Here is a 72,089-nt window from a genome sequence, read left to right on the forward strand (position 1 = left end):
CTTATCCGAGTTAATTCAAATTTCTACAAATTTTGATGCAAATATAAAATTTTAAAAAAGAGGTTTTTATTTTAAAAATTCAACTTAACTTAACTGACAGTTTAATGTAACCTATTAGAATAATATTTAAGATGATTTCAGGAAAAAAATTTTTGTGAAAAATTCTTTTACTTTTTTGAAACATTTCAATTTGGATCATCTTTCATCAAATTTAAATATAGAAAGAGATTCCTTGTTTAAATACACAAGATCCTGAGTTGAAAAATTTGACAACTAAACAAAGGAAATTATGCTGACTTAACAGTATTTAGTTAGATGTTGTGCTCATAGGTTTATGATTTCAGGAAGTAATGATTGTCATGAAGATATGAATAATTAAAAACATCATTGGAAATTAATATAATAAAGTGACAGATATTATTCAAGTATGAGTAGAAACTAAATGTTAAAATATCAAAAAATTAATAACTTTTTTGGTACAAAATCCTGGGAATAAAAAAAAAAAAGAAAAAGGCAAAAACTTGTTGAAACAAATGGAATTTCACATTTACTTGAAAGAATTAAAATATCATTACTAGTTTCTGACAGGCTAATCAAGTTAACCTGTGTTGCTTTTTGATTAAGTTTGAATCATCAAGCAGAAAGTGTTAAAAAATGTATTGTTGATTGTAGATGTTTTGCCACTCAATTTATTTGAACAAAAGTGAATGCTTATGATGTGCAAATTAATCATTTATTTCATTCAGGGATATCAATTCTAAAATAAGTATGGTTTTCATCAATATTTACATTATTTTTATACTGATTTGTAATGTCAAGTACATGTTGTCAAGCTAACAATTAGCCCATTCAAATTTAAAGAGTTGTTAAATTCATTGTTTACAAAACGTTTTAGATATGAGGTATAAATGAGCTTCTTCACTTCCACAATAACTATATACTATACAATTTTATTGCAAGAATATTTATTTTGGTGAAATAGCTGTTGGTCTTCAATATTCATATACAATTTTCACTGACTTTTGTTTATAATTTGAATCTTCTGATTTGCAGCATATATTCTGAATGTATATATTTTTCTTATATGTATATATTCTGACATTCATAACTATAAATTTATATCTTTTTAAACAAAATATATGTAAAAATTTAATATTCTGATAGTTAATAAAAGAAAATTTTTCCATATTTGCTTTTCGATAGAAATAAAAGCATACCACAGAATAAGTATTTTTTGCTTTTATTCAGCTTTGAGGGAAAAAAATTATCTCAAAAACTACTGAATATGTAGACAGCTAATACATATTTAAATATTGACACCAAAAACAATCTTAGTATTGTTTTAAAATATTATATATTGTGGAAGTTTAAAACATATTTGTTTAAAAATAAATGCTGAAAGTCTAATAACAATCTTAAAGAGAAGTTTGTAATATATGCTATAAACTTCATGCAAACAATTATATGGGATTGCCAGAGATATCATTGCTTTTCATTACAATTTAAATAACCTTTGGAAATTGAAATATTTTGTGTAAATGAAAATTATTTACTAATATGAAAGTCATAATACTTGTAAGCAAGATTTTATACACTACATTTCCTCCTCTTTTATTATATTAAAAATACAGGATACTACAATTTTTGTTAAATTCATTGTTTAGAAGAAACTTCAATGAACTCCTCACTTGCGAAATCAGTTTGCAGCAGTTTGTTATTTCTATTGTTTATGTATATACACTATAATTATATAAAAAAATGTTTAAATATTTCCATAAGTAAATTAACTAATTTAAGGTTAATATGCATTTTTTTCAAAAATTTAATTCAGATAGACCTTTTGTAAAAGTTTAATTCATTGGAAAACTATTCAAAGCACAGCTAATATGCATATTCTCAATTCAAAAGAGAGCAAATGCTCAAATGTTTTATTACATAATAATACAGTGGAAATTTAAAATATACTTGGTTAATAATGTATAGTCAGAGAAACAATCCTACGAAAAGCTATAATATCATGTAAGCAAATCGGTGAGATTGTCACTAGGCAATATCACCTTTGTTTTCTCGTTTGATCTTACCACATTCCTTGTACAAGGAAGGAAGGAATGAGGTTTGTTTTCCGGCGTATGCTCCTGAACGGATTCTTAGCTTGTGCCGGGTTCACAAAAATCAAAACTCGAATCTGGGAAAGAAACAAAATAACAACAAAAACACGAAACAGCGCCACCCATCAGCTGATAATCATGTGATATATATAGACCAATGAAGATCCATTTCCGGTTGAAAAAGGCAGAAAAAGCTGCTTGTCATAACCTTGATGCTTAGTCGTAAAATTAACGTTCGTGAATACCAATGATCATTGGTTGATGATTTGTCGTTGATCATGGGTTGAACGATCCGATGTTTAGCAACTGGTTTGGTGAATACGGCCGTTAGAGTGTTCACTCACGAAAATATTAAAGCACAATACCCAGTCAATTTCGAGAAAATGACCCTCAAATTTTCTGCATAGCTTATATACTGATAATGCATCACCGATATTTAGGTGTGGATAGTACAGTGGTTAAGACGCTGGCGTAGCATTCAGGAGACCGGAGTTCGACCCTGGGCTAACAGTTTTTTCTCTTTTTTTTATTTACTTCAAATTAATCTATCAATTTATAAACAGTTTTAATTAATCTGTTTTTTATGCAAGATTAAATATTTATTCTGCTAATTCTTAGATTATTTAATTGTTAGAAGAAATATAATTATAAATATGGATACATTTTTTTTTAAAAATTCAGAATTATTTAAATTAAATTAACGTTAATTAATTAACATTAAATTCAATTAATATGACACTAATTTTTATATGGAAAAATAAACGTGTTTAATACCTGAATTATATATATATATATAATACTGAATATACCTGAATAAATATACGCTTAATACCTGAATTATATGTATATATAAAGTAAGGTATGAATCCGTTTTTGTTTTAAAGAATTATTTAAATAAAATTAAGGACAGTTTTAATTAATATCTAACTCTTTTTTTTTCAATCAAAAATGAATGTTTAAAAAATAAATCTCTCACAAAAATAAATATTCATTCACTTAATACATGAATTATAATTTTATTATTGAATTTTTAAGCATGAAAAGTAAATATATGTATAACTTATATGATGATAAATGTAAATTAAGTTACTGACAACATAAAATTATTTCATTAATTATCTTGTTACATACAAGAGACAGAATGTTTTCGTAAAAATATTTCAAACAAGATAAATATATTTTAACATTTTGCAAAATTCATAAATAATGGTTATTCTCAAAAGAAAACTTTAAGAAATCGATAAAAAAATCATTTACCTTCAATATTTATATATATATTCAGATAATCGGGCAGCGCACATAGCATATCGTATGTTACTAAAAATTTTTGACCCATCTGCCTGTGCATTTCATAACTAAACAACTGCTTTCTACTTTTTCTTTTCGATTATTAATATTTAGAATGTTTGCCGTGTAATTTTATTTATTTCAGCTACTCTCTGTAATTCCCGATGTAAATATAGCTTCGTTGAGTTACGATAAATAGTTTATCTATATTAAAATTCAAAAATTTAAAACTTTTAATGATTTAATACCATTTTCCAAAAGATTGCTGATTTAAGGCATTCTTATGTCATGTCAGAAATTTAAAGACTGTCAATGTTAGACAGAAATTAAATCGTCATATAATAACTTGCAATTAAAATTGATGAAAGAATCAAAGCCATTTATTTAATATTAATAGTATTCGGTTGTCAAAAGCTCTAATAATTTTGTTTTAAGAAATTTCAAGGTGGTTTTACAATGTAGATAGAGTTGCTGTAAAGTAAAGTAAAATTGTTACAATAATTTATGAAAAAATTAATTAAAAGATTAATTTTTAACGCTCCTTTAAGAAACTTAGAAGAAAACTCCCTTAAGATTTCTTTTTTTCGATGTCAAATGCATTCGTAGAATTATTAAAGCGAATGAATATATTAGCAAAGTTTTATTACAACAAAATATTTAAAAAAATAATTAAAATTAATTATCTTCAGTTTTCTGTGGTTCCAAAAGTTGTTATGAAATGCTTATATACTTTATATTATTATACTTTTATTTTGGTTAGAGGTGATTTTATACGTAATTAAAAAAAGCTTTAGAATAATTTAAGTATAAAAATTTTATAAATAAATGTTTTTAAAACATACTTTTATTGTTCTAGAATCATTATTATTTTTTTTATTTTCAACATTTGGCTCTTAATTTATAATTCTTTTTCGGGAGTAGATTCCGTGAATCAATTTTTTTAAAAAAAATTATGAATTAGATGGAGACCGTTTTTAGAAAATCAAATTTAATAAAATTAATTAATTGATTGATTAAATTAATTCTTATAATATTCAAATATTAAAATGTCATTAAGAATATAAAAAGATATAAACTTTTAAAACACTGTCTAGTAAAATGAAAAGTCGATTACAGAGTATCATATGAAAATATCAACATGAAACAAACCAAAGTAAATAAAAGGGGTATAAAAATACCAAAACTGTAATAGACAATTCCATTAGCTACTTTTTAATGTTTTGCAGTATTTAAAAATATTGTACCTAATAGAATCTTGTACAATGAATACACTTTTACATAAATATATATTACTATGCGAAAGTTTTTTTATTCCAAATACTTCGAACTGGTTCTACTGAACTAAGAGTTGAATTAAAATTAAAAATAGTTTGGCATTCCTTTCTCGGGATAATTATTAATTTCATCATTCAGCTTCTTCATCAATTCTGAATTGTGATAACTGTCCAGGCTTCCTCCGTACTGAGTGGGAATTACGGAGCTGGGAAAGTAATTCAGGAGATCCTCAGGCTTGGAATGGAAGAAAAACTGCAAGAAAATGAGTAGATGTAACTATTAAAAAAACTATAACAATTGGCAAGACGTAGATGGCGGATGGTAAAGTGGGATTTTCTACTTGTTTCAATGTGCCAGGAGATAAAAATAAGAAATCTCTACGAAATTAGACAACTTTTATTTAAGTATACGTTTTGGTAAATCTAGATTTCAATCGAAGGTTACTAATGAGTGCAATTCAAAATTCTTTTGAAACCCATCCATTAATTTTATATGTCAAAAACATTAAATCATAAAGTTAATTTTATTAAATCACCATTAGAACTCATTGAAATACTACACATAATTTTCCTCGTATTGCCAAATGAGTCATCATCAACAACTTAATATCAATGTATGGGATGTCCGAAATTATCATTTCAAAAAAATTCTGATAATTGTGCTGACAATACAATGTGTTGCATAAGAAGTAGAGAAAAAATAGAAGTCAAATGGTTATGAGAAGCAGAAGTGAAAGCCTAGATCACCATTTATGTAGGCAAGTAATTTGATTTTAAAAAAAGTAGTACAGCGACTCAAGATTTGATGGTTGGAACTTATGTGATCTAATAAATATAAAGTTAACTGTAGCGAGCAAATTCGATGAGTGAAAATTTGGCAGCAACAGAAATGAAGAAAGATATCTGCGACAATTGCTGCTTTCAAGTTAGTTGAAGAAAAGTAATGGTTCTGAAAATGTCCTCTGACATAATTGGAGACCGTTGACATGCGTGAAAACCATCTCATAAAGCAATATATTTAATCATCGTTATTGGTAAAGTATTTTCTGATATGTTCCTCTATTTTTAATTTGTCATCCAATTGCTCTGAAAAGACGATACATACTGACATTATCCCCGTATTGAATAAAATTTGTTTCCTGAACATGAAAAGAAATTATCTTAGTTAGTCCCAAATCGCAACCTCACAGAATGTTTACTGAATGCAGTTAAAAAAGGCATTAGATATTAAAATATACATTTATCCTATTTCAAACTATTGGAAAAGTGTACTCATCAAATTTGATTTCAGATCACCGAAATATCTTACTAAAATCTCACAGAGCCCTTGAAAAATAGAATCAAGGCAATATTAAAAACAAAACGCTGCCCAATGAAATACTGGTGAGGTAATCATAATAAATTGTCTTTTCAATGGGTAGCAGTCAAAAATTCAAAATATCTTATACATATTTTAAAAAAATGGTAATACTAATCTAAAAAATGGAAAATACATATAACTTTCTCCCATATGAAGTACAAAGAAAGAATCGCAATCGTCAAAAAATTCGAATTCATGACTTTGACAGCTTTTCAGAGTTAGCTTTTCCCTGAGTTAGAAACACATATTTTTGGCATTATGTCCTTCTGTCATCGGTCTTTCTGTGAATAACTCAAAAAAAGCTTCGAACTGGACGGATGAAATTGGTTATATAATCCAATCAAATGTGTAGATTTTTGTCAAAATTTGAGTGAAATCTACTCGCTGGATATCCAACTGACCAGATACAAGTTAACATGACAACTGCAAAACAAAGGGAGCTAAATGATTATAATTTAGTATACATATTTAAAATAATATCAGGCAATAAGGGCATAGTATCAAATTTGAAACCAAATTCCTCAAAGGAATTTTCGTCGGTCAATTTGTATTTTCACAGGTATGTAAACGTGTTAACACGCAATGACTAAAATATATGAAATTTAATAAGAGATTTTGAGACTGAAATTGTAATTCTGTATCAAATTTTGGTTTTAATTGGTTGAAAAAAAACGCATCTAAAATAGAAATTCGAATTTTAGATACTATTAACCCCATGCTTCTGATGAATCACCAAAAATTTCTCAAAGCATTACACGATACATTCTGTAAAAATACTTTCACTCTAAAAATCTATATTTTGTAAATGTTGTTCGCCAATTTTATGCGGAATTAGAGGGATAACACTGTGGTGAAAGCTTATAAGCCAGTTAACAACTACGCTGCACGAGCAATTGCTTTTATATCATGGTCATGTTACTGGACTGCGAACCACAAGGTTCCAGGTTCTATCCTCACTCATACCAATTCGCCACATTGGTAACCTCAGACGATGAACCTTCAACCTTCGTGCAGCTGTTGTGACGCCATCTACCCACAGCAACCCAAAGTTGTCAGATTCACTTGACGCAGCAACAGCATCAGCAACCACTCACCCACACACACTCGCCATAACGCTTGGAGCTACTCAAATGGGTACAGGCTTATTAGAAGCAACATCTAATACCTCACCACTCAACAGCCATATCGTTCGTCTCACCTCCGACTCACTGGAGGGAGAGTCTGTGGTGAAAGTTTATAAGCCAGTTAACAACTACGCTGCAATTGCTTTTGCTTTTGTATCATGGTCATGTTACTGGACTGCGAACCACAAGGTCCCAGGTTCTATTCTCACTCATACCAATTAGCCACAATACCTTTAATAGAGAGTACACCAGAAACTTTTGGGGAGATAACTAGCAATGGTTTAAGCTTGATTTTTTTTTTCTGCTTCTTTGTAACAATAAACGTATGATTCTGAAAAGCATTCACCAAAAAGTCGTTAATGACATATTATCGTGTACATATTAATGAAGAAAAAAAATAATACAATGGACAAACCGTTTACGAAAATAGCAATATCTAGTAATATATAAAAGAAGCATAATCTATTTCATACTTACTCTTTCTCTTATCTTTCTCGGAAGAGCATGCTTCAGTATAGCCCATGTAGCAGTTAGAAGTGCAGATTTATTGATGCAATGGACTTCTTTGTAACGGCAAGGGAGGCAGTTCTATAAAATTGTTTAGTGCTTAAATATATGGAATGATTCAAAATTCATTGCGCAATCTATTAAAGGAGGAAGAAAGCACAAGAGTAAAGACAGTTAGACTCAGAAATAAAACTATCTTTAAGTTGAAATGGTGAAACACGAAGATGCAGAAATGACAACAAGTGAAATCTCTTGGCGATTTTTTACTCTTATGGCGTAATATATATGTTATGGTTAATGTAATAAACTAATGATTATGCATTATCAACGATAATTATACATAATCATCAGTAATTATACATAATCAACGGTAATTATACATAATCATCGGTAAATATACATAATCGACGATTTATTTTATAACTATCGGTAATTATACATAAACACAGGTAATTATACATAATCATCGGTAAATATACATAATCGACGATTTATTTTATAACTATCGGTAATTATACATAAACACAGGTAATTATACATAATCATCGGTAAATATACATAATCGACGGTTTATTTTATATAACTATCGGTAATTATACATAAACACAGGTAATTATACATAATCAAAGATTAATTATATATAAGCATCTGTAATTATACATAAACATAGGTAATTATACATAATCACTGGATTAGTCACATTTATCATTAATATATACACATGTACAGTTTACCATTTATACATCTACATGTTTCATATGAGAGAGCATGGATTCGTAAATTCTTTTAAAAATATGCAGCAGGGTGTGGACTTTTGTTGTGGCGATGGAGTTCGAGAAGATTAGGACCACCCATCTCCTTTTTGAAATTTGTTATTTGTTCTGTAGTTTCTGATCACATTTTAGAATATTAAGGGATTAGAAATGAACTAAAGAATAACGTCCTTCAGCTAAGAGTTTGTTATCCTATTTCGAGCAACGTTTTATAAGCGATTTTAGCTTATTTTCTCCATTCCATTTTTATACCTCTAATACCAAATTTAACATCGAATATTTAATGAGTCTGCGTTTTCCTTTTTTTGTGAACTGTCTTAATATTTGTTTTTTCCTTCTTTTTTACATTTTTTTTATTCCTTTTGATTAATTATGTTAAAAAAAAGAAAAGTTTATACATCGACTCAAGTATAGAATATATTTATATTTTTGCATTTGTTGTGAATGAAGACTATCTCAGTTAAGTTGTTCTAGTTAAATAAATAAATGTAGCTGAACATTTTTAATAGAATTATTTTGATAGATGTTAATTGTAGAAACGTTGAAATATGTTGGGAGTGCAGAAGTTACATGGGCATAGTTTAAATATCTTAATAATAAAATTATAAAAACACAAAATATAAATTAGCGGTACAGAATGAATGTTGATATCATGATTTCGTTTATCAATGGTGAGTAATTTTAAGATCCTAAAAAAATCTCCTTTTCATTTACTTATAAAAAAATATTCAATTTGGTACGCAGCAACCGTATGCAGGTTTTGAATTTTGAGATACATTTACTTTATGAAGTTAAAATGAAAATAATTTATAAACTTGCATTGTTTACACGGCGCAATGCGCTGTGTTTGTCAGATATACAAGATTTGAGCTTGCTTTTGATCCGTCAGATTTTGTTAAAGTTAATAAATATTACAGATAAGCATAATTTAAAGTGGGCTGAACAAAAACACAACAAATTTTTCTAAATCGAACCAGGAAGGTAGCAAATAAGAATGTATTCTTAGACATAGCTTCATCTAATTACCGAAAAAAGTTCTGTGTATGTGTCAGATAGGGCGTGACTAACCGAATTTTAGCCACCACCCTAAAAGGTTGAATTTTTACCCGTTGCATTCTGAGATTGTAGCAATTACACAACTCTACTACTTTCTCTTTTAATACAACAGATGGTATTACCTATTAACATCAAAATATATCTTCCATGGTCCTTCTTGAGGGGTCATTATTAGTTAATATTCTAAGTGAGTGTCGTCGTGTATTTTCGTGTTCGTGTTTGTTTTGTCTTGTGAAATGTGAAACTTAGAAATTAATTTAATAATTGTTCCTGAAGCTCGTCTATTATTTTCATCTGCCTCATAATGAAGTTACAAAGAGTCTGGCAATGAATAAATACAAGGTCTAATTTATTGAAGATTAGAATGTTTTATTTAATGTATTAGAATGTTTTATTTAATGACGTACGTTTAAGAAAAGTATTGCATTTAAATAAGAAAAAAAAAAAAAAAATCAAATATCTGGAGAAGATACGCTCTGACAGAATATTCAGGTCCATTGATTCAATTATCTGACGAACTTGAGTGTGTATTTTTTGTGTATTTGATGATGTGTATTTTTTGTATCTGTTTTACGAAAGCTTTTATCATTGAGGAATGTCATGAAATAGCGAGAATGTTTAAATATATTAGCGAAATAATATTGTACTGGATAAATAGAGGGTGGAATAGTTTTTTTTCAACAGAAATTGAAATGTAATAATGTAAATGGCCAAATTTGAAAGAATGGCAAAAATGATCAGACAATTAAAAGAAGAAGTAAGAAAAGTATCAGAAGCTGAATTTCTATCATTTGCTTTAGCACTGTTCGCTAATCAAATTGGTTTTGTACTAGAGATTATTGTGCATTTTTTAATCATTTATTTCACGCTAGTAATTTTTCTGTAGTGACATTTCATTGCTGAGATTTAAAAGCAGGTTTTGAGTTTTATTTTTTATTGAAGTGGAGTTTAGGTCATATTTAAGGATAAGCGGGCCAAACAAAAATACTTTTTGAGAGTTATGCTTGATTACTCAGATTAAATATTAATGTTTATACTTCATTAAAGTGATCAAATGATTTGGATTGCTAAAAAATTATTTATTATTATAAAAATAAAGCTGATGATATATGATTGGTTTTGTTAATATTTAAGTAATGAAGTAAAGAACTGGCTAAATGATACGGAATTAATCTTCAAAAAATAGTTATGTATTTTCTTTATCAGGACCTTCAAATATTTTATTATTTGCCGTCGGAATAAGGTTAACCTCTAATGCCAATATATTTTATAAATCTATGGCATAAATTTAAGTTGGCCATCTAAAGCTTACTTTTCAGTTTTTGTGACTTAAAGCAAAAAATCTATTTGCTCGATGTTTTGATAAATTGATTCATGATTTCTTATATAAAATTTCTCATTTCATTAATGTTGTTTTCTCTGCTGGTTTATAAAAATCAGGCAGAAAAAAAAACATCTATTAAACTAATCTCGTTACTAACCTCTATGTTCATTCACTTGTCTTTGAAATTCTAAATCCTCAAATCTAACTAGAAGAACCACAGGTCTCAACTGATAAAAAATCATTAGGAAGTTTAATATCAAGCATTAATTTTATTCCTAACTATCATGTGAGAACATGATATTGTTTTGCTTTGGGGATCTTTGAAGTCTGAAAATGCACGGGTTGATAATTAGAAAATTTTTTTTCGCTTTTGAGGCATCAATTTTCCGCTTTTAGAGTTATTAGAAACCCTAAAAGCGAAAAAGAAAAGGTTGTCATATTTGGCGACATATTGCCAGCAAAAAGTTACAACTTGGCGTGGATGAACCCGCTTCTCCTATCTGGTCCATAAAGAGCAGGGTCATAGCAGTTATTGGCCCGAAGAAACACAAAGAAGAAAATGGGAATAAACGCCAAACAGCGAGAGGATGTATCGAAAATTATATATATATATATATATATATATATATAGTTTTCAATATTTCTAGCTGGTAAAGAAGTTTTGGATCTGCAACGTTTTTGAGATGGAAAAAACATCGCTATTCTAAAAAGTGAGTGACGATTGCGCAATGCAATAGTCACCTGGGCATTCCAAAGCAGTTTAAACCGGAAATTTGTTAAAAAAATCATTTTTTGAGATAAGGTTTTTAAGCTTGAACGATTGTCAGATAGGGGAAAAAAGCAAAAAAAAAAAAAAAACCATTGCTTTTTAAATATTGCAATGTAATCTGATAATCACGTGATCGTTTAAAAACAATTTAAACTGCTTTTCATGAAAAAAAAAAATTCTGGGACCTAGAAATTTTTTTTAAAAACTTGATTGATTTTGAGATGTTCATAAACAATCGCTTTCCTAAATGTTGGAGGTTCGAAATATTAATCATGTCAGAACATGATATTTTTTTGTCGGATTGATACCACCTGACTTAAAAAAAAATAATGTTCTCACATTTTAACCTGAAATTTGCGATTTTCAAACTCATTAATCACTTACAGCGCCTCTGCTGAGATCTGCCATTACTACTGCGTCTTTTAATTCTTGTGAAAACTCATTTCAGCAACGTTATTCTAAATCTAGTTCCATAACTTAAAAAATTTTAAAAAATGACATACTTACAAAACTGGCATTGTATATCAGACTAATATTCTGTGGAGTGCAGTATCTAAAATGCTTGACTGTATCCGCATAATCGTAAATCATCTTAAATCCACTGATTTGTGTCATTGGGTGTCGAAGTGATATGAGAAAGGAAAACATACAAATTGTTTTAATGTCCTCGATTGAAAGTTCATTATGGCTCCACTTGCCTGCAATCAGAATGATAACTGTAAATTTTTAACAAAGAATTTACTTTTTCTCAATAAAGAATGCACATCAGCTTATGTTTGATGTAAGCCTTCTCTATAAAAAGTAACATAAAGAAGAAAAGAAAAGTTTCAGTTTGATGAAATATCCGTTTGTCTCTCGTTTTTGATATTGTTACGAATCTGCGATGCGGCTTTCCAGCATAGTTGGTTCCATTAGAGGTCCCAGAGCTTGGCGACCATTTGGCGACGACTTTGGCGTCAAAATAGATTATACTCGAAACATCGAGAATTTTCCCGATAAGTTCAGTAGGAACGGAGATACGCCTCGAACGTTCCTGATTGGTTGAGAGGCTTCTAGCCCCGCCTCCTGAGGCCTATAAAAGGAAGCACCCGCAGCTGCTGAGTGACGATGAATTGAGTCGTGAAGCAGACCGGAGAGAGTAGTCGGAATCGATGGTGAAGAACTGGTCTTCCAGGGATAAGCGGAGCAGCGACGGAGTGAAGCTAGTGCTGAACTAAGCTGTGCGATACTGTCTGTCTGTCTTGTTACCTGCTGCTGTGTATGCTGTTGTTGCTGCACGTCTCCGCTGAAGATAATCGTCTTTTGTGCTGTATATAGTTGTCGTCTTTGTGCTGTCCTGTGTGTCTTCGTGTAAATAAGCGTCGTTGTTTTATTCTCTACTGCCGCCTGGTGATTGAGCGTTCTCCACACCATATAACTCCCACTATCCAAACGAACCCCGGAAATTTCGTAACAATATTGTTTTAAAAGTTGATAGGCCTAATGTGTGATTTAGCTATATCCCACTTTCTATCTATTTGAGTTATAGAATACCAAAGCACGAAACACAAACTGACGTCAGTGTCTTTCTTTAGAGTTTCTGGAGAATGAATTCCTCACTTTGTCGTTAGGAAGCATGAAATTAAAATTAGGAATCCCATCACTAATGCACTAACCTAAATACTCCTCAATGTTAGCTGGTTTCACAATTTCAAATCATTCTATTGAGTTTGAAAATAAGTTTACATCTTATAATTCTACTAAAGACACTCTAGTTAATACTGGAAGAAACTTTTACTCCCAGTAATTGCGTTTGATTTTCTTTAAAACATCATGATACTAAGAACTATTATGAGCATTTATTCACTAATTCAAAAAAAAAAAAAAAAATCTGTATTCCATGTGCAAATATCAAACTAAAAATAAACTGCCGAATTGTTTTTAGTTTGATGTCTTTTATAGAAAATTTGCAAAAGTTCAGTCTTTCATACAAATGACGAGTAAAACATAAAAAAAAGGGAAGGATTTTTATGACCTAAAGAAAGATAAAAGTGTTATAAATATATACCGTTTTGTACAATAATATCCAGAATCCCTTCTCGATATCGGTTAGTTAATTAATTCAGTTGAAAGAATCATTACAAAATATGTTTTTTTAATATACTAATATCATGCCTTTTATTTTCAAGTAAAAAATGTAAAGTTTAGATTATTATTTAATAGAAAACAATATCTGTTTCGTGTAGTATTTAGATATTTCAGATTAACAGTAAAGGTATTGATTATTTTTGCAAAATGAAGATCTGTTGACGATTTCATTTATTTCTATTTTATATTTTAATTTAAAAATGTCTTGTAATCATACACAAAATGACTAATTTCTGAACTGAAACATGTTTACTAGATTTATTTTATTCTTTATTTCATGAAATTCTATCTATGTTTGATGCACAAGTGAAAGTAAAAAGAATTCTGGTTAAAAAAGATTAAGTATCTGAATCAGTCATAATGACGATTAAATAATGAAATAAAAAGGAAATTTTTTCTCAAGTAAAAAATGTAAAGCTCAGAATGTTAATTATAAATTAAAAAATTAGATCCTGCCGAATTTAGTAAGTCTCCCGGAATCTGTACGAAAACTTTATCTTTTTAAAAAATGCTTACTTTTAAATTTCCAAGTCATCCTATGAATTCAGTTCTTTTACATATTGTCTCCTGAGCCTTTCAAAACAGCGAATAACTTTTTTTTTTATATGGTTTATACTTACATTCAGGAATAAGTTCTTTTACAGGATTTAAATACTGTGTAATCTGAAAATCAATCAGCAATAACAGATAACTCGGAAGTTGCAAAACGATGAAATGACATCAAGATAATTTGATTCACATCAAGATAATTCGCAGAAATAATTGTACTCTATTTTGATTGTGAAAAAGATAAAAGTAAAGAAAATTTTAAGAAGTAAATCTCTCTGGATAGCTTTCAAGAACACATATATTTGGTTGAAGAAAAATACTTGATAAATTTTAAGCTTGTAATTCCAGAAAATGGCTTCTTAGAGACATCATATCGTCAAAATTTATGAACGGAAAACTGAATTGGCGTGAAAACTAATAAAGTTCTTGGTTTTGTTTTGTTGTAACAATTTCTAGAGCTTTTTAATGAATCAATTTCATTGTTTCGAAATATTTTAAACCCCCTTCCGGTCAGCAGAACATATTTGCTTCATTTAAATAAATGTCCTCTCTAGAAAGCTCTCCTTCTATAGTACATCTTCAGGAAGAGATTTTTTGTAGTGGTACAGTAAAAATGTTTTAAAGAAGTTGTCTTCATAATTATTTAGTACTATATCATGTAAATGAATATATGTACAAGAAATATTTGAAAAGTATTTTTCCAGGGTTAATTTCAATATCTTGCTTTGTTTCAATGAGGTCAAAAATACTTCTAGGAAATATTTCATGCAATGCTAACTGAAACTTCCCCATTACATCCATTCTGTTGTTCTATTCCTGTGAAAGAATGAGCGGGGAGATATGAAAAAGTATTATGTACTAACAGGTCTCCAAGAGGGATATTGAGGATTTGTTATTGATACATGTTTACAAAATTTAAAATTTTTCTATATTTAAATTAGATATAAAAATTTTATCAAAATCTCAATCTAACAATAATTACTTTCGAAGTCCAGAAAATAAATTCTTTCTCTCTGAAACTTTTGCTAAGATTGGTAAAGATTGGAGCAATGAAAATATTTTAAATCTTTCTCTCTGAATCTTTTGCTATCTTTTCTTTCTTATTAAAATAAAAATTATGTTTTATGCGTCTTAACATCTGTGTGAGCAAGAAATGAAGTTAACTTACCCAGTTCGCAGAGAACAATTACACATCCATCAGGACACCTGTAAGGAAGAATAGACATAAACTTGGTGAAAGGAGTCTCTTTGCAATACACTTCTGGGACGGTTTGGAAAATGCTGCTGAAATTTCTTCGAAAGTTGACGAATTTCTTGAGAGCCTGAAAAGCCTGCGAAGAGTTGTATTTTCTGTACCTTAAAAATAAATGCAGGAAATCCTCCTCGAATTCGATACCAGCCATGTATTTATCAGCTGCGTGAAAAAAGAAATAATATGTATGGGTTTCTGTAAATCGATATAATAATGAATCGAAATAATGAATAATAATAATAATAAATAATAATAATCCAACTAATAAATAATCCAAATAAGGAATCGATTGGTTAGTCTTAATAATCGCATCTCTAATTTCTACAAAACTTTGATTCAGAACGCATATATATTTTCTCTTATATATTTACTTATTTGATACTTTTTTTTCCCTATTTCCATTCTATCTATTGCTTCAAAAATATGAAATGATGTTGAATGAATAGTGTTACGAACCTGTATTGTTTCTTTCCAACACAGTTAGTTCAATCGTAGGAAAGACCGTTTAACTATCAACTCTTAGATGCTGATCCAGTATCCGATCAATGACCTCTGTTCTTGGCGACTTTGGCAATAAAATGAATGATATTTGAATATTTTTAAACTTTGGCGATAAGACCAATAGGAGCCGAATTATGTTTGATTGTTCGAGGACCTTCTATGCCCTATTCCGGAAACTATAGAAACCCCGGGCTTGGCGACAAACTTGATGACCATTTCATGACCTCTGCAACAAAATGGATGATAGAATATTCAAGAATTTTGGCGTTAGGAACAATAGCATCCGAATTATCCTTGATTGTTCGAGAGCCTTCTCTGCCCTGTTCCGGAAACTATAGAAGCTCAGCAGTTCATGCCGAGGACAGCCGTATAGTGAATCAAAGAGGAATTAGTTGGATCAGTACAGCGCAGCGCAAGCACTGACTGGAGCTCAAGCAATTCGTGGATTGTGAATTAAGCTACGCGACGTGTCTTGGAGTTTATTATTAAGGCAGCACTGAGTCGTATGTGGAGTAGCCAGTCGTATCGAAGTGAGTCAGCAGTTGCGTACAGCTAAAGTTCGGACACAGTGAAGAATAGCGGTCGTTTAGGAAATAGCTTTAGGGAATAGCTAAGTGGATTCTCTCTTCCTGCTGAGTTTTGTCTGGCCGCCCTATGTGTTGTTGTGATTGTTTACTTTCGGTTACTATTTGTGGGCCTCTGTTTGTTCTAGTGTGCTGCTGTGTATTGCATGTGTACGTCTCGTCTGAGTATTTGTTGTCTGTGTATTCGTGCCTTCGTGTTAATAAACATCGCTATTTGTTACCAAGGCCTGTTGACTGTGTTGCACCTACTGCAGGTGAAACCCGCAGAGTTTTCACTGAATTTCATCATTTCCGTAACAATATTTTTTTCTCTAGAGGACATCAGCAACTGATATTGTGATACCCTGTAATTTTACATCACATCCGGTTTTCATTTCAAAATTCTCAATTACAGGGAATGTTAAACGCATCATTAAATATATCTACTTCAGGAATATCCTAAAATATTTCTTGTCGATTCGTCTTGACAGCGGAATCTGTCAGAAAACTGTATGTATTTGGAGTTCAAGTGGTTTATAGAGTCTTGTATTCAGTACTTTGAATTTTGTCTGTATTATATATTTTTTAATTTACCAAATGCTGGCTGAAGTCTAGATTGACTTGTCACCTGGTGGCGGCATTTTTCACCGACTTTTATGAAATTTAGCAGGTATTTGGGCTAGATAAGAGTAGATCTCGATTATAAATCTCGCTTATTGCATTTGTTTTGAAAGTTTCTAATGGCCTGTTTTCTACAAATTATTCATATTTTGTAGTTAAGGCTAGTAATATTTTAATATATGTTGTGTAATTGTCTAAAATTTATTAATTTTAATTAATGTTCTCATAAAATGTATTAGTCTTAGTTTCGGATATTTGTACCCATTACCTATTATCCAGAGGAATATCTCTCTAGCTCATAACGTATATTATAAAATTGAAGAACCCTTTATAAAAATGAAATTGACTTATGCCTAGCAAAATTTGAAATTTTGTCCAAACTCTTTTCATTCATTTTGTTTATTCCTAAAGAGGATACAGCATTTTACTAATAGTTTTAGCGGAAAGAAGGCATATTAAAATGTTTTTCGTACACTTTTCCATAAGGTGCAAAGCTTCATGCTTTTATCTTAAAAGTCAAATTTCATTACTTAGACTTTATTTTAATACCTCTGTGTGATGTTTGAGCTAAACTTTATTTATAATTTTCAGGGTTAATAAACATATCACGACGAATTATTAAAAGGGCATAATCAGAAACGAATAACGCATTTATTAAGTGCTATTAAATTTTAAAAATAATCAGATATTACATTGAAGTTCTTAAAAACGTGTTCCAAATGAACAGCTTCGATATATACAAAACACTTTCTGAGCAATGCTTGCACATATTTCGAGTTTATGTTTTGTGATTTCAAGACATGATTTTTGATATTCGTCGACAAATATCTACAGATTGCCAAAGCCAATTCATCCTTTAGTTCAAACATATTGCTAATCGAAACTAGTATATCGGAACCAAACAAAAAAACTTCTAAAGGGGCAACACATTTATAAAAAAATTTCACTGATGATGTCCCTCTTCCACGGAGAATGGATTTTTAAGTTCCAAAAGTGACAGATTCCAAGATTCGTATTTCTCTTCTGATTAAAGAAACATTCGACTATCCAAATTGCATTTCTCAGAAAATAGGGATTTGATTTTACCTTAAGTGAGAGCCTAATTTAAAATTTCAGGCATCGGATTTGTAGATGACCATGTAAATCTTGCACTAGCCCATTGACTCCATTGATAATATATGAATGCACGTTATTAAGTTAAAATATTCTCTGGACTGCCGGTTATGGAAGGTTTAATTCTGGAGTGACTATGCAATTTTTGACCATATAATTCTTGTGCCAGTCAGTTGACTCCAATAATAGTGTACGAATGCCAGTTATTATGTTGAAATATTCTCTGATTACCGGCTATAGAAAGTATAATTCTGGACTGACTATTCGTACACTGCATAAGGATATCTAGCAAAGGTATTTCTAATGTACTATTATAACATGGCACAGAAAGTAATAGTTAAATTTTAAAATAATATATTGGCCATGAACGTGAGGAAAAGTATATATTTATTGAATCATAAGTTTATTCATCATTTATTAATTCGAAAAAAAATATCAAAAGGCATGTTTATCATTATTTATTAATTCGAAAAAAACATATCAAAAGATAAACATTTAATTTATTGGTCAAAAATTCATTGTATCTCCTTCAAAGTAATCTTTCCTTCCTGAAGGATGACTTTGCCGTGTCGTTCTTTCTACTGTTGCCATTTCTCCTTCAATATGTGGCTCAAATAGCGTTCGATACCGATTCCCTGTTACGATATCACTCAGTTTCAATACCTCATATTATAACACGCCGAACTGATCCCACCAAATGTACAGTTTAACGTACAATCGAAAACGTCGTTTGCTAAACAGTCACAAAAAATTCGTACATTATCTATCTCAAAATAAAGTTTATGGTTTGTATTAAATGATTACTAATGTCAATCGCTTTATTTGAATCCCAGATTCTACGTAATAAAGTAGATGTTATCAACAAAAGCAAGAAGCTAACAACCATTTTTTCAATCGACACCTTTTTTTATTTATGGAATATTACAACGGCGTTGCCACTTTCGCCAAATTAAAAAAATTGTAACAAAGTTGCCTTCACTTAAAATTTTGAGTTACAAACTTAAATACAACAATTTTGAAGATCAAAAATTTTTCCTATTAATGGTACTAATGTTTTAACCAGCAAATTAAATTTCTATGTTTAATAAATTTTTCAAAAAAAAAAAATATTTTAACCATATTTTTCAGAAATTTATTTCTGACAAAATAAAAATAATCCCACAATCTGATCACAAAATAAAAATTTCCCATGTACGAGAACATTACGCGTGCATGGGAAAAAATTAGCTTTTATCAACGAGTTGCCATCACATTGACAAAAACTCAAATAAAAAAAAAGTTAAATATTACTGCAAAGGAAATAAATATGGAATATCATCTTTCTAAAAAGTAAATGCAAAATATAACATAACGGTGACTTTAGCCGCAGTTTTCTTCAAATGGAATCAGTAAATCGAAACTTTACGCTAATGATGATAATTTGACTGACATCTTTGGTGAAGAATAAATTTATGATTCTAATACAAATTCACTAACGTCGTGCTGTCGATATGTTGACGATCTATTTCAACCTACGCTTACCACTGCTGCCATCTATCGAAACCCGGCGGAAGTAAAGTTGTTCACTTAATAAAGATACTATCTCTGGCAATCATCTGCCGTTGAAATTTTTCTATAAAGAGACAGATGGAATGTAATAATGGATCGATTCACACAAGTCATAATAAAGAAATTAATGATATAGCATATTAAATTTAGTGAATTGAAGAGTATATATATATATATATATGATTATTTACAGAATTTCGATCTATTGTCAAACATGAGAGTATATGTATTCATGCATAACTGAATAAAGTGAAAGAAATTGATAGTGTGCAAAAAAATTCGCAATTGTAAAAATTCGCTTTGCAAATAATATTGAGACTGAAATTTATTAAATATTCGTTTCTGCATTGTTTTTAATTTGAAGGCTAAATATTTAATTTTACCTTTCTGTTTCTAAAACATATTTTTACTTTCGTTATTATACGTTTTTATTTCGTTTATTATACGTAGTATAGAGAAAATATTATAAAATTCGAACTCGTGATTTTGACGATTCACAACGTTTTAGAGCTCCTTGAATTCGAAAAACACATTTTTCGAAGATATCCGTCTATTTGTCTGTGACAAAGATAACTGAAAAAAGTTTTGAGTTAGATGAATGAAATTTGGTATACGGTCTTTACACCAAATTTGTAGATTTCTGTCAAATTTTGAGTAAAATCCGCTTAGGGGAAGTCTGTTTGTTGTTTGAATATAATTTAACACCATAATTGCAAAATTAATAGAGGTAGACAGAAAATTCTGTATAATTCGGAAAAAAAAAAAAAAAAATCCGGAGACAATCATTATACAAAAATGAAAATATATTAAAAAAATTCGATAAAATTCGGAAAAAAATCGGAGACAATCATTATATAAAAATGAAAATATATTTAAAAAAATTATTACAATAATAACTTATTTAATGCTTTCATATCTACGCCTTACACTTCTCTAATACTTTTTAAATTTTTTTCTTAAACTCCAAACTTTCATAAAACTTATTATTTTTCTTTTTAATATAATGATAAAAATGTTTTTTTTTCTTTCAAAAATTAAATTGTATGTATATTGTTTATTTCTTAAGATATTCATTACGCCTTCCTAACTTTTCCTCTTTTTTTTTTCTTTTTACCTTTCATCGATTTTTGATTTGATTTTCAAATGCTTGACAAAAGAATGAACAATTTTCAACACATTTATAAAAGCTATTATTCAAAAAAATACTTTTATATTATTTATTTCCTAGTTTTTTTTAAATAATATTCTTTGGAACTTTAAAATGATGTAAATGACCTAAACCGTATCCGGGAATAGAACGTAGTCAAACTGGCACCGCTATGTTGTGCACAAACAAATGTAACAATTCAACTGGCATTCTTTAAGCTTACATCGGAACCTCGGTGAAAAAATCGTTAAGTTCAAGGCATTGCAGGACCTGAGAATGCCAAGTTTGAAACCTGATTGCACTAAAGATCTGTCAAATATGTACACGTTAAATCTGACATCATCAGACAGATGGCCTTCTCTTGACTTAGAGAAGGGTGGCTGCTCAGATGTCATCCTCGTCATCTGATCTTGAATTCAAATTTACAAGGTCCGCCCCCAAATAAGTCTAGTGTTTCTTCGAAACGGAACATTAAAAAAATTAATTAAACCAAACTTATGTTCGTATCTATATTCTGAATAGTCATGCAAAATTTCAACACGAAGAAATTACTTTCTATAAGTGATCTAGATTTCAACGAATAAATATTCTAGTTTGTACATAATTTATCAGATAAATAGTCGAGTTTGTGTTAATAATATTCTTATGCTAAAAATAAACTTAAATTTATAGTCTTTTCGTGTTAGTCTTAATTTCTTACATAAAATAATTATTTCCAATAGAAATAATATTTTTTTTATCAAAGATTATTTTTCTTCTTCAGTACAAAGCCGAGATTTCTTCAGTTTGATAGAAATAATTTAAGTAAGGTGGAATGCTGTTTATATTTATAGTATGTTTCAATAATGAATTTTTATGATTAAGTTTTATCTTAAATTTTTAATTATATTGTTGATATTTTATAAGAATTATTGAAATCTGTTTTTCAATCTATAACCTATTTCATAATTTACGGTTACATATATTATAATGGATAAAAAAATCATTATTTTTTAAAAAATATTTCTAGATGCCTTTATTTTTGTGTTGTTAATTTTTAATTAAATTAATGCTCCAATGGATAATTCATTCAGAACTTATTAAAGTATATTATCAAAAGGAATCGATAATTATTTTTAGAAAATTTGAATTTTAATACATAGCGAAGTGAATATATATTTAAGAAAAAAACTTGAATTTGGGAATTAACTGCGTGACATAGGTAACCAATAGGAACGGAAAATTAATTTTTCAAATGATACTATAACCTTCAGACATTTTTTTTGAGAGAGAGGGACTGCAGCTAAGCTCCAAAATTGTAAAATACTCCGCCAAATCAGCTGACTTTTGTTAAATTTATGTTCATATTCAAAATGGTCGCATAAATTTTAATAAGAAGAAATTACCTTCTTTTAATATTTTAAATTTATAAGAATAGATATTTTAATTCGCACTCTAAGCTATGTATCTACAAGTGTATCAAATATTCTAATTTGTATTAAGAATCTTCTTGTTTTAGGGATAAATATTTTAATTCTAATCCTTTCATAATATTTTCAACGTCTTACTCTCATTTACCTCTTTATTATAAAAAAATGATAGAAGTTAAAACGAAATGGAAAAACTAGCCATTTTAGTACAGAAGTAAAAAAAAAAAAAAAAAAAAAAAGAAAAAAAAAATAAAAGAGAGAAGTCAAAACGAAATGGAATAACCTGGCATCTTGGTACATATGTAAAAAAAAAAAAAAAAAAAAAAAAAAAGATATAAGTCGTCAAAACGAAATAGAAAAACCTGGCATTTTGGTACAAATGTTTAAAAAAAATTTAAAAAAAAAAAGATAGAAGTCAAAACGAAATGGAAAAACCTGGCATTTTGTTAGAAATGTAAAAAAAAAAAAAAAAAAAAAAGGAGTATTTTTGTTAATTCTAATCACATCTTCGAAAAAATGGTATCGATGGCTTAGATTGGCTTAAAAGGACAGGTTAGTGCCGATAGACAAACTGATTAACCGAATTAATTAATAGAGTTAGTTAACTACCATCTCGAAATTCTTCCATTTCTTATATCAAAATTTTTAATAATTCGATTCAGTAGGCCGTTTTAAGCATGTATATCAAATTTCATTCCGAAACTCGCAGTAGTTCTTGAGATATACTTAATTTTGTTTTCTAAAAACTCCACCCAAAAAGAGACAACCTACAGGAGACTATATTAAGTAAATCTCAGCCTGTTGAAAATTTCTTATTAACTAATTAAAGAGAAAAGATTAATTAAATATTTTTATAGTCAATCTGTCTATAATTAAATTTTATATCCTCTGAGTGAAAAAAAAAATAACACATTCGTTTTTTTTTAAAAAGAAAAAAATATTCATATTAAATTAAAACTCCTTGATCAGAAAATAAATTTAATATTTAAGGAACTGCATTATTATATTGGCCGATAAAGCTTGAGCTTCACGAAGAGTAGATCTATAAATACATATATATATTTATTATACAGTCCCTTAAAAAATGGGAGTTGCAAATCTCACTTTTTATTTTCAACATTGAAAAAAATGAAACATGCTAATTTAAATAAAAGCATTTAAACAGAATAAACCTGATTTGGGATTCTGAAGGAAAAACAAGTTTAAAAATGTTCTCACACCTGATAGCAAATCCTTAAGTTTATTCAGTTCTATTTCTCTTGCTTCTGCAGATTCGTTCAGCTCTTCCAGGGCCTTTTGGTAGAAACTTGTTGGCAGATGATCCACGTGGTACGGGTAGCATTTTTGATCGTGGATTTCCTTACTCATAATGACATGGGGAACACACACACACACTTTCGAATCTACTAATCCTTTTCTTGATCTGTTACAAGGAAATAAAAACTTCTTTTAATCAGAATATGCAAAATTTAAGATTGTTATTTAAAAACTAGAACGATGATTAGATAAAACAATTTTGGAAAAAATAAAATGAATAAATAAATAACCTTTTTTAAATTTGATATCTGAAAGTAACGATAACATTTTTTCAACTTCGGTCAAAGTTTGTCGTAATCACATCTTTTCGCCGATGATGCTGATAATAAAGCAAAGGATTTACGTTACGTTATGCCTCTCAAATTTTCATTTATTTGCGTGGAGACCAAGTATTTTGCATTTATGAAGATAATGTGGAGCATGGGGTTAATTTATTTTGAAGAAATGGGTATTATTTTCACACCAATACATGAGAGTTCCCTGCTTATACTATAAAACACGACCTGAGCTTAAATATTAACTGTATGCTTTAGGTATGGAATATCAATCTTTGGGTGAATCTATCATACGATCTTTGGCGATTTTAATAGGAAATTAATTACTGGAAATGGATGTCGTTTGATACAATTCAACAACTTACTGGGATGAAACAGAATTGTATTTCTTCACTTATAGATTTAAAATGAATTTTGGAATCAAGTCCTTAACTCGTCGAGTATTTGACGGTTTGTTTATTTGAGCATTAATACGTATTCTTAATATCGTAACAGTAGATCTACATGAAATTTCTGACCCTGTTGTTCAAGGAGAAGACAGTTAAACTAAATGCTCTGCTCCTTCTGTTAAATTTACTTCGAAGACAAAAAATATTACGAATCAGAAGCACAAGAAAAAATCGACAGGAGAAACTTTTTCTTCGGTTTTGATTTATATATCAATGGCTTGTACTAGATGCATGAAGAGCCTTAGTGCCTGTTTGTTTGTTTCTTATGGCACTTGCCACTGACAAGCCCGCTGTTACGAAGACAGCGATTTAAGCTTGAGGGGGACGTCTCTTATTTTTTATAGCAGCGCCAACTAGGGCCAAGAGTACGACTTTGCCACTCACACATCATTCATTCGCTTGCACAACCCCTTTTTACAGGAGGGCACATTCACACATCTCACAGATAGAACAACAGAAGAACAACCATGCCCAAACCGGGACTCGAACCCGGGACGCCCAGATCACGGGGAAGACGCGCTACCCCTATGCCAGGACGCCGGCCCTTAGTGCCTAATCGCTTCTACTCAGTTTGAGGTTGCTAGTAGCAGAGGGGAAAAACAGAAGTATTTCACTATTGGTGCGTCAGTTGAGTAGGAAAAGGATTGCTTATATGCGCTTAAGATGAAAATTGAAGCAGCTATTTAGATGCAATTTAAATTCCTGCAGGACTATTGAGGTTTAAGTGACAAAGTCCATTCAGTAATATTTTCCATTGCAGTGGGTACACTTAATTTGTTCCTTGATTGTGGGATTTTCATGAGTTTTCTATGATTAAAAAAATTTCTTGAAAGTAACTTGATGAAATCGAGTTCTGGAGTTTTAAGATCTCTTTGTAAAATATCATTCCGTATAAACGAGGGAGCATTCGTAATGGTATGATATATTTTATTTTGTAAAACTTGATTTTGTTTCCGTTGGTTTTAGTAGCGATTTCACAAATTTGAACAGCATAAATGAGGATAAACCTTAGAACTTGTTTGTATAATAATATTTTATTCTTTAGAAAAAAGAGGGGAGGGGGACGTCTTTAGTGGAATAATAAGGTGACTTTTAGCCCAAAACTTCTTTTTGCTATTGTTGATACGGCTTTTAAAAGAGAGTTTATTGTCTAGGATCAGTCCTTTATATTTCACTTCTTCTTCCCCAAGACAGATTATCCTCAAATAATGTGAAATGGTAGTTCAATTAACATTGCATTCCAGTTATACTGTAGCGTCACCATACTTTGAAAATGGAACTAGCAATGAATAAGTCAAACTGGTGTGATGAAAAACGGATCCAATATCTGCTTTCGTAACAATGATATAAGCAATAATTAGGAATTGACTGTATTTTTATTATAACTAGCGGTTTCCTTAGCTGCCGTTTTCCGAACATGACGCCATGAGTCTTTTCCGTACTGATGGCAATACGCCATTTCGTGCACAATATTTCAATGTTTAGGAGTCCTTTTTGAAGTGTTTTTATGATAAAATAATGCTACTGCCCTGCGTAAGGATAGCAGTGTCATCTGTAAAGAAGTTTGTAATGAAGTTGTTCTTGGGAAAGTCAGCTGTAAAGATGATATTAAGTTGATTACTAAGATTTATATATCGGTGGTTTTGAAACAGAATTATATTGAGGAAGCCACATTTTATAGGACTAAGTTGAAAGTATTTTCTTAAATGAGTGGCAAATTTAAGATGATTTTGTGAGAAGCTGGAATTTTTGTCATTATTTATATGCTTCAATGTTAAGAATTGAAAATTCAATGTTATCAAGATATTGTTACGAAATTTCCGCTTCCGTTTGGATAGTGGAAGTGATATGGTGTGGAGAACGCTCAATCAGCAGGCGGCAGTAGAAAAAAACAACAACGACGTTTATTTACACGAAGACACACATGACAGCACAAAAACGACAACTATATACAGCAGAGACGAACACAGTAGCACACTTCAGTAGATAGCAGCACACGAAGCGGATAGACAGAATCCAGCAGGAGAGGGGTTCCTGGGAGCTTCGCTCTATAGTCTCTCCAACGGCTGACCTTCTCGCTTTAGCTGCCGACTCGCTTCTTCTCACACGACTTCACTTACACCACTTCTTCGCAGCTTGAGAGTACCTGTCATTTATAGTTACGGGGGGCGGGTCTAGAATCTTCCAGACGAATCAGGACGACTCTGGGTGTATCTCGGTTCCTACTGGAGGGATCGCGAAACTTCTCGAACTTTCCAGTATGATCCATTTTGTCGCCAAAGTCGCCAAATGGTCGCCAAGTTAGTCGTCAAGCTCTGAATTCATTGACGCTCGGCACGCACAGGACAGATCGTACATCCTGTCTTTCTTACGATGGCACTACTCGTACTGGGAAGCAAAATTACAGATTTGTAACAATATTTTGAAGCAAACAGTAAGGGCAATTAGTAAGTTTTAAATAAATTAGCGACCGTTGGTGACCAGTTTGTTCGCCTATATTATTAACTTTTTAAGCAGTGAAATAATTCATTCGGAATGCATTTTAAAAAAATTTCTATATGACGCCACTGAAAGATATGAATATAGTTTAATCTATCTACTAAAAATCACTTGGACTCTTTTTTTTTAAATGCTTATTCTATGAAATAAAAGCAAAGTTGGAAATCCTATTTAGGAAGTAATGTCCAAAGAAGGCAAATTTATAATTTTAATTTTTAACATCGGCAAAATTAAGCCACTGAATGTTCTTTTTTTAGGGCTGAGTTTGAATTTCATAGCATTGTTTAACATTAAAATAAAAATTAATTAAAAATTATTAAAAATAAAAAGTATAGAAATGAAATTGATGTCATTTAAAAAGTAATTATTTTTGAATTTTAAAATAATACAAAAATAAAGTTTTTGGGAATAATAGTTATGAATGATATGAACACCAGTTTTCATACAAGTCACGACGATTATCCATCTGTCGACAATTTGCCGACAATTGGGTCCATTTTCGCGCCCAATGAAAGTTTTATTCGACGCTTCTTGACTTCCTTTATACATTCTTTTCTCTGAGTGAATGCAGTTTCTAGTGACCTGGCAAGCCCACACTCGAGAAATTCTAATTATATTTTGAAGCTCCATTAGTTACTTAGTTCAGCGAAATATAGGATTTAGTGCAGCTGTAAATCGTTCAATTAAGCAATTTGTAATCCTTGTAGGATGCTTTGTTTACGTTTGCCTCTTGTTATTAGACAATAAGTAATAAAAATGATCTTTGTGGCATTTACCTTAGCGTTTTATACACATTGAATATTCAATAATAATTTTATACAATCTGTATCAATAGGCCTTTAACAATCAGTGCTTCAGATGGAAATAATTTGTTTATAGTTAGTTAATCTTTTGTTTAATATTTTCTTCCGATATTAGTATAGATTTTTCTGGTTGTGATCCAACAAATGTCTTTATTTGTAGGTGCTAGTGTTTTTTATTATGTTCCTTTTGAATATGTTAGCCTAAAAGAAAAACGAACGGTAGAGTTTATCAGCGTTTTGAGTGTTTCGAAATGCATACAATGTTCTTCGTAGTTGAGATAACTCAAGAAAGATAACAGTGTTGCGCAACTGCTGAAACTAATTTTCCATATATTGGAAATTACTTTCTCGGTAGTTCAATAAAGGCAAAGTGATATTTGTATGCAAGTAAAAAAAAAAAAAAAAAATTGAAACAATGCTAAAAGAGCACTAATGCTTATAAGCTGGCACACACATGCTATGTATGGCGATATACATCGTTCAAGACGCTCTAAAAGACGGAAAGTGCATTAGTGCTACCAAATTAAATAGGTAGCTGTTAGCTTTAACAATATTGTCTTCATTTCCAACTCACTTGAATGTGATTGATTCATTGGTCAATCAAATGCAAGCCTGGGACTTGGATTGGTTCATTGGTCAATCAAATACAAACCTGCAACTTGGATTGGTCGATTGGTCAATCCAATACAAACCTGCGATTCGGATTGATTTACTAGCCAACCAAATACAAACCTGGGACTCGGATTGATCTACTCACTCTAAACCGACACTTTACGTATAGAAATTATCTATTGGAATATCGAGTGCAAGCCTTAATCAACAGTATTCATCATCGCCTGTGAGCAATTGAAAACCAGAAATATTTCAAATAGCCAAGCCTTGAATTAAATTAAATAAGATCAATAAAATGAATCATGATGAGTAAAGTATTAGTTTGAATCTATCTCCGGCGAAACAGAGCAATAAAGCTAGAATATTTCATTTTCAATTCAACTCTGGATAGCTGATTTTATTTCATGGTCAGTGCTTTGATCAGGCAATCTAAGCGGTTCAGATTCGTGTAATAATTTAGTTTTGTATCTAATGTCTATATATATATAAATGAATGAATGTCTGTCTGTACTCGATAGATTCAAAAACCATACATCTAATCGCTTTGAAAACTTGGGAAATTATTAGGTATATCCCTAGGAAGGTTTTTGAATTTTTTTTAAAAAAAATCAGAGTTGGGGTTCTAGGTGCTCCCGAACAAATATCCCAAAAATATCAAAATAACATTTAATTAGTAATATTTGTTAAAAGTGTAACCATGAATAAATTGAAAAATTAAATTTTTACTCATTGAATTTACTTTTATAAAGCAAAAAATAATAGTTGTAATAAAAATATAAATCACAAGGTTAGTTGTTGTTGTTTCTTATGGCACTTGCCATGGACAAGCCCGATATTCGAAAACAGTCGCTTTAAGCCTGAGGGGGAGCGCCTCTGGTTTCTATAGTAGCGCCATCTAGGGCCAAGAGAACGACATAGCTACGCACACGTCACAACCCTTCTTTTTAGGGGGCGGACTTCATTCACGCATTTCATTCACTCAACCATAGATCGTAATTTAGACCTGAATCAGAGAACGATCACACCTGATCCAGTACCCCCCAGTGGTATTACTCTCGACATGGAGGACTTTGTGACCACGACAGATTTAATGCGCGTCAGCCACCAAGCACGCGGGGAAGCTTCGGCTGGCGGGGTTCGAACTCGCAACATAAGGGACCCGAATTCGAAGCTCAACCAACCAGGCTATCCCGGGAACAAGGCTAGTAAGATATTGAATCGTTCTACTTATATTTTTTCAATTATTGTTTGAAAATGCAGTAAAAAAACTTTTGAAATTATTAATACGAGAATAAATTATTAATACATGAATAAATAAAAATATTATTGATTTCCAGCTGAAGAAAATAATTGGAAATACGTTTTATTTAACACCACAATTATGCCACCAAAGCGAAGTGCCATTGGTTGATCTACAAATCAAGCAAAAAGGAGAAGAGAAGAACGATCTTCAGAAACAAGTGAGCAGAGAAAAACTAGGCCAGAAAGAGATCGAAATCACACTGCTTTTGCTCGATCATTAGAAATGGCTCACATGGACAGCTGTACGTTGGGTGTTCACGAGTTGGAAAAACATCTAATTTATTTGTTCTTGCACCAGATAGGAAAACAAAAAATTTTGTATATTTACAAGCACTAATAAGATAAAGTTCACCATCAATCATCAAATATCATTCATTTCATGATGATATTTAATAATTACAAAATTATTGTTCGATTGAAATTTGTTTGCAGTATTGTTTAATATCACAAGTGAAGAAGCATGTTTATTCTACCATCAACCATGTATATCTATGTTTTGTACATATGTTATATTCAAATGACATATATGTAGGGATAATTTTATTGTTAATTTTCATTTTGATGTATTGTATACATTTGATCATTAATAAATTATGTTTGAAGTATCAAAACTGCCTTTTTGTTCAAACACAGAAAAGAGTGAACGGGTACAGCTAGTATATATATATATATATATATATATATATATATATATATATATATATATATATATATATATATATATATATATATCTTATAAAAGTTCCACTAAGTTTTTGAAGCATGTTTATTCTACCATCAACTATGTAATCTATGTTTTGTACATATGTTATATTCAAATGACATATATGTAGGGATAATTTTATTGTTAATTTTCATTTTGATCTATTGTATATATTTGATCATTAATAAATTATGCTTGAGATATCAAAACTGCCTTTTTGTTCAAACACAGAAACGTGTGAACGGGTAAAGCTAATATATATGTATATCTTATAAAAGTTCCACTACGTTTTTGAAGCCTGTTTATTCTATCATCAACTATGCAATCTATGTTTTGTACATATGTTATATTCAAATGACATATATGTAGGGATAATTTTATTGTTAATTTTCATTTTGATGTATTGTATACATTTGATCATTAATAAATTACGTTTGAGATATCAAAACTGCCTTTTTGTTCAAACACAGAAACGTGTGCACGGGTAAAGCTAATATATATGTATATCTTATAAAAGTTCCACTACGTTTTTGAAGCCTGTTTATTGTACCATCAACTATGTAATCTATGTTTTGTACATATGTTATATTCAAATGACATATATGTAGGGATAATTTTATTGTTAATTTTCATTTTGATCTATTGTATATATTTGATCATTAATAAATTATGCTTGAGATATCAAAACTGCCTTTTTGTTCAAACACAGAAACGTGTGAACGGGTAAAGCTAATATATATGTATATCTTATAAAAGTTCCACTACGTTTTTGAAGCCTGTTTATTCTATCATCAACTATGCAATCTATGTTTTGTACATATGTTATATTCAAATGACATATATGTAGGGATAATTTTATTGTTAATTTTCATTTTGATGTATTGTATACATTTGATCATTAATAAATTACGTTTGAGATATCAAAACTGCCTTTTTGTTCAAACACAGAAACGTGTGCACGGGTAAAGCTAATATATATGTATATCTTATAAAAGTTCCACTACGTTTTTGAAGCCTGTTTATTGTACCATCAACTATGTAATCTATGTTTTGTACATATGTTATATTCAAATGACATATATGTAGGGATAATTTTATTGTTAATTTTCATTTTGATCTATTGTATATATTTGATCATTAATAAATTATGCTTGAGATATCAAAACTGCCTTTTTGTTCAAACACAGAAACGTGTGAACGGGTAAAGCTAATATATATGCATATCTTATAAAAGTTCCACTACGTTTTTGAAGCCTGTTTATTCTATCAGCAACTATGCAATCTATGTTTTGTACATATGTTATATTCAAATGACATATATGTAGGGATAATTTTATTGTTAATTTTCATTTTGATCTATTGTATATATTTGATCATTAATAAATTATGCTTGAGATATCAAAACTGCCTTTTTGTTCAAACACAGAAACGTGTGAACGGGTAAAGCTAATATATATGTATATCTTATAAAAGTTCCACTACGTTTTTGAAGCCTGTTTATTCTATCATCAACTATGCAATCTATGTTTTGTACATATGTTATATTCAAATGACATATATGTAGGGATAATTTTATTGTTAATTTTCATTTTGATGTATTGTATACATTTGATCATTAATAAATTACGTTTGAGATATCAAAACTGCCTTTTTGTTCAAACACAGAAACGTGTGCACGGGTAAAGCTAATATATATGTATATCTTATAAAAGTTCCACTACGTTTTTGAAGCCTGTTTATTGTACCATCAACTATGTAATCTATGTTTTGTACATATGTTATATTCAAATGACATATATGTAGGGATAATTTTATTGTTAATTTTCATTTTGATCTATTGTATATATTTGATCATTAATAAATTATGCTTGAGATATCAAAACTGCCTTTTTGTTCAAACACAGAAACGTGTGAACGGGTAAAGCTAATATATATGTATATCTTATAAAAGTTCCACTACGTTTTTGAAGCCTGTTTATTCTATCATCAACTATGCAATCTATGTTTTGTACATATGTTATATTCAAATGACATATATGTAGGGATAATTTTATTGTTAATTTTCATTTTGATCTATTGTATATATTTGATCATTAATAAATTACGTTTGAGATATCAAAACTGCCTTTTTGTTCAAACACAGAAACGTGTGCACGGGTACAGCTAGCATATATATATATCTTATAAAAGTTTCACTACGTTTTTGAAGCATGTTTATTCTACCATCAACTATGTAATCTATGTTTTGTACATATGTTATATTCAAATGACATATATGTAGGGATAATTTTATTGTTAATTTTCATTTTGATGTATTGTATACATTTGATCATTAATAAATTGCGTTTGAGATATCAAAGCTGCCTTTTTGTTCAAACACAGAAACGTGTGAACATCTAGTATATATATATAAATCTTATAAAAGTTTTTGAACTTAGTGGAACTTTTATAAGAAATCTGTTTTAGCATACTTTTGATTTGAGAAGTAAGATTGGATATTAATGCTTGGTGAAGAGGTCATAAAAATTAAAGTATTGCAGTAAATATTTGTTATTTGTTAGGGCATCTTCAAATCTTCCACCAAAAATGACAAATTGGACTAAATAGATTTCTTACGATTTCAATAACTATTAAATCAGAATAACAAAAACCAAAGAAAAGTAGAGTTGACACGGGGAAAAAATAATTTACACAAAACTACAAAACGAATTTTACAGCAACAAAACAACACAAACGAATTTTATTGTGTGTTTATTGTAAATTACAACACAAAACCAATTTCACGACAACAAAAGCAAGGTCAAGATTAGCACTTCATCTTGACTAATGGGGTGTGATTTAAATCTTTCTGATAGAGAATAGATTTATTGATGCAAGAGAAAAAATTACCGGTACTACCGTACTTTTCTTATTATGCATGCACTCCATCGTAAGTCGAATAGTGAGTCTTATGTTGCTGGTAAGTCGATTAGTGAGTTATTACCAGCTGGGCCTGTGCATTTCTCAAAAATTTGGTCATTGCTATGGTAAAACCTTCATATAGTGCCTCAATAATTATCTGAATGTCTTATAGTTTATTCTACATTTATTAATTGTGTTTTGCTAATTTGATTACTTAAATTTATATTAATTAATTCCAAAGTTATAAGTCTTTAAGTACTAAGGTCTGTAACAATGGATTTATATCGATATTATATTCAACCTGGAATCAAAAGATTTTCATAGCAAATGTGAAAAACAAACATGCATATATGAAGATATTCCAAATCTACTTACTAAAAGTGGGCCATGGCTGCTGGATGTGAAAGTACGTACAACATTGATAACTGTTAACTCTTCTCAACTTTCTTTATGTACAGATAATATGTAGCTACAAAGATGTATAAGTCGTTCAGCTAAAGATACTGTGAACTATTCCTCGGTCATCATGAGTGAAAATTCTCTGTGATATTTTTTTGTAGAATTTCTAAAAAACAAAAAACAAAAACAAAAAAAACAAAACAATGTGAATATGCGCCATCACATCCAATGGCGATCAGAAATTTCAATGCCTTTGTTTCAGTTGCTTTGAGATATTGTTTTGTGAAAACTGATTTATTATTTCGATATGCTTTGAGTAAGCGACAAAGATGTATAAGTCGTTCAGCTGAAGAGAATGTGAACTATTCCTCGGTCATCATGAGTGAAAATGCCCTGTGATATTTTTTTGTGGAATTTCTAAAAAAACAAACAAAACAAAAAAAAACAAAAAAAAAAAAAACCCCAAAAAAAACAATGTGAATATGCGTCATCACATCTAATGGCGATCAGAAATTTCAATGCCTGTGTTTCAGTTGCTTTGAGATATTGTTTTGTGAAAACTGATTTATTATTTCGATATACTTTGACTAAGCGACAAAGATGTATAAGTCGTTCAGCTGAAGAGAGTGTGATATATTGTTCATTCACCATAAATGAAAAAGTTCTGTGATATTTTTTTGTGGAATTTCTTTAAAAAAAATGTGCATTTGCGTCATCACATCCAATGGCCATCGGAAATTTCAATGCCTGTAGCTCATTTGCTTTTGAGATTTTTGACAGAGATATTATGCAGATTGTTTCGTGGAAACTGCTCTATTATTTTAATATACTTTAATTAAGCAAAAAAAAAAAAAAAAAAAAAAAAAGCCAAGACAATATAATATTGTTACGAAATTTCCGGGGTTCGTTTGGATAGTGGAAGTTATATGGTGAGAAGAACGCTCAATCACCAGGCGGCAGTAGAAATAAAACAACGACGTTTATTTACACGAAGACACAGCACAAAGACGACAACTATATACAGCACAGAAGACGATTACCTTCAGCGGAGACGTGCAGCAACCACAGGAGCATACACAGCAGCATATAACAAGACTCTCTACTGCAGACAGTAGCGCACAGCTTAGTTCAGCACTAGCTTCACTCAGTCGCTGCTCCGCTTATCCCTGGAAGACCAGTTCTTCACCATCGATTCCGACTACTCTCTCCGGTCTGCTTCACGACTCAATTCATCGTCACTCAGCAGCTGCGGGTGCTTCCTTTTATAGGTCTCAGGAGGCGGGGCTAGAAGCCTCTCAACCAATCAGAAACGTTCGAGGCGTATCTCCGTTCCTATTGGACGGATCGGGAAAATTCTCAATATTTCGGGTATAATCTATTTTGGCGCCAAAATCGCCAAATTTCGCCAGATAGCCAAATGGTCGCCAAGCTCTGGGACCTCCTACGGAACCAACTATGCTGGGAAGCAGCATCACAGGTTCGTAACAATATTAATGATGCAACATTGAAAATTTGAATGTATAATTTCTAGAATGATATAAATATTATTTGAAGAAATACAGCATCCTCTGACAGCGGTTGAAAATTACGAGGTCCGCCCCAAAATAGCCCTAGTGTTGCATGGAAACGGAATGTTAATATAACTAAAATTAACTAAACTCGAATAAATACAGCTTTTACTTGTTACGCAATAAACGTAAGTAATTAACGCATTCATTTGATCCTGAAAATAGTTATCATATATGAATGATGTTTGTGTAATGAATAATATTGTTACGAATCTGTGATGCTGCTTTTCAGCATAGTTGGTTCCATAGGAAGGAAGGCCCAGAGCTTGGTGACAAACTTGGCGACGAATTTGGTGACTTTGGCGCCAAAATAGATTATACTCGAAACATCGAGAATTTTCCCGATCCGTCCAGTAGGAACCGAGATACGCCTCGAACGTTCCTGATTGGTTGAGAGGCTTCTAGCCCCGCCTCCTCAGACCTATAAAAGGAGGCAGCCGCAGCTGCCAGAGTAGTCGTAGTCGGAAGCGACAGTGCAGAGTAGTCGGGATCGACGCTAAAGAACTGGCCTTCCAGAGATTAGCGGAGCAGCGAAGGAATCAAGCCAGTGCTGAACTAAGCTGTGCGCTACTGTCTGCAGTAGAGTCTCGTTGTATGCTGCTGTGTGTACGTCTCGGCTTGAAGATAATTGCCTTCTCTATGCTGTAAATAGTTGTCGTCTTTGTGCTGTCCTGTCCTATCTTCGTGTAAATAAACGACCTTGTTTTTTTTCCTACTGCCGCCTGCTGATTGAGCGTTCTCCACACCATATAACTCCCACTTTCCAAACGAACCCGGAAATTTCATAACAATATTATCAGTCTGATTTCTGATGTCGAGAGTGTATGCTCTGCAGTTAAATTAATCACCTCTGAATTTCAAATCTATTGAAATTATGAAAAAGTGAAACTTTTTAAACTATTGATACTTTTGGGTTTTAATATTCACTAAGATTTAATTTTATATAACGGATTAAATTATTCACTTTTACTTCAAAATGAATAAGATGCACTTAATAATTTGAAATTCAAATTATTCCCAAATTTACTTTTTAAAAAATAAGCATAGATCTAATAATTAGCAATGAACATTTAAAAAGCTTGTCCATTTATATTTATTTACATTTTTCGCTAATAGAAATAAATCGTTATCATAGATGGATAAATAATCAAATACAGCAAAATAAGGCAGCGCACGATGAATTATATTTTATAGAAAAAAACGTCAATAAAAAAAATGAAAGAATGATCAAAGCATGGTATTGACAAAAAAGTAACAATTTATTGAGGGAATTTAAATTGCAACTATTTTTAAATATTTATAAATGTAAAGAATAAATATTTCTTTATGCAGGATATAAGACTTGAGTTATTATTGATGTATTTATTCGAATAGAATCTGAACTGTGAATTTAAACTAACCTCATCCTTATCAATCATTAAAGAAAAATAAATATATATTTAGTTATATATTTTCCTCGATAGATATCGCAGTCATTTTAACTATCTATTGAAAAAAATCTGTTGTCTACAGGGAAATAGTTAATAATAAACACAGTGAAAAGAATTAAAAATGCACGAGTATTCTATTATGCAGAAAAAGGAAAAATTGAAAAATATTACATTTATGTCGCTATTGAGGAAACGCTTATGACAATTTTGACTTTAATAATATTCTAAGACAACTAACAAGGATTTATAGTATACATAATAATGCTTCACTTTAATTCTCTCAAGTTTAATTACTGGTTTAAAATATTCTAAAGTAGTTATGACAAGGAAATTGCTGAAACCGAACCGAAAATCGAAATCAGAAACCAGGCAGAAAGGAAACTCTATTCAAAAGGGAACAAAGGGAAAAGGAAAGGGAGGCAGAAAGGAAACTCTATTCAAAAGGGAACAAAGGGAAAAGGAAAGGGAGGCAGAAAGGAAACTCTATTCAAAATAAAAGTTTGGAATGCTATTGAACTCAAATTCATTACAATCCTGAATTCGAAGTATATGTTTTCATAGTTAAAATGAACTGATGTAAGCTATAAATTATTAAATAAAGAAACTGAAAATATTAGAAAATCTGGAAATACATATTGAAATTCCTTCTCTTGATTCTTTCAAGTAACAACATTCTGACATGCAAATTGCATCTTGTTTCAAATTTTTTTTATGTAAACTAGTATTAAGGATCTCTCTTTCTTCTTTTCCTGTAGATATTACAAGAACAGCAGACATATCATTAGATTAGAAAGAGGTAACATGGAAGATAACTGCTCATATATTATTTTTTCATTCTCTATACATTTGAAAAATGGAATGGCAATATTCTGAATTAGATGTATATGTCAATTTTTCCCATCAATGAATTAACAAATTATGCAAGAAAAATCCCGACAACTTTCAATTTTTTGTTACTGTAGTAAATGAAAACTGGTATTTTATTCTAGCTATTTTCATCAGTCTGTTACGAATCTGTAATGCTGCTTCCCAGCATAGTTCGTTCCATCATCGGAAAGAATGTTTTACAGTCATCTGTATTGGACAGAGTCCGGTGTCGCGTCGGAGGTTCCAGAGCTTGGCGACAAACTTCGCGACCATTTGGCAACTTTGGCGCCAAAAGAGATTATACCCGAAACACAGAGAATTTTCCCGATCCGTCCAGTAGGAACCGAGATACGCCTCGAACGTTCCTGATTGGTTGAGAGGCTTCTAGCCCCTCCTCCTGAGACCTATAAAAGGAATAGGCTGCAGCTGCTAGGGCAGAGTAGTCGGAATCGACGGTAAAGAACTGGCCTTCCAGAGAAAAGCGGAGCAGCGACGGAGTGAAGCTAGTGTTGAACTAAGCTGTGCGCTACTGTCTGCAGTAGAGTCTGATTGTATGCTGCACGTCTCGGCTGAAGATAATCGTCTTTTGTGCTGTATATAGTTGTCGTCTTTGTGCTGTCCTGTGTGTCTTCGTGTAAATAAACGTCGTTGCTTTATTTTCTACTGCCGCCTGCTGATTGAGCGTTCTCCACACCATATAACTCCCACTATCCAAACGAAAACGGAAATTTCGTAACAAGTCTGTAAAAAGAATATCAAAGAATGTTTATTTTTCTTCCTGACCGTCTGATTGATATTTCCTTGCATTTTGTTATGTGCAACTATTACAGAAAAAAACGTGATTAACCGCATTTTTAAAAATGCAATGAAGATTGCTAAAACGGCTAAAAAAATCACACCTGATATCAAAGATAGCACAAAATACACTCTAGTAAACAGGCATATTGCACGAACGAGAAGAAAGGTTGATGATACTTTTCTCTGGAGCAAAAGTTTCCAAATATAGATTACTTGTATAACTATATTTGTGAGCGGAGAGATTCTGTTTCTCTGCCCATGTGTATGTGAAAGTGATAATGCAAAAACGCAATAGGCAGAGTGAATGAAATTTGGTATATAATCTTGAGTATGAAATTATTTTAATACTATTGTATAAATTAGATTCAATAGGAGGGATGAGGAGATTATTTGATTCCCACCACCACGACGGCTACTGCCGGCGTCCTGGCATAGGGATAGTGCCTCTTCCCCGTGATCTGGGCGTCCTGGGTTCGAGTCCCAGTTTGGGCATGGTCGTTCTTCCACTGTTCTATCTGTGAGATGTGTGAATGTGGCCTCCTGTAAAAAGGGTTTGTGCAAGCGAATGAGTGATGCGTGAGTAGCAAAGTCGTACTCTTGGCCCTAGTTGAAGCTACTATAAAAACAAGAGACGCTCCCCCATCGATTTAAAACAGCTGTCTTCGTGACAGCGGGCTTGTCCATGGCAAGTGCCATAAGAAACAACAACTACGGCTACTGGTTCGAATCCCATTTTCACCAAAGATCGTACGTTTATGTGTACTTCCACATGCAAATCAAACGTGTAGGGTCAATTTGTAGAATAAGCATGATCCTGGAGAGGAAGACACTTGCTTGCACAGGTATCATTTTTATCGTTTGATCACGTTTCAAAATTAAAACATCAATTCTAAAATTCTAAAATTCAGTAATGTCAGTTTAAACGTAGAAAAATATAAAACGAAGTTGGAAGTCTGACAGAAAAGTCTTTTTTAAATATTCAGAATTTCAGCTCTATATACCATGTGCAATCGCATATAAATATTTTTTATTATTAATCACACTGTTTTAAAGATTAAACATTTAACATTAAAATTTCAAAACATAAAACATGCAACATTTCTTATTACTAAAACATTTAGAAATATTACAACTCTATAGAATAAATAAATAAGTAGAATAATTCGAATTTCAGACTATGTATTTCTTTTACTTATTTTTTTACTATCTTGTGACTGACTCTTACAAACATCTATCAAAAATTTAAAATAAGGAAAAGCGTGATTTATTTGTTAAAATTTACCTGAGAGGATATATTTTTAAAATCTTTCCTCAATAAAGCAATATAAAATCTCTAAATAATACTATCGATAAAATAAATTTCTTTTGCAGCACTCAAATTGAAAGAATTAGTGATAAAAAACAGCAAATTCTGTCATTTACTATCGCAAACGGGAAATATACTCTGAAAAACATTTTAATCTTTAAGGAAATATTAATTTCATAAGCTTTCACTTTTTAAATTTCGCTGTATTCAAATTTTTTGCATTGTGTCCATTCATCTGTCAACGAGCAATAAATGAGCAATAGTTAAAATTTCCTTTTTTAGAATAATTTAAATTCAACATAATACTTGAATTCTAAGATTTATTTATAATTATTAGGTTTATATGAAAGCAGTGATCCAAAATTAATTATTTTCATTCTTGAATTAAAATAGTTTACTGTCTTTTGTATTTTTTTTGAGTAATTTTTTTTCTTTGAGATGTATCGAAAATCGATCAAACCCAAGATTTTTTCCTTCTTGAACCTGATAGTAATCATAAGTCTGATAATATTGAAATTTAGCAAAGCTGATGAAAAAAAAATCATTCAAAATGTTTGATAAAGCAAACGCTTAGACCTTGAGCCATCAAATTTACGTTTGAGCAATTTGAGCAGTTTTAAAATTTAAATTATATAAAAAGTTAAATCAAAGTGTTAATACTTTTTCCCAATAATTTTGAAATATATTATCACACTATCAATCATTTTGAAATAAAAAAAAATTCAATTGCATTAATTTTATTTTGATATAATGTTTTCCCCAATTTTAATAAATTTTTAGAAATGCAATTAAATATATTTTACCATGCGTTTTCTTACTTTAGTAACGGCGTTTAAAAACAAAAACATTGCGGCGATATGAAATTTTTTTTGTGTGTGCACACTTTATCATTCTAAAATGATGAATATATTTATTTTTAAAATTATTATCTAGAGATACGGTCAAGGTAAAACATTGACTGATGTTTTGGAAGGAAGCTGTATTGTTATTTTAATATTTTCTGATAATGGCATTTCTACATACTAGATACTTGTAATTTTTTTCTTATCATTTCTGCCTTAATAGAAACGTATAGATAATAAAGTACGATATATCAAACGATAATAAAATAAGATATATGAAACAAAATCGGCATTCATTAAAATTAAGATAAATTTTTACCAGAGCATGATTTTTGCAATTTAAAATCCTTTTGATAATTAAAATTCAATGTATCTCAAAATATAGCTGAATGTATTTTATGGCCACGCCAAATCGTTAAAATTGTAAAATATGTATTTATCAAATTATATAGCAATTACAATTTTATTTCAAATAAAATGACGTGAAGTTTTTACAAAAAGAGGTGAAAATATTTTAACAACAGCTCATATAAAATCTCTCTCTCTCTCTCTCTCTATATATATAGATATAGATATATATATATAAAAGAAAAAAAATTATAAAATATTTAAGGAAAAAAATTATATAAATGAAAAATAAGAATGTTCTATTTAAAGCTCATAAATTAAAATTAACTTTAGACGCTGAAAGTATATTAAAAATCCCAAAATCTTAACAATTAAAATTTTATAAATTAGATACATATTGGGAATATTTATAAATATAACAATTACAATTTTATTTCAAATAAAAAATATCCTAAAATGACGTGAAGTTTTTACAAAAAGTGGTGAAAATATTTTAACAACAGTTCATATGGGATCTATATATATATATATAATTACAGAAATAATGTTTAAGAAAAAAATTATATAAATGAAAAATAAGAATGTTCTATTTAATGCTCATAAATTAAAATTAACTTTAGACACTGAAAGTATATTAAAAATCCCAAAATCTTAACAATTAAAATTTTATAAATTATATACATATTGGAAATATTTATAAATATAACAATTACAATTTTATTTCAAATAAAAAATATACTAAAATGACGTGAAGTTTTTACAAAAAGTGGTGAAAATATTTTAACAACAGTTCATATGGGATCTATATATATATATATATAATTACAGAAATAATGTTTAAGAAAAAAATTATATAAATGAAAAATAATATTGTTCTATTTAATGCTCATAAATTAAAATTAACTTTAGACACTGAAAGTATATTAAAAATCCCAAAATCTTAGCAATTAAAATTTTATAAATTATATACATATTGGGAATATTTATAAATAGTTACTCCTAATTTCATTTAATGCAATAATTGGTTAAACCCATTTACTCCTTTTACTTATAGCGCTAAACATCAAATTTTTAAATTTATCAAAAGAAATGTTCTGTCCAATATGCAAATTTTACTAAAAAATCGTTATTAATTCATTTTTTAATTAAATAGTAGAATAAAAGAATAAAAAACGACGAAAATTCTAAAATTTGCTAATCAAAAATAGAATTTACTTTATATTAAAAATAGAACTTACTTTATATTAAAATATCTTTATATTGTATGCTAGTGCGCTTGAATAAGGAAAAGAAAACGTTTGGCTATTTATATCCAAAGCCATTCAACACAATTGAAGAAACTGATTAGAATACAACTTCTTCATAAGGAAATGTTTTTAAAATACCAATACAATAATAGTTTCCTGATGAGATGCAGTTGACCGTCAAAGCCAAGGTCTTCATAGTTATTCCATTGACATGTAACGGAAAATATTGAGCATTGCAATAAATCAGGGGTCGATCACGATCGTCGGTGGACCGTCAAGACATTTTGAGGTGACCGCCTTTACTAAGCCCTAAGACGCGCATACTAAACATATTTATGGAACACCGAAAAAAAAAATTCAAAAATATTTCTGGCGAGTTGTTTATAAACGGAGATACATTAAACAAAGAGAAATATTACGATGAAATAATAAAACTTCATTCCGAATTTGAGGGACGTTTTGAAGAATTTACTAGATTAGAACCAATTGTTACATTCATATATTACCCATTTGGCAACGTTGATATGGAATAAATAAATAAAAATATAAATGATATGTTTTTAGATTATCTTTTTACTGCAATATTTCCCTTAGAAATACATATAATTTTTATATTCTGAAATTATTTATAAAAGTTACATTTACTATATGCCGGCGACCTGGCCTAGGGATAGTGCATCTTCCCCTGATCTGGGCGTCCCGGGTTCGAGTCCTGGTTCGGACATGGTTGCTTTCTACCCTGTGTTCTATGTGTAAGGTATGTGAAAGCGTCCCTCCCCCCTTGTTAAAAGAGGTTATGCAAGCGAATGTGTGTGTCATCTTTATACGAGCTAGAAGTCTGACTTCTGCCCTTGGGTGCCCAGGGGGCTTTGTCCTCCTAAGCTACTGCACACTCGGCTTAAATCGCTCACAGTTCGTCAGCGGGTTTGTAAAGGGCCATAAGAAACAACAACATTTGCTATATTGGGATTACCTTGCTACTTGGGATTTTTGAATAAATATTTTCCATGTTTTCATAAGATCCATTAATTCATTGTTTGAGAATGAAGTTTCTAAACCAATTAGAATCGCGTCCTTTTCTAAAGTAATGTGTTTAATTTCTAGAACTATGCCCATATAACAATGATTCAATCCTTTTTTAATATTTATTAATTAATCTTTCTAAACATTTGTCTTTCTTTTTGTGATGAGAAAAATTAATTTTAAATTTATGCATAATCATCCACATTAGTCACCTTGGGCGACCAGCAGCTCAAGCACCAATTAATAAACATTTACTTAGTAAAGTCTACCTTCTTTCATGGAATATATCTTATTGCAGAAAATAAACTTATCATTTAAAATTACATTTGAAAGCAGTTTATGCATAAAAACGACAAAATTAATTGAGAAATAAAATTAGATAATTCCGTCGATTTGTTGAAGTTAGGGGAACGTGCAAAGGATACTTTTTTTGAGATATCCTACGAAAATCAAGAGAATTTTTTAGATGCAATAATTGATGACATGTTTATGGGTTATTGACTTTCATATGAAATAAATATTGGCGAAATCGGACCATTAAGCATAACTGGGTGTTAAATTCTTTGGTTTGGCAAATTATTTTAAGTATAAATATGCGTAATGAATTAGATCTTAGTTTTTTTTTTCAAATAATAACTCTGTAGAGCTCCATTTTGATGTTGCGACTTTTCCGAAAGCCTTGGCGAAGAAAATTAGTCGCCAAACAGGGAGGAAGGGAGAGGGGGGTAAACAGGAGTGAACGGAGAGAAGATTACCGGATAGCCTCAGAAAACATATGATATATTTTATGTATTTATATGTAATTGTGCTGTGCTCCATTAGCCAAAGTTATCAATAAAAAACAAGGGTCTAAAAACATCATTCCTTGTCCCGATTACTATTTATGAATTTACAAATAACTCATAAGTAAATATGTTTTCAAAACATTTCTAACTCATGGAATTATTTCAGTGAATAATTCATGATTAATTCATAATTTAACCCCTCACCTGCCGAAGATAACTTGCGAGATTCGGTCTCCAGTACCAAGTATATATACGTATATAGTTGCGAGCGAGACGTATATATACGCCAGGGGCAGTTAACACCTTGACTTAGGGAGACATATATATACGCCAGGGGCAGTTAACACCTTGACTTAGGGAGACATATATATACGCCAGGGGCAGTTAACACCTTGACTTAGGGAGACATATATATACGCCCGCGGCAGGTAAGGGGTTAATAGAGAATGAAATACGTGTTCGAAGGAAATTATAAGCAATTTAGCATTATTCTATGTTATGTGCTATAGGTATTGCATCCTTTCCTAAAATTAAAAGTATAGCAAGCCCTGGTATACCATTTTTTAAAATTCAAGAAAAACAATGAAAGTTAATTATTCAAATTTATCACATTTCCCTTTTAAATTTATTTGATTATTATTTTTTGACAACTTTGTGGTAGAAACTTTTTTATATTACTTTTACTTTTGTCATTAATGGTAAGGTATCCTAAGAAGAAGAGAAGAAGAGTTTTATTTCCTTTATATTGTGCTGAAAGCTTATAAGCCAGTTAATAACTACGCTACCCGAGCAATTGCTTTTGTATTGTGGTCATGTTACTGGATTGCGAATCACAAAGTCCCAGGTTCTATCCTCGCGCATCACAATTCGCCACAATATTTACAATTAGACATATAATTTCAATTGCGAAGTTTCATCAAATAAGATATTCAAATTTATGAAATTACTTGGCTTCCGTAAACGGTTATCAGAAAAAGTTACAAAAATTAAATTTTTATACGACCTCTACAGCGGAAAAGTGTCCCAGAGACTCATATTTTTCTTACACCCATTTTTAAGGAGGCAAAGTGTTATACATTTTTGAGATATTAAAAAACAAATTTACTGATTTGGTCCATTTTTCTATACTTCTGACCAATGTCTGACCAATTTTCAGGAATAATAAAAAGAATTACAAAACATTTTTAAAAGGGCAGAATCAGAAAATAATAATATATTCTTTTGCATCAATACAAAGTTGCATTCTTTTAGCAAATTTGGGTACAGGTGGTTATCAACATAATGGAAACACCTTAGATTTATAAAGAACCCTTTATTAGTATGGTGTAGGACCACCTTTGGCATGTAATACAGCTTGAAATCGCCTAGGAATCGATTCATACAAGCGTTGAATAGTGTTTAGAGGAATATTATACCATTCTTATATTGTGAAAGTTCTGGAAGAGATGCCAGTGGAGGCTATCGATTCCTTATTGAACGTTCTAAAATAGATCATAACGGTTCAATTATATTGAGATCGGGTGACTGTGTGGGCCAAGGCAGATGTTTAACTTCATCCTCGTGTTCATTCAATCATGATTGGGCAAGTCTCGCTGCACGGACAGGTGCATTTTCATCCTGGAACATTCCATCTCTTGCAGGAAACAAAGTTTGCATCATAGGATGGCCCTGGTCAGCTAAAATTTCTCAATGCTTCTTCCCAGTGATCCTTTCTTTCACGGTTACGATTGGTCCAGCGGAAATCCAAGACAGGGCTGTCCATATCATGACAGATCCACCTCCACGGTTGACAGTCGGAAGGAGACAATCACGATCATACGCTTGTGCAGGTGTCTTCCAATGTTCACCCGTCCTGTTGTAGAGAAAAGTGTGAAACACGATTTGTCAGACCATATCACTTTCTTCTACTTATCAATCGACCAGGTTTTGTGAATGTGACATCATTATAGACAACGGTTACCAGTAACATCTGTGACAAGTGGCTTGGGAATTGCTGCTCTACTATAAATGTTTGAAGGTGCCTTCTAACTGTAATCACTGACACTGAGAATCCAGATGGATATTGAGGTCTGCGGTACTTTTTCTGCACTTGTTCACTTTTCAGCCATTATAATCCGCTTCAATACCCATCGGTCTCTTTCACTAAGCTTCTCTTTCCGCCCACTATTTTTCTTTACCGAACTTGTATTGCCGCGCTGTGTCTATGCTGTCATGACTTTAGACACCGTACCTCTAGAAACGCCTAAAAGTTGGGATGTTTCAGTCACATTTGCTCTAGCTAGATGGCTCTTACAATTTGGCTTCTTTGAAATTCGGAAAGTTCCGACATTTTACGCTTTTGAAAAAAAATCCAAGAGTTACGAAATTTGAATAAAGTTAACACATACTACCAGAATATATGCATTGTTAATTATAAAAGAAATCTGGTGGCTATTATTATATTTTAATGCTTACGAAGCGCATTCAAAAATGTCCATTATTTCGATAACCACCTGTATATATGATCTAGTTCATCATTTTCGATGTAAAGTTAGATGTTTTGAATTTTCCATCAAAATCTACAGAGTCAGAGATAATAAATATGTCCGTTAGTTCAGAGAGAATGCCGATCTAAATTAACTGAATATATTAGCATATTATTGTAAAAAAAGGGACAAATCAAAGACTTTTTAAAAGTGCCGCAACACATATTTATAGAAAATTGACACTGTATAAAGATTGGATTTTCATTGCTCCAAAAGTGATAGTTTTAAGGTGTAATATTTCTGTTTTGATTAAATTAATTCTCGTCTGTCCAAATTGCATTTTAAAGAAAGACAGATTTGATTTTGTCTGTTTGGGCATAAATGTAAAATTCCAGACTTCTATCGTGTAGTTGTCCACATAATTATTGTAACAACTTATGGATGCCAATTAATGCAATGAAATATTCTCTATGATGCCAGTTTTTGAAAGTCTGGACTGATTTTCGAACATTAATATCAGTAATTTGAAAAATAAGCCAAATTTTTTTTTATAAAGATCTCCAAATAGTTTTTAAAACTCACTTACTTCACAGATGGCGGGAATTCTCAAAATACGATTACAAAAATTTTAAATCATTAGCATATCTAAACACTTTTGGTTATTTAACATACATTTCATTTAGAAAAGACACAATTGAGAGCAAAGAATTTTATTTTCTTGCTTGAGATTGAACCAATCAATCGTGATTGGGATTCGACCATTAAAAGAAAACATCATTATAGGTGTTTAGCAAATTTCTTTGAAGGTCCTAAATAAGTGGAAGCGGAACATTTCGACAAATGTTTACATGTGTTTACATTTTTTTGTTACTGAATAAATTTGAATTTATGGAAAAAATTATTTTATATAAGTTTGTGCAAAGAGTTTTAAATTTAAAATTAACTATATCTCTGCAAATTTCGGAGATAGAAACATAATTGTTTTTTTTTATTTTTCAATTTCCGCCATGACTAAGTGTTTACATTCAATTTTCCACCTTATTCAACGAAACTTCGTAAATGAAAGCAAATTACGTTTTATCATTCTAAATCTAAAAAAATTGGCATTTATCTGTAAATTTTACAGATGAAAATGTAAAAAGAATGCAAGAAAAACATTTCTCTATATATTACTATAAATGAATAGAGAAATAATGCAAGAAAAACATTTCTCTATATATTACTATAAATGAATAGAGAAATGAATGAAAGAAAAACATTTCTCTATATATTACTATAAATGAATAGAGAAATGAATGCAAGAAAAACATTTCTCTATATATTTCTATAAACATTTCTCTACACCTTTATACTATAAATTATATTAAATAGGCACTATAAAAATGTATTTTTTTAATTGTTCACTATTAACCTGTTTTGAAGTCCAAGTGCTCCCATGCAGTTTTACATCTTATTTAACAAAACTTTGTTCCCCGAACTTCATGTTTAAATACAGAACTTAAGGAAATAAAAGCATGTTCCTCTTTTTAGAAAACCCTGTATTTACAAGTTCTCCGAGATGTGAAAGAAGAAAGAAATATTATACCGACCATGAAAACACACAATGATCTATAATACCCAATGCTGTCATCTCATATTACGCAGTAGGTACTTAATATGCTTTAATTTTGCTAAATGAATAAGGAGAAATGATTGAGGCTGGGTAATTATGAACACATTATATATTCAAGGATTACTTTTCTTTATCATCTAAAACAATGAAACTGCCTTTATTGCTTTTATTGGTATGCTTACGGAAAATATGTAAAATGTTAGATTTATAATTTAAAATACTTACAAAGCCATCTCTTCATTATTAAGTTATATCTGATTTTTACCATTTATATAAAGCAAAAGTTTTTGAAGTGGCTCGTTTTGGTTCTTTTTGAAATAACGAAGAATGAATATATGTATTTATATACATTCGTTTTCCCTCACATGAGATATTGTAAACTTTCCAATTTTTTTCTGTTTGAATTGACAACGCCACTCTATTGAATAAATACATCAAAATTAATAATTTTCCAAGGAAAATTAAATTTTTTTATATAAAGGAAAATATCTCAATATTCAAATGAAAGATCTAGAATTTAAAATCATACTTAATTGCTATTAAATTATGTTTATATCAATTAACTTTTTTTCAACCCTTTAAAGGGCCATTTTTTTCTAGTCATATTATGTTAAAATATTTTTAGGCTTGCAATTAGAATAAGGAAAGGGATTCATTTAATTTATTATATAAATTTAATTTGATTAATTAATTATTTTGGTTAATTAATAATTAAGTACAAATCAAGACACATCATTTTGTGTGAGATAAAGAACTGAAGCATCTAAGTTTCTGACTGATTAAAAAAATTAGTCAGAACTTATGCCAACCTACATAAATTCATACAAAGATGGATAAATTTGATGGGAAGCATACTTCCCATGGCCCTAGAAAGGGTTAAACTGAAGATCAAAATCAAATTTTAAAATTTTTCCATTCGATTGAAATTATAGGAAATTTAATTTATTAATACGAAATTCACTTTGTAATAGGCACATTAGAATTCGAAATACCTTTTTTATAAAAACTGGTTTGCTATGTAAAATTTATCGTAATTTCAACATTTTTTTTTAAATGGAATAGTATTATTTTAACATATTAAACATAATCTTTGATAATAAATAATTAATGCCTGCATAATAAAACTTATAAATTAAAACAAAAATAAGGAATTTAGGCGATTTTGATCTTGTACTTTTGTGCTTGATCTTGCACTTTTATTTACACGTTTGGGCTTGCCAGTGATTATGAACATGTAAACTTATTTACCCTTTCTAAAAATCAAGTAAATAAATAAATAGTAAGTGAAATAACAGTGAGTGAATATATATTAAAATGTATTCACTCAATAATAATAGTGAAATAAATATAATAAAATAGTAATAAATAAATTAATGAGTGAAAATATATTCCTGCGCTATCTTTAAATCATGTAAAAACCAATCATATATGCGAATATGAAGCAAGAGCAAATTTAAAAATATTCACCTTGATAATAAATCTATAAATTTATTCAGTTCCACTTCATTTTTTTTTTTATTTTTGTTGAATTTTCCAAAATGCTTCGATAAAATCTTTATGGAAGTTGGCTCATATGTAATGGGCAGCGTTTCTTATTTTTAATTTCTTTTCTCGTAATGCCTTGGTAAAACAAGCACTTTCGAACCTGCTTTTACTTACTTTCTCTTTTAAGATGAAGATTAACTTCTGGTTAATTGAACGTTTGAATTTTAAAATATAATTTAAAAGTTCAAATCTATGATAAGATAAATCTATTTTAAAATAATAAAATGAATAAACAAATAACGTACTACTTTTAAATTTGTTATCTGAAAATAATAGATAACACTTTCCAAACATCGTTCAAAGTTTGTGTTTTGCATATTTTATTTCCATTGACTGCGGAGGTCATTGTACGATAATTATGTTGTGTAATTTCACATTTCACATGATTTCATTCATTTGCAACCCTTTATGTTTATCATTAGTCTCCATTATATTTATGAGCAGAATGTAAAATATCAGTTTGACTACAGGAAATGGATGTTGTTTGCTGAAATGCTATTTCTGAATTTACAATTATTTTCTGAAATTTACAAGGACGATTCACTGAAAGAGTAAAAATAAAAAAATAAAAAAGATACGTGATCAAGAGACTTGATAAGCCTTTATATTTTATCCTTAGCGAGAAATTAATGTTTTTTTGTATCGAATTTTCAACTTTATAACCCAAAGACGAAGTAAGCTAAATAAATGAAATTTGTTGATTTTTGACAATATATGAAGGAATCTATATGTAATATTTTAGCTCATGAAAAATTTGTCTATGAATACGATCATTCAAAAATTCAACTATCTACTTGTATGAAATGCGATTTATATGGAGTGAATGAACCCTTTTCAGGGTCGTGGGAAGTATGCCTTCCACCAAATTCATCAATATTAGTATGAACTTACGTAGATTCAAATTTCTAGCAAATTTTCCAACAATACAGAAAATTGTATGCTTTAGTTCTTTTTTCTTACAAAAATGATGCGTCTTTATCTGTTATTTAATTATTAATTAATTGACCAGTTTCAATTTATCTGAAAAATTGAATGAATAACTTTCCTTAAGCCAATCTCAATCCTAAAAAATATTTTAATATACCAGGGGTAGAAAAATATGGCCTTTTAAAGGGTTAAAATGTTATCATTTGTAGCCCTAAATCAAATTTTGCATTCTATTTGCTAACGTGTCGAGTGTTTGTTGGCCTGTCTATTCGTGCACCAATGTATATGTTCTAGATATCATAACTGTAGATCTGCATGGAATTTTGAGTCCTGCCATTCCTGCGGAAGAATTTCAAAATGATGTATAACGGTAAATGTAATAAACTGGTGATTAAGTATAATTACTGGTGATCATTCGCATTCGGCAATAAGTTTAGCAGCGATTAACAGGATTTACAGGAATTAATCATATTTACCGTAACAAATACACCATTCCTTCAGTGTATTTATTACATAGCTAATAACAAGACACAGCCTTCGGTCAAAGTACACGAGAAAGACGGCGTAGATGTCCTCTCTTTGGATTCGATTTATATGCTAGTTCGGAACAAAGTGAGAGCAAGGAAACTATTACAAGGAATAAGGAAACTATCTAATAATTGCAGACCGCCATACTAACTAACACAGCAACATGCATGATGATGGAATCGTTCAATACGTTAAGTATTTCGACATAAAGGTGGCCATTTGACTGAGAGCTACCAAATTTGGCAGTTAATATTTCTTGGTTAAGAACTATTCATGAAATGTTATTACTAACTAACACAGCAACATGCATGATGATGGAATCGTTCAATACGTTAAGTATTTCGACATAAAGGTGGCCATTTGACTGAGAGCTACCAAATTTGGCAGTTAATATTTCTTGGTTAAGAACTATTCATGAAATGTTATTACTAACTAACACAGCAACATGCATGATGATGGAATCGTTCAATACGTTAAGTATTTCGACATAAAGGTGGCCATTTGACTGAGAGCTACCAAATTTGGCAGTTAATATTTCTTGGTTAAGAACTATTCATGAAATGTTATTACTAACTAACACAGCAACATGCATGATGATGGAATCGTTCAATACGTTAAGTATTTCGACATAAAGGTGGCCATTTGACTGAGAGCTACCAAATTTGGCAGTTAATATTTCTTGGTTAAGAACTATTCATGAAATGTTATTACTAACTAACACAGCAACATGCATGATGATGGAATCGTTCAATACGTTAAGTATTTCGACATAAAGGTGGCCATTTGACTGAGAGCTACCAAATTTGGCAGTTAATATTTCTTGGTTAAGAACTATTCATGAAATGTTATTACTAACTAACACAGCAACATGCATGATGATGGAATCGTTCAATACGTTAAGTATTTCGACATAAAGGTGGCCATTTGACTGAGAGCTACCAAATTTGGCAGTTAATATTTCTTGGTTAAGAACTATTCATGAAATGTTATTAATAACTAACACAGCAACATGCATGATGATGGAATCGTTCAATACGTTAAGTATTTCGACATAAAGGTGGCCATTTGACTGAGAGCTACCAAATTTGGCAGTTAATATTTCTTGTTTAAGAACTATTCATGAAATGTTATTACTAACTAACACAGCAACATGCATGATGATGGAATCGTTCAATACGTTAAGTATTTCGACATAAAGGTGGCCATTTGACTGAGAGCTACCAAATTTGGCAGTTAATATTTCTTGGTTAAGAACTATTCATGAAATGTTATTACTAACTAACACAGCAACATGCATGATGATGGAATCGTTCAATACGTTAAGTATTTCGACATAAAGGTGGCCATTTGACTGAGAGCTACCAAATTTGGCAGTTAATATTTCTTGTTTAAGAACTATTCATGAAATGTTATTACTAACTAACACAGCAACATGCATGATGATGGAATCGTTCAATACGTTAAGTATTTCGACATAAAGGTGGCCATTTGACTGAGAGCTAACAAATTTGGCAGTTAATATTTCTTGGTTAAGAACTATTCATGAAATGTTATTACTAACTAACACAGCAACATGCATGATGATGGAATCGTTCAATACGTTAAGTATTTCGACATAAAGGTGGCCATTTGACTGAGAGCTACCAAATTTGGCAGTTAATATTTCTTGGTTAAGAACTATTCATGAAATGTTATTACTAACTAACACAGCAACATGCATGATGATGGAATCGTTCAATACGTTAAGTATTTCGACATAAAGGTGGCCATTTGACTGAGAGCTACCAAATTTGGCAGTTAATATTTCTTGGTTAAGAACTATTCATGAAATGTTATTACTAACTAACACAGCAACATGCATGATGATGGAATCGTTCAATACGTTAAGTATTTCGACATAAAGGTGGCCATTTGACTGAGAGCTACCAAATTTGGCAGTTAATATTTCTTGGTTAAGAACTATTCATGAAATGTTATTACTAACTAACACAGCAACATGCATGATGATGGAATCGTTCAATACGTTAAGTATTTCGACATAAAGGTGGCCATTTGACTGAGAGCTACCAAATTTGGCAGTTAATATTTCTTGGTTAAGAACTATTCATGAAATGTTATTACTAACTAACACAGCAACATGCATGATGATGGAATCGTTCAATACGTTAAGTATTTCGACATAAAGGTGGCCATTTGACTGAGAGCTACCAAATTTGGCAGTTAATATTTCTTGGTTAAGAACTATTCATGAAATGTTATTACTAACTAACACAGCAACATGCATGATGATGGAATCGTTCAATACGTTAAGTATTTCGACATAAAGGTGGCCATTTGACTGAGAGCTACCAAATTTGGCAGTTAATATTTCTTGGTTAAGAACTATTCATGAAATGTTATTAATAACTAACACAGCAACATGCATGATGATGGAATCGTTCAATACGTTAAGTATTTCGACATAAAGGTGGCCATTTGACTGAGAGCTACCAAATTTGGCAGTTAATATTTCTTGTTTAAGAACTATTCATGAAATGTTATTACTAACTAACACAGCAACATGCATGATGATGGAATCGTTCAATACGTTAAGTATTTCGACATAAAGGTGGCCATTTGACTGAGAGCTAACAAATTTGGCAGTTAATATTTCTTGGTTAAGAACTATTCATGAAATGTTATTACTAACTAACACAGCAACATGCATGATGATGGAATCGTTCAATACGTTAAGTATTTCGACATAAAGGTGGCCATTTGACTGAGAGCTACCAAATTTGGCAGTTAATATTTCTTGGTTAAGAACTATTCATGAAATGTTATTACTAACTAACACAGCAACATGCATGATGATGGAATCGTTCAATACGTTAAGTATTTCGACATAAAGGTGGCCATTTGACTGAGAGCTACCAAATTTGGCAGTTAATATTTCTTGGTTAAGAACTATTCATGAAATGTTATTACTAACTAACACAGCAACATGCATGATGATGGAATCGTTCAATACGTTAAGTATTTCGACATAAAGGTGGCCATTTGACTGAGAGCTACCAAATTTGGCAGTTAATATTTCTTGGTTAAGAACTATTCATGAAATGTTATTACTAACTAACACAGCAACATGCATGATGATGGAATCGTTCAATACGTTAAGTATTTCGACATAAAGGTGGCCATTTGACTGAGAGCTACCAAATTTGGCAGTTAATATTTCTTGGTTAAGAACTATTCATGAAATGTTATTACTAACTAACACAGCAACATGCATGATGATGGAATCGTTCAATACGTTAAGTATTTCGACATAAAGGTGGCCATTTGACTGAGAGCTACCAAATTTGGCAGTTAATATTTCTTGGTTAAGAACTATTCATGAAATGTTATTACTAACTAACACAGCAACATGCATGATGATGGAATCGTTCAATACGTTAAGTATTTCGACATAAAGGTGGCCATTTGACTGAGAGCTACCAAATTTGGCAGTTAATATTTCTTGGTTAAGAACTATTCATGAAATGTTATTACTAACTAACACAGCAACATGCATGATGATGGAATCGTTCAATACGTTAAGTATTTCGACATAAAGGTGGCCATTTGACTGAGAGCTACCAAATTTGGCAGTTAATATTTCTTGGTTAAGAACTATTCATGAAATGTTATTACTAACTAACACAGCAACATGCATGATGATGGAATCGTTCAATACGTTAAGTATTTCGACATAAAGGTGGCCATTTGACTGAGAGCTACCAAATTTGGCAGTTAATATTTCTTGGTTAAGAACTATTCATGAAATGTTATTACTAACTAACACAGCAACATGCATGATGATGGAATCGTTCAATACGTTAAGTATTTCGACATAAAGGTGGCCATTTGACTGAGAGCTACCAAATTTGGCAGTTAATATTTCTTGGTTAAGAACTATTCATGAAATGTTATTACTAACTAACACAGCAACATGCATGATGATGGAATCGTTCAATACGTTAAGTATTTCGACATAAAGGTGGCCATTTGACTGAGAGCTACCAAATTTGGCAGTTAATATTTCTTGGTTAAGAACTATTCATGAAATGTTATTACTAACTAACACAGCAACATGCATGATGATGGAATCGTTCAATACGTTAAGTATTTCGACATAAAGGTGGCCATTTGACTGAGAGCTACCAAATTTGGCAGTTAATATTTCTTGGTTAAGAACTATTCATGAAATGTTATTACTAACTAACACAGCAACATGCATGATGATGGAATCGTTCAATACGTTAAGTATTTCGACATAAAGGTGGCCATTTGACTGAGAGCTACCAAATTTGGCAGTTAATATTTCTTGGTTAAGAACTATTCATGAAATGTTATTACTAACTAACACAGCAACATGCATGATGATGGAATCGTTCAATACGTTAAGTATTTCGACATAAAGGTGGCCATTTGACTGAGAGCTACCAAATTTGGCAGTTAATATTTCTTGGTTAAGAACTATTCATGAAATGTTATTACTAACTAACACAGCAACATGCATGATGATGGAATCGTTCAATACGTTAAGTATTTCGACATAAAGGTGGCCATTTGACTGAGAGCTACCAAATTTGGCAGTTAATATTTCTTGTTTAAGAACTATTCATGAAATGTTATTACTAACTAACACAGCAACATGCATGATGATGGAATCGTTCAATACGTTAAGTATTTCGACATAAAGGTGGCCATTTGACTGAGAGCTACCAAATTTGGCAGTTAATATTTCTTGGTTAAGAACTATTCATGAAATGTTATTACTAACTAACACAGCAACATGCATGATGATGGAATCGTTCAATACGTTAAGTATTTCGACATAAAGGTGGCCATTTGACTGAGAGCTACCAAATTTGGCAGTTAATATTTCTTGGTTAAGAACTATTCATGAAATGTTATTACTAACTAACACAGCAACATGCATGATGATGGAATCGTTCAATACGTTAAGTATTTCGACATAAAGGTGGCCATTTGACTGAGAGCTACCAAATTTGGCAGTTAATATTTCTTGGTTAAGAACTATTCATGAAATGTTATTACTAACTAACACAGCAACATGCATGATGATGGAATTGTTCAATACGTTAAGTATTTCGACATAAAGGTGGCCATTTGACTGAGAGCTACCAAATTTGGCAGTTAATATTTCTTGGTTAAGAACTATTCATGAAATGTTATTACTAACTAACACAGCAACATGCATGATGATGGAATCGTTCAATACGTTAAGTATTTCGACATAAAGGTGGCCATTTGACTGAGAGCTACCAAATTTGGCAGTTAATATTTCTTGGTTAAGAACTATTCATGAAATGTTATTACTGACTAACACAGCAACATGCATGATGATGGAATCGTTCAATACGTTAAGTATTTCGACATAAAGGTGGCCATTTGACTGAGAGCTACCAAATTTGGCAGTTAATATTTCTTGGTTAAGAACTATTCATGAAATGTTATTACTAACTAACACAGCAACATGCATGATGATGGAATCGTTCAATACGTTAAGTATTTCGACATAAAGGTGGCCATTTGACTGAGAGCTACCAAATTTGGCAGTTAATATTTCTTGTTTAAGAACTATTCATGAAATGTTATTACTAACTAACACAGCAACATGCATGATGATGGAATCGTTCAATACGTTAAGTATTTCGACATAAAGGTGGCCATTTGACTGAGAGCTACCAAATTTGGCAGTTAATATTTCTTGGTTAAGAACTATTCATGAAATGTTATTACTAACTAACACAGCAACATGCATGATGATGGAATCGTTCAATACGTTAAGTATTTCGACATAAAGGTGGCCATTTGACTGAGAGCTACCAAATTTGGCAGTTAATATTTCTTGGTTAAGAACTATTCATGAAATGTTATTACTAACTAACACAGCAACATGCATGATGATGGAATCGTTCAATACGTTAAGTATTTCGACATAAAGGTGGCCATTTGACTGAGAGCTACCAAATTTGGCAGTTAATATTTCTTGGTTAAGAACTATTCATGAAATGTTATTACTAACTAACACAGCAACATGCATGATGATGGAATCGTTCAATACGTTAAGTATTTCGACATAAAGGTAGCCATTTGACTGAGAGCTACCAAATTTGGCAGTTAATATTTCTTGGTTAAGAACTATTCATGAAATGTTATTACTAACTAACACAGCAACATGCATGATGATGGAATCGTTCAATACGTTAAGTATTTCGACATAAAGGTGGCCATTTGACTGAGAGCTACCAAATTTGGCAGTTAATATTTCTTGGTTAAGAACTATTCATGAAATGTTATTACTAACTAACACAGCAACATGCATGATGATGGAATCGTTCAATACGTTAAGTATTTCGACATAAAGGTGGCCATTTGACTGAGAGCTACCAAATTTGGCAGTTAATATTTCTTGGTTAAGAACTATTCATGAAATGTTATTACTAACTAACACAGCAACATGCATGATGATGGAATCGTTCAATACGTTAAGTATTTCGACATAAAGGTGGCCATTTGACTGAGAGCTACCAAATTTGGCAGTTAATATTTCTTGGTTAAGAACTATTCATGAAATGTTATTACTAACTAACACAGCAACATGCATGATGATGGAATCGTTCAATACGTTAAGTATTTCGACATAAAGGTGGCCATTTGACTGAGAGCTACCAAATTTGGCAGTTAATATTTCTTGGTTAAGAACTATTCATGAAATGTTATTACTAACTAACACAGCAACATGCATGATGATGGAATCGTTCAATACGTTAAGTATTTCGACATAAAGGTAGCCATTTGACTGAGAGCTACCAAATTTGGCAGTTAATATTTCTTGGTTAAGAACTATTCATGAAATGTTATTACTAACTAACACAGCAACATGCATGATGATGGAATCGTTCAATACGTTAAGTATTTCGACATAAAGGTGGCCATTTGACTGAGAGCTACCAAATTTGGCAGTTAATATTTCTTGGTTAAGAACTATTCATGAAATGTTATTACTAACTAACACAGCAACATGCATGATGATGGAATCGTTCAATACGTTAAGTATTTCGACATAAAGGTGGCCATTTGACTGAGAGCTACCAAATTTGGCAGTTAATATTTCTTGGTTAAGAACTATTCATGAAATGTTATTACTAACTAACACAGCAACATGCATGATGATGGAATCGTTCAATACGTTAAGTATTTCGACATAAAGGTGGCCATTTGACTGAGAGCTACCAAATTTGGCAGTTAATATTTCTTGGTTAAGAACTATTCATGAAATGTTATTACTAACTAACACAGCAACATGCATGATGATGGAATCGTTCAATACGTTAAGTATTTCGACATAAAGGTGGCCATTTGACTGAGAGCTACCAAATTTGGCAGTTAATATTTCTTGGTTAAGAACTATTCATGAAATGTTATTACTAACTAACACAGCAACATGCATGATGATGGAATCGTTCAATACGTTAAGTATTTCGACATAAAGGTGGCCATTTGACTGAGAGCTACCAAATTTGGCAGTTAATATTTCTTGGTTAAGAACTATTCATGAAATGTTATTTTTTGGTTAACAAAGAAAATGTATTTTCAAAATTTTAGTTGCAGTATTAATTAAACCTCAATATCTTCTAAATTTCCAATTCCATGAAAACTATTTTTTACACCATTTTTAAATTAAACCAGCGGGAGTAACTCTTTATTGAAGTATTATTGAAGTATACTCTTCAGTAAAAGTCTTATTTCTTTCATCTTTTATAAACTTGTGATCCTTGATTAAAGTTTTGAATGCCTTTCATTTGCAACATTAGTAACGGAATCTAGATCTTTCGCGTGAATCACGCATTTGAGCGTGAGTATTTTCATGAGCTTTTTCCTGACCGATTGTCACCAAAATTCAACATAGAACTACAGTTGTGATTACAAAATCACACACTGAATTTCTTTTTTGAACTGAATGTGTTTAAGACATATTGCGTTTCGAAACAGGTAAAAGTATAGACTAGCAGACGATCAAATCTTAAATAGATTTGGTTCAAACTTTGATAAAAAGAAGATTACTTTTTTTTACAAAAATCCTCTTCAATATTTTTTTTACAGTTAAGATTTGTAATTAATGCCATCAAACATTCATCTGCCATTTATTATCATATTGTCATTGAAAAGATAAAATTTGAATGGAATGAAGATGTTCTTAAAAATTTGAGAATTAAAAGTTCCATAAAGAGCCGTCTATGCATTGAAATCGGATCAAAGTTCAACATTTCCATTCATTTTTCTCATCTAGTTTCAAAAGTACGCCAAAATTTTTAATGAAAACCAAAATTTCATTTCTGTTGGTCAATTTGCTTCGATATTATGAGCTGACAAAATTTTAACCTTCTAATTTTAAAATAAAAATTTTGACTTTTATTCCTATCTTAAAAAATAATATAATTATTTATCTAAACTTTTTTAGATATGAAAATATAAGACATTCTACGCATTTTTACACATATCTATTGTTAAAATAAGTGTTATTTACTGTTTAATGTGTGAAAAAATTTCAAAATTAGAATTATTTTTTTTAACAACAGTAAATTTAAATTTGAATACAAATTGAGAGACGAATCCATTTTATGAAGGTGCGCGAAATTTCAGTCGTTTTTCTATTACAATTAGGGATTGCAATACCGGACCAAAAGTTCAATACCGGTATTCGGTATTTTTTAGATCTTAATACCGGGATACCGGTTTTAATACCGGTATTAGAAATTTTAGGAAAAGAAAGAAAACACGGGTGTTTCTTTGTTTTATTTATCAGTTTTATTAGAGAATGTAAATGACACAAATAATTTGTGATTCTTTATATACTGTTATAATTTATAACTTACAAAGTAAAGGAACATCTTTATTTCAATCGCTATTCCACTTCCATGAAACCAAATCCCTAAAACAATCCCAAACCAAAGCCCAAACTTAACAAAGAATTGTCTTCGGTCTAAAAAGCCCAAAAACAATAGCGAATCCCTTAAAATATCAAATCGTAAAATTTAAACATTTGAGAATATTATTGGGGGAGGCTTGATCTGCCTTGCACCAAGGGCATTCAGCAAAGATCCTCCGTCCGTGTTGGAAGGTGAGGGATTTGGTGTGTCCACTTAAAAAAGGAGAGAGCCGTTTGCTGTTTTCTAGAGAATTCAGACGGCGACACCAACCGGGACTCTAACGATAGTACCAAGGGTGAGCAGGCGGGACTCTCCAAAGTGCACTCGACTCCCTCTTTTTGATAGAGGAGATTTCAGAGTAAGTTAGTGCAGCATCACCATGAAATATGTCAGCTGAGGCAGTCTTAGCTAAATTATCCGCTATCTCATTACCATTTAAACCAACATGTGAGGGGACCCGCTGAAAGTATATAGAGTGTTCAGCGGAGAGCCTGACAATAATAATGTTTAGATAACAAAACAAAAAAGTGTTAACATCACTATTCAGTCTGTGGTACTATTACAAATTTTTGAAATGTGATCTTAAAAACATAATGCATCAATTGTACTGTCATTAAGCCTGGAATGTAATTTTGTTCAAAAATTACAATCCATTGCCATACAGTATTTTATCACTTCTCTTGATTGTACGATGCAACTTTGTATTCACAGTCTAATTAATTTCGTCCGTTAGGGAGACATAAAAACAAAAACGTATACTATTTTGCTATGTTGGCGATCCCTGAACAATTTAAACAATTACAAGGCAATTTAAAAAAATTCTAGTAAATACCGAAAAATCGGTATTTTAACTTGTGAATACCGGTATTACAAAATTGTACAAATGGCTCAAAATACCTGTATTCGGTATCCAGGTATACCGGTATTGCAATTCCTAATTACAATACGTTTTCTGTATTGTCTCTGAAGCGATACATTTGGGCGCGCATTCACAAATTTCAACATGCCGACAGAATTTTATTTTACATTTAAACGCTGAAAATATTGGGCACATTGACGAATGTCATTAATTAAAAAAAAAAAAGATGGTACAATCATTCGTGTAATAATGTGTTACGCAGAATAGGTTTCCTATTTTACGCGTAAGGATTTTTCAGTAATCATTTCCCTGATTCAGTAGAAACCACAGTGTGGTACAAAATCAACAACAACAAATTTCAAGCAAAAGAGTAATAAAATAATTTGTACATCCAATTATACTAAAGAAAAGACCAGCATTGCTTCAAAATGAATGCGCATTAGGTATTGTTTAGCATTTAGTATTTTATACAATTTTGAAGTACTGCTCTTTTTTTTTCTTTAATGTTATTGATAAAGTAATTCAAAACAAATGATTTAAAGATTCTGCGCAAAATGCGAATATAAATGATTATTGCTGATTTCATGTTCCATAATACAATAAAAATACTAATTTAAATTTAGTAAAATTTGCGTTTTTTAACGTTACATATTAAATATTAATATCTCAAAAAAGAAAATTGCAATCTTTCTTTTATATTGTTAAGTTTGTAAATTTTAGAAAAACAAATTTAATTCTCTTACATACATTTCAGAACTAAACGGATAAGATAATGAATATTAATTTCAAAATTCTAAATAGTTAAACTAAAAGAATGAATTTTAACTTTAAAAATTAGTATTTTTAAATATACATTTACTCTTATTTTTCCAGCAATACTGCAATGTATAAAACAATTTATGAATGAAACAATAAATCTTACTTTCTATGAGCTTTAAAGTTAACTGCATCTGATGAAACTTCATAAGAAAATAATAATTCTTAATCTTCACAAGGAAGTATGTTTAAACTATCAACTAGAGTTGCAGTTGAACATCGTGGCGAAAATCTTAATAATAATACAAAATTGCTGATGTGTTAACACACAATAGATAACGTATGTGGGAACCTTCGAATATGATATATTCGAAATTATCATTATAGAATAATAAATGCAACAAATTTCGAAGGAAATATTTACATTAAAGCAAATTCTGCAGATATCGATAATAATGTTTTTCAGAATGAATATGCCATAAAGTGTTTCAAAAGAGGGAGATTTGAACTCATGGACACACTTTCCATAGAAATAATGGTAATTTTTGTACTCTAAAATTATTTAATAACGCAAGTTATATTAAAAAAATTTCTTGAATATATTGTTTATTCATTCCAATGACTTTTTTAATTCAGTCTCTGAGAATGAAATTTCCTAAAAAGTTCTGAACGAGCTTTTTCTTTGAAATGTATTCATTTTTACAAAATAATTCAGTATGAAAATGACATAGTAAATTTGTGGACTAGTGAGTTAGATTAAGTGAATAAAAATAACTAGTGAGTTTTAGCATACTTCTTTCTTTGAGGTACGATATTTTATTTTGAAAGAATTCCACATTATAACCATCTTCAACGACCAACTATTCGCCTCCTGTTTTAACCCTTTAAAGGGTCATTTTTTTCTAGCCATATTATGTTAAAATATTTTTAGGCTTGAAATTAGAATAAGGAAAGGGATTCATTTAATTTATTAGATAAATTTAATTTGATTAATTAATTAATTAATTAAGTACAAATCAAGACACATCATTTTGTGTAAGATAAAGAACTAAAGCGTCTAAGTTACTGTATTTCTAAAAAAAATTCTCAGAACTTATGCCAACGTACATAATTTCATACAAATATTGATAAATTTGGAGGGAAGCATACTCCCCACCGCCCTAGAAAGGGTTAATAGCCTTCATTTAGTATTGTCAATCATCTTTGATGAAATGCATCTTGTCACCCAAATTAAAAATGTTGTTTAAATTACATTTGGACAATGAACCAAGAGCATTCTGGTTTTTTAGCTATGCATTCAAGATCTAAAAGATTATAAATATGATTAGCGAAATGATGATTATAAATATGATTAATGAAATTCCAATTGCTGAGTTGGGGATTTATTTTGAGATGTCCCTGAGAGAACAGAAAACTGGGAACAGAGACCATAAATGATATTTCTAAGAGTCATGAATTTCTACATGAAAAATAATTGCTGATTAGTGATTCTGGGTTGGAAATTGATTATTGGTTTTGATTATACAAATGTGCCTTAGTTAAATCCTATACTTTTCAAAAAATGATTTTATGTTGTTTTTTTAGAATTTCAAATGATTTTTGACAATATTTTGGACCATATATCATTTAATCATATTCTAGTTAATCATTTAAAGATCAATGGTATATAATTACAGGTTTCAAAACAAGAATATTGGATAGGTTCATAACCAGCAGTTAGACAGCCGACAACGGAACGTGTTTAGGTTGTGTTAACAAGGAGCGTTTACCTGGGCGATGATGGCCGTGTCGTTGCGTATTCGGCTGGTTCCGTTCAGCCAAATTTCAATCTCAGAAAAGATAGAAATCGTAGTAAAAATACCAATGAGTCGGTATACTAGTCTGAACTGTGTGACATGTGATTAATGACCTCAAAAATAAATCCTATGTTACGATTATAAAAGATAAATTTGCAAAGCATTTTGTCCCACTCTTTTGCAATTAAAACTAATTAAGTTATAAAAATTTGAATGTTTATTCTATAAAAATGCATGATTTTAGACCTCCCCATCGATCGTCTTGAAGAAAATATACCAATCAGCTCTTGGATTTTCCCCAAGATTGATTGTCTAAAATAATGAAACTATTCATTGCCTTAATAATATTCAAAGCTTTATATTGGGTTGGCAACTAAGTAATTGCGGATTTTTTTAGAAAATCAAAGACAATTTTTTCATGGAACTAAATAACTTTATTCTGTAATGTATTGCCCATTTTGATCAATGACCTTTTGCCATCTTTCAGGCAGCATCATAATCCCACGTTCATAAAACTTCTGGTTTTTATTAGCAAAAAACTGAATCAGGTACGATTTGACATCATCATCATTATTGAAATTTTTACCATTCAAGGAGTTTTGTAAAGATCGAAACAAAAAGTAATCAGATGGTGCAAGGTCAGGACTATATGGTGGATGTGGCAAAACATCCCAACCAAGCTCCAATAATTTTTGCCGAGTGACCAAAGATGTGTGTGGCCTTGCATTGTCATGATGGAATACAACACCTTTTCGATTTGTCAATTCGGGCCGCTTTTCTTCAACTGCATTGTTTAATTTCGTTAGTTGTTCAATGTAGAAATCAGAATTGATCGTTCGGTTGGGTGGTAAGAGTTCAAAGTAGACAATTCCTTTGCAATCCCACCAAACTGATAACAAAACCTTCTTTTCATGAATATCAGCTTTTGATGTTGTTTGAGTTGGTTCACCTGGCCTGCTCCACGATCTTTTCCGCTTGATATTGTTGTAAACAACCCATTTTTCATCGCCAGTTATCAGTCGTTTTAATAATGGATCATTTTCATTACGTTTCTTTAGCAAATCGCAGCTGTTAATGCGTTGCGTTTCTTTCAGTTCGTGAGGAACCCATGTATCGAGTTTTTGAACATAGCCAAGTTGTTTTAAGTGATTTTCAATGCATGTATGTGATACATGTAGCTTCTCTGCAATCTCACGTGTTGGACTGTGACGATCCGAATCGATTATTGCTTTGATTAGGTCGTCATCAACTTCAACTGGACGACGAGAGCGTTTTTCATCTTTGAGTGAAAAATCACCAGAACGAAATTTGGCAAACCAATTTTGACACTGCCGTTCTTTTAAGGCTTCGTCACCATAAACAACACATAACTTTTTATGAGCTTGCGATGCGTTTTTCCCTTTGCGGAAATAAAAAAGCAAAATATGACGAAAATGTTCCTTTTGATTTTCCAGTTTTCAACGAACGCCAAACGAAAACTGCGCAACCGATCAAAAAACTTTTTTTACTGATTGACAGCTGAATTGCCAACTATCAAATAACAAAATGTGTTTTACATTTGTACTACGTCTGCAAACTTAAAAATTCAACTGAAGCCATCTATGAGTGAAATTCGCAATTACTTAGTTGCCAACCCAATAGCTCGGTTTAGCTTGATTGCTGAAGATTGAAATATTAGATCACCAGGATAATTTTTCTGAATATGATTTATTGGCTCAAAACGATATATAAAATTTAAACTTCCTGATTTTTTTCAGAAGTACATTCACTGTTGGAAATAAAATAGAATATTATTTTTTGCATTTAAATCTTTTTGAAGCTAAAATTGAATTTTATGATGAATAAGAGAAATTTTTATTGATTAATTCTTTTAAATATTGCATGAATTATATATAAAAAAATTCTGTGCTACACATAAGATTACGATGCTGATGGATTCGATTTTCTGTAATCATATATTTAAAAAATGTGTTTCGTTGTAGCAAAGTTATTTCCGAATTTATTGAAATTTTATCTTTTCCTATTCAATTCAAATTTAAATCTCACGCCAGCTGACAGCAAATTAGAGAGATATATCGTACAACGTACTGAATATCGTAAGGATTCTATGATAATATCAGTTAGGTAATTATCAGAATTTGAATCTTAAAGATATATTGCTGAAAAAACTGTTAAAGGATCAAGATACATGAATATTTAATTGAAAATTTTAGAGTGCACTATTCTTGGTGATCCAGCTGATCATCAAAGGCGCCTAGTGTATACATATACTAATTTTCTACGAACAATACATGTAAAGATACCAATAAAAGAGACGGTATATTTCATTACGAAAAATTAAATGACATTACCTGTAAACGTGCAATATTTTACACGAAACTAAACAAAACATCAAAGGAAGAAATTCTGAATGAAGAAATTGTGAAAATTATCCAAAAATTTAGTCTAAAATTTGTTAAAATTAAAGAAAAAAATTGCGTGACCAGAAAATGCACATTGAAAAGGTTTTATTTCAATTTTAAGATGGAGTGCAAACATTCTACATTAATGCTTTAGTTAACGAATTTAGTCGCCAAAATATGACAAAATTTTGCTTGTTTTTACGTTTTTATATTGCATATAGAGTATAATACATCGTAAATGCTATAAAAGAAATTGATGATCCATATATTGCTACGCTTTTACCTACCATCATATTGGATTTTTGGATTTATTGTAATGTTTGGTCAACTTGCCCAAATACACATACGGAATATTGTGAGAGCGAATATTGCTTTTATTTCGATGGCAGCATTCATTAAAACCGAAGCTTTCTCACTTAGAAAACAGTGAACCAATCGGACGCAACTACGAGGAACAGAAGAGGCACTGAGTGTGAACATCGCCATTAAACAACATTCGATTATGTATCGCTAAGAAAAACCTTAAGCACCACAACCTTATTAGCCATTATTAACAATTTATTAACCTTATTAACCATTATTACAAATTACCAACCTTATTAACCTTATTACCATCATTAAACAACATTCGATTATGTATCGCTAAGAAGAACCTTACGCATCACAACCTTATTGGCCATTATTACCACCATTAAACAACATTCGATTATGTATCGCTAAGAAGAACCTTATGCATCACAACCTTATTAGCCATTATTACCAATTTATTAACCTTATTAACCATTATTACCAATTTATTAACCTTATTAACCATTATTACCAATTTATTAACCTTATTAACCATTATTACCAATTACCAACCTTATTAACCTTGTATTACCACCATTTAACAATATTCTATTATATATCGCTAAGAAGAATCTTACGCACCACAACATTTTCTAGGAACGTATTTAAAGACTCATCCAATTATCTCCAAATAGAATTACAATTAAGAATGAATTATCATTGGATTTATATTTGGGTTTTACAAACACGAGAAAGTAAAGCCATTAATTATGTGAATGCGATAACAAACATGATTAAAAAAATTTTTTTTTTAAAGTAAGCAAGTGTTAAAATATAACAAATATCTGTTTACTTCTGCTGCTTAAGACTGGGCCTAGTGGTAAGATCCGCACGTCGACACCGGAGAGTTTCAGGTTCGAGACCTGGTTTCACTGTAGAGCCGTAGTGTAAGAGGGCATGGTGCACGATTAATTCGTAGGAGCCAAGCGTCCTCCCACTAATTGGAATTTGGAGAGAGGAGCGCCAGCTGAGGTTTCGTCCTCGTCATCTGATCTTGATTCAAGATTACGAGGACAATCCAAAATAGCCTTTGTGTTGCTCTAAAAGACAGGACGTTACTGTATTTGTGTTGAACTCGGCTGTTTATATTCGATAGAACAACAAAGGTAAATACGTTAGATTCAATATTTTATACTTTCAAACTTGATCATCCCTTTTGTCGTAGCAAATTTGCAATAAATCTTTTTTCTTAGTTCACAGTTATTCCACTGATTATTAATTATTCTTAAATTTTATGAAATGTTAAAAAAAAATCCTAAAAAAACCCAAAATACTCTGCAATGTTCCTGTCAATCGTGAGCAGCATTTAATATAACGAATAACATCTGTAAATCATGGCACAATGAATTTGCACTAATAGAAGGAAACATGTATGAAACATACTAATTTGTACTTTTTTAAATAATTACTTTTCTGTCTTTGCATAATATACTAATGTAATTGGTTTCAGTATCTACATCCAACTTCAGCTATTGAATATCGATCTTAAATCGTTTAATTATTAAATAGTACAACTAAATAGTTAATAAATCCTTATTGAAGATTATTTCTTAAACTTTACTAGTATTCAAATAATTCTGAATTCCACCCTATTCATACTTTAAATAGTATAAACCGAAAAAATATAAAATTCTAGAATTTAGAAATATACAATATATATATTGTTACGGATCTGTAATGCTTTTCCCAGCATAGTTGGTTCCATCATTGGAAAGAATGTTTTACAGTATTGGACGGAGTCTGGTGTCACGTCGGAGGTTCCAGAGCTTGGTGACCATTTAGCGACTTGACGACGAATTTGGTGACTTTGGCACCAAAATAGATTATACCTGAAACATCGAGAATTTTCCCGATCCGTTCAGTAGGAACCGAGATATGCCTCGAACGTTCCTGATTGTTTGAGAGGCGTCTAGCCCCGCCCCCTGAGACCTATAAAAGGAGGCAGTTTGTGCTGCCAGAGCAGAGTAGTCTTAATCGACGGTGAAGAACTGGTCTTCCAGGGATTAGAAGCTAGTGCTGTTGTCTTCAGTAGAGTTTTATTGTATGCTGCTGTGTATTCTGCAAGTCTCGGCTGAAGATAATAGTCTTCTGTGCTGTATATAGTTGTCGTCTTTGTGCTGTCCTGTGTGTCTTCGTGTAAATAAACGTCGTTGTTTTATTTTCTACTGCCGCCTGCTGATTGAACATCCTCCACACCATATAACTCCCACTATCCAAACGAACCCCGGGAATTTCGTAACAATATTATCTATATGGGGAGCCTAAACGGTCACTGAATTTAAAAATTAGAGTTATTTCTTTTTTCAGTCTTCGCTAGAATATAATTCTTTGATTTAATCGCTTCTGTCAAAAAAAAAGTTATTTCGTTTTGCCTTCCATATTATGAATCTGCTGACATACAAGAAATCTCGTCAATCTGATATTAATATTTTTAAAAAAAATAGGCGAAAAATCACAATGTTGTGTTTATTTAATTCTATTGTTTTCTTTCACAGATTGTTTTACAAAGATTTAAGAATAAATTTGCTCAAAAGAACAGAGTGGTGTTTCATAGTTACAATACATCTAAAATCTCGTAAATCAGATTAATCCTCCAATGTTTTAACGAAATTCTTCGGTAGAGAAAAAAACGAAAATGATCCTTTCAGATTTACAAATTCTTTAACGAGTTCAATTTTCTGTTATCAGGGTCTAAATAGGGTCAAGGGCAGAAGATGTAAATATTTAAATGTGTTTTTTGCATCTCCTTTATAAGATTGTAATCAGTATTTTTGAAATTGTTATCAAAGTAACATTTCAATGATCTGTCTTCAATTTCTTTGTGCATATTGATTTGCTTGCGGGAAGTAGGAAAGTTTTTAACGAGAGGCATCATCTGACGTGTTTGATTATCTCCGTTTGAAAAGCATATAATTTTCTTGCTTTTTAAACCATTTATATAAATCTGAAGAGATTATTTCGATTCAGCTTAAATTTACACTTGGTATACATTCTTGTTAATCCATTCATTTAAATTATGTTTTCCATTTTTTTCCCCGAACGAAACATCATAAGCTTTAAATATTTTCCTTTCTTTTTCAATATGCATAATAAATATGTTCAATGAAAAAAAAAACTTATTAATTTTTCAGTGAAAGTTATTGCCTATAAGATGAAATAAATGTTTGCATAATGTTTTAAAAGAAGAAAAAACTTGCATGGTATTCAAATTGCATTATCCAGAATTTTCAAACAACACATAATTGCCTTTCATTACACCTTAACTCATTTTTAATTCAACGTCACTATAAAAATTTTGAATATTTTCTTTTGATTAACATTACAGAAAATTCAAAGTATTAATACGGATTTCATTTTGACACATTAAAATTAGAATGTGTAGATGATTCCTATAAATACTAATTTGTTTTATTAAAATTTCAAGTTTTTACAAAGTTTTGCTTTGAAATATGGCAGCACAGTTCCGTATCGAAACGGAATCTAATAAATGATCGAAATATTATATAAAAATAGGAGATTTATGCAAATTTGACTTATTGCATTTTTATTGTTCTTTTTCATATGTGATGATATTAAAAATTAATTAACGAAAGTTCTAAAACGAAAGATAACGAAAGTTCTTTTTAAATGAATAGGAAATAGTTTTTTTTCTTTCATTATGGTAAATATTGGAGAAATATAATTTTATTTTATTTTTTAGATTGAATGACTTTTACGACAACAAGCAGGGACCGCGGTGGGCTGGTGGTAAGATCTCTGTCTCGGAACCGGAGGGTTTCAGATTCGAGACCATATTCCGCAGAAGAACCTTTGTGTGAGCGGGTCTGGCACGCAGGGATTTAATGTTCCAAATGTGCTCCCGCTGGTGTGATATGCAAGCTTGGAGAGGGTGGTGCCAGCTCTGGTGTCGTCTCTGTCATCAGACCGTGGGTCAAAATCTCGAGGTCCGCTTAAACATAGCCCAAATTAATAGTTGTTTAAAAAATGGGATTTTAATATAACTAAAATAAACTAAAAATAATCATGGCAACAAGTAATACACAATAGTTGAGCAATTACTATTGCTCTTTCCTCCCAGATTATTGAGGGTTGAGGCTTTCACGTAACCCACCCTCATTTAAATGTTAAAATGAAAGAACTCTTTATTAAAAAGTTAGAAAAGAGGTTCATCCAAAAAAATTGATGTGATTAGTCCAAAAATCCCGGAAAGGAAGGCAAGAGAAAACAAAATTTTTAAGATTGGCCCAGAATTGATCAACTGAGTCTAAAGAAGTCAGTCTACGTCTAGGATTTGATCATTTTTGTTGTCATCTTCGAATACTGAGCGTAAGTTTCTGATTTTCTGAAAGCTTAGAGAGTTCTTATTCTCTCACTTACAGCCTGTAGACTTTTGGGAAATGTAACATATTTACAAAAAATCTTTGTGTGTAACATTCGAATATTATATCAATTGATTGTCGCTGTAGACCTTGCGTTCGTGGGAAAAAAAGAACGTTCACATCAGAAATAATTTAGGAATGTTGTCTATAGAATAAAATCGTTGAGAAAATCGAAAATCTTACACTGAAAATTTCAAGTTAGTACAATTTTAACATAAGAAGGGAAGGAGCGTTAGAGTGTTTGCTTAGATATCAGAATCTCATATTTTGTAAAGTGTACGATTTGTTTTGTTAAGCATATTAGAATACGCTTCTGTTATTTATCTTCAGGAACTTTTATTGAGTTTTAACACTTAATAACCAATAGTTTAAATACGTATCTCATATCTGTAAATATGCTGTCAGGAAACATACGCTTGAAATCAAACAAAACTTTAATAATAAAATACGAACCGATGTTTACAATAATTTTTAGTTGCCAAATCAATTTATTACCTTTTCCTCTGAAGAATATAAGCGCAGGCATCCAGGCCTAGGAATAGCGCGTCTTCTTGTGATTTGGGCGTCCCGGACTCGAGTCCTGGTTCGTGAATGGTTGTTCTTTACCTTATGTTTTATCTGTGAGGTGTGTGAAAGAGTCCCCCTGTAAAAAGGGGTTGTGCAAGCGAGTGTGTGAGTGTCATCTTCATATGAGCTAGAAATCAGATTCTGTCCTCGGGTGGTCAGGGGCCTTTACCCTAGGAAGCTACTACCCTAACTCGGCTTAAATTGCAGAATTCGTCATCGGGCTTGTCTATGGCAAGTGTCATAAATAACAACAACTCAACAGAAAACTAGCAAAATTACTTGCATGCATTCAAAGACTTTATATTCTACAGAGATACTTTTACTATAAATTTTTTCTTTGGAAGATTAAAAATACCTCCTCTTCCGTAAACAATCGGAAAAACTAATTATAAAAGATGTTTGGTAAAATTCAACATAATCTTACATTTCAGTTTAGTTCGCATTTTTAAACATCAATGAAAAGGAAATGCTATCTCCTTTGCAGAAGTCCCCCCCCCCTCCCTCTAACAAATTTTGGAAATAAAATGAACCGAATTTCCATTTGAAATGAAGTCAACCGATTTGTGCACTAGGAAAAAAAAAAAAAGAGAGAATTCACCATTTCCGAATCAGTCTTGGCGCCATCTACCGTCACGCAGCAGTGCTAATGCGATATCTTCACACGGCTACGCCTAGAAGGCGTCCCAAACATTCTTTGTTCGTTAATAAGTCTAATAGTGTAATTATTCATCTCAACAAAGTATGTGTACATAAAAACCATATAAAAAGAGCACTAAACAAGAAATTCAATTATATTATCTTTTGTGAGGGCCAATACTTAATTTTAGTCAGTTATTATAATGCATTTCCATTCTTCTCTATAGTACTACACATTAATGATAAAAAAAAACAAAAAAAACTTTAGTCTTTTTACTCACAAAATAATAAAGCAGGGAAGTATTTTTAATTCCTAGTTCCTGGAAAAATATGAAAATCAATAGGATGGTTACATGATAAATATAATTTCATTAAAGAATGGAAAAATTCAAACGTTCAGAT

At 30.9% G+C, this 72,089-nt stretch overlaps 1 protein-coding gene across 2 annotated transcripts; it reads right to left on the reverse strand.

The window, feature by feature from the left end:
* Positions 1-3,267: 3,267 nt before the first annotated feature.
* LOC129976026 (retinaldehyde-binding protein 1-like) lies at positions 3,268-42,149 on the reverse strand. Of its 2 annotated transcripts, none has more exons than XM_056089361.1 (6): positions 42,070-42,149; positions 23,633-23,835; positions 15,427-15,672; positions 12,090-12,280; positions 7,631-7,741; positions 3,268-4,922 (listed from the first exon to the last, which is right to left on the reverse strand). In XM_056089361.1, exons 2-6 carry the CDS (start codon positions 23,778-23,780, stop codon positions 4,755-4,757), a joined length of 864 nt encoding a protein of 287 aa, XP_055945336.1. In that variant the 5' UTR covers positions 23,781-23,835; positions 42,070-42,149; the 3' UTR covers positions 3,268-4,754. The 2 variants fall into 2 exon arrangements, with proteins under 2 accessions (XP_055945336.1, XP_055945338.1); XM_056089363.1 differs by lacking the exon at positions 42,070-42,149 and adding an exon at positions 33,649-33,670.
* Positions 42,150-72,089: the final 29,940 nt, after the last annotated feature.

This window comes from Argiope bruennichi, chromosome 7, assembly GCF_947563725.1.
Source record: "Argiope bruennichi chromosome 7, qqArgBrue1.1, whole genome shotgun sequence".
NCBI lineage: Eukaryota > Metazoa > Arthropoda > Arachnida > Araneae > Araneidae > Argiope > Argiope bruennichi.

Coding starts and splice junctions, on each gene's coding strand:
- LOC129976026 (XM_056089361.1), bottom strand. CDS start 23,780: ATGAGTAAGGAAATCCACGATCAAAAATGCTACCCGTACCACGTGGAT. Junction 15,673..23,632: donor ACTTAAGGATTTGCTATCAG/GTGTGAGAACAT, acceptor TTTTTCACGCAG/CTGATAAATACATGGCTGGT. Junction 7,742..12,089: donor TGATATACAATGCCAGTTTT/GTAAGTATGTCA, acceptor ACAATTTTATAG/AACTGCCTCCCTTGCCGTTA.